The sequence below is a fragment of the Amphibalanus amphitrite genome, unplaced genomic scaffold (genome assembly GCF_019059575.1).
Source record: "Amphibalanus amphitrite isolate SeventyFive unplaced genomic scaffold, NRLGWU_Aamphi_draft 000261F_arrow, whole genome shotgun sequence".
Classification (NCBI taxonomy): domain Eukaryota; kingdom Metazoa; phylum Arthropoda; class Thecostraca; order Balanomorpha; family Balanidae; genus Amphibalanus; species Amphibalanus amphitrite.
In genome coordinates, this window is record NW_024881756.1 from 219,249 (window position 1) to 279,834 (window position 60,586).

Here is a 60,586-nt window from a genome sequence, read left to right on the forward strand (position 1 = left end):
CGATTCACTTTTACTGTATCCCCGAAAACATTTAAGATGCTTTTTCATCTACCTTTTTATGTGGTTCGGCTACAGAGAAACTGCTTTCTGTGAGTGTGCGAAATATAGGCATGCATTTCGAGCGTGAATTTATGCCGTCAGCTAAGCGGTGCTTTCAATAGACGGCAAAAAATTACACTAGCCTGCCTATGTATTATGCTGATTGCTGAGTGTCACGTTTTCTCTGTCAATTAAAGACAGCTATACCGGAGATACAGCTAGTGATTTTGTCGGCTGATTTCGCTCCAGTCACTAACTGAGAGGATATGGCCGTCCGACAACTGAGACGGAAAATTGCCGTCCCACTGACAGCGCACGGAGCCCGGGACCGTCCGCCGTACGGAACCCAACCGGCACGGGGCCGCCCGAACGCAGGAGGGTTCCGCTCCGTGTCTTAGAGGTCCGGTGCGACGCACATCGCTGCCGGTGCTACTGGCCGAGTAACAACAGTCAGTTCGACACTGATTGAAGTCCGGGGTCATCGGCACAACTCCTGGACTCAGGAGGGGGGGGGGGGAGATAATCACCGCGCACGGCGCCCTGCCACCTTAACGACCAACCAGTGCCAGCGCAGTGGTACTGGTGGCATATGTGCGGTGAAAACTAACTTTGGTGAAGCCAAAGTCTGCTGCTGAGGCCGACTTACAGGATTTGTATGGTTTCACGAGCGACGAGACCGTGCCTACTGCCTACTGCCACATATACAATATACATACGTATGGACTGGCGTCTGACATACCGACAGCGGACTAATTACTGGTCATGTTTCCGTGGTCATTATCAACGAGTTCAGATTAGAAATCGGATCGCGTAATCTCGATTTCGGAGGCCATTTCCGTGACCGATCCTGTCTAAAATGGGCTTCAGACCAGGATAAGCCGATCCAGATCGGCAGCAACAATCCCGCATCAGTAGGTGTACGCATAAACTTGCAAGTTGCACGGCTATGACGATTAACTTCATACTTCACGGCAAACGACATAACGTCCTCAATGTAATATAAGCAAAACGGTAAAATTGTATTATCAGGGGATTGTCGTACTGAGCGCTGCACAGTCTTTTGGAGGCCGTACTGATTACAATTTAGAGACCGCTCTGGCCATGTCAGAGGCGTTACCAAACCACGGCCGGCGGCTGGGGGGAGTGTTCCTGACTCATTCTCATAGGCGGCGGAACGGGGGGGGGGCACCGGGGCACCGTGTCCCCCTTGATTTTGACATTTTAACATTAGCCCTGTGGGTTTTGCATGGAAAGAATGGGACCAAAAGTCGGCAGTGTCCCCCCCCCCCTTAATTGAAGGTGCTCCGCCGCTACTGCTCATTCTGTCGTCTCGTGACTCACTGTATGGAATACCTGCCTTGTTTCTCGTTTCGTCCCACCCGAGTGCCCATACGATTGATGTGGCAGAAGCGAGGCAGCCACAAATGAACCATACGATTTCACATAATCCAACAATCCGCTTCACTAGCATCGCATAAAGGCTCCTTCTTGTCCTATTGTCTAGCTGCATGACAATCGCACTATATGCAGCAAACAATACCGATGTCACGGCTCAAATCGCGTCCAAGTCCCGTGCGCCACAATGCGGCACATCCGTCCGGCGGGCACTCACTACGGCCGGCGCTGGACCGGCCCACGACCCCAGCACGGCACGGGGCGGCGCTCGCCCTGGGCACCCAGCTGTCGGTGCCGGCTCACCTGCGGCGGCGCCCGGGGCTATCTGCTCCTGCCGCCGCCGCCGCCGCCGCCGCCGCCGTCAGTCGGTGAGCGGCGCGCTGCGGGCCGGACGGGCGGAGCGGCGCGCGGCGTGACTGATAGTGGGCGCTCCAGCCAGCGGCGGGGCGTGGTGGGCTGTGCTGAGCGCGCCGCCCCTCCCACAGCGCAGCACAATGCGCCAGAACAGCCAGCAGCCGCAGTTCGAGCCGGACCTGGCCGGAAGTGAACCCCCGGCGGCCGGAAGCGAGGGGGAGCCGCCCGGTGACAAGCGGCCCAGCTCTGCCGACAGTGCCGAGCCGGCCGGCGGCGAGCGCACCGCCACAGCCACCATGGACGAGCCCATCCAGCTGCCGCAGAGCTTCGTCGTCAAGTACCTCGGCAAGCGCGAGGCCGAGAAACTGTGGGGCATCAAGTACACGCGCGGACCCGTCGACGAGATGGTGGCGACCGCCAAGGCGATGCGTCCCGGTCAGACGCTGCCGCTGCTGCAGCTGAACGTCTCCGACCACGGCGTCAACATCACCGAGATGAAGCAGAACCTCAACAAGAACTTCGAGGCCGGTAACTACCCGATCGACGTCATCTCGTACGGCGTGCAGGACATTGTGTTCACGCGTGTGTTCGCCATGATTCTGGTGCGCGAGAACACGCCCAGCCCGTTCGAGTGCCACGCCTTCGTGTGTGACCGGCGCGAGAGTGCACGCAAGCTGACGTTCGCCCTGGCCACGGCGTTCCAAGAGTTCAGTAAGCGCGTCAAGCGCGAGGAGGAGCCGCGCAAGTTTGCCATCGACCTGCGCTCTCCAGACGAGATCGAGGCGGAGCTGCGCGGGCAGCATGCGCAGCAGGACTCGGAGGCCTAGTGGGCCGTCAAGCGCCCGAGGAGTGTGAAAAATTGACCTGTCGTCTAGTGAGCCACTTGATGACTTCTTTTTATACCGAGTGATTCTTCACAGGCGTGACGAAAAATAAGGTCATTCTGCTAAAGTGCCGTAGCTTTGTCAAGCTCAAGTGGTCGTCTGTTTTGCGTTCAAGAGGTCATCTCGCTGCGGCTTATCAGGGGGACCACTGCGCGTGTCTCAATATCAGACGCGATTTCCTTTCCGGTGGATGTTGCCTAGCCGGGTGTGCCCTAGCCGTGCCGAGGGTTCCTCTGGCTGCCTCAGTGTCATGACCAGGGACTGCCGTGGTGCAGTTATGATGCCAGTATCGTGACGGTCGGGCGCAGTGCGCCGTGGCCGGGGAGTGATGGGGGTTTCGTGACGGCGCGGCGCGCGGCCGACTCTGTGACCCGCTCTAAGGCGGAGGCTCGTGGCACGTGCACGGTCTGCACCGCCGGCCGCGCAGAAAGCCCCGGCGCCGTAGTGGTGTGGTGCTCAGCGGCCCGTGGAGGCCGGATGCGTTACCGGGGCGGACGGCCGCCCGACTGCAGTAGGACCGGTGTCATCGCCCCAGCCCGGCCGGACGGCACGGCCCGCGGCCCGCCCGGCCAGTGGGACTCCGAGCTGAGACTCACGGAGCCCGGAGCTGACCACTCAGAACTCGGTCTCCAAGTTCCTCTCCGTGTGGAGACAACACAGCCCCATCAGGCAGCTACCTACCTACCGACGGCGGCCGATTGGCGCCGGCGGCCGTCTTGTGATATGCGTGAAGTGTTGTGCGAACTCGTGTCGGCTCGGGCCGTCCCGGACGTCACGGCAGATACGGGGCCGGTGGCGATAGGGGCGCTCCCAGCTCCCGGCAGCCGCCACCGTCATGTTGACCCTGCCCGACAGTGGAGTGACGCCTGATTGCCGGTCGTGTCAGCTCGCACCGGACCCGGCTGACCGTCAGTGTCGGCTCGGGCGCGCCGCTCACCGTCGGCTGATAGTGCTATCGGTGCCATGCGGTCGCCCCGATTGTGGCTGCCGCAACTGGGGCGGTGTGCCGCACTGGCAGCTTCGGGGAGGGGAGCCGAGCGGCCGCCGACACCAGCTCAGCTGGCCCAGTTGTGACGTCAGATGCCTCTGCTTGTCAGTATTGTGTGTAATTGAATATTGAGCCGGGTTTTAGGATAGACAGCAAATAATGATGACGATTGGAATGATAACAGTGCTGAATAATTATCAATGATTATTTTGATCTTGCTTGTTTTGCGATATTATTGTGACTTATGCTGTATATAAATGTCGGCAACTCCCATAATCTTTTACCGTTGAACACACATTTCTGGAATGTTTCCCCGCCGGCCGCGGCGCGGCTCAGAAATTTGCCTGTCATGCCTCTCACAATGCTCCGCCGCCAGTGCTGTGACGGAGCGGCCGTGGTGATATCGCCGCGCCGGTGAGGCGGCAGTCGGACAGCCGGCTGGGAGATCCACTCATCTGGGGAACGAGGTCGGACGTTAGCCGGCTGTCGCCCCGCCGCTGCGCGCGACAATCGAAAGTGGTCCACCGTCGACCGCGAGCGGCGAAAAGCGCCGCTCCTGCCGTCAAACAGCGGCGAAATCAGATACAACACCCGCGGCTCTCCGCTGAGGGCATCTCGTTGCCTGCTGGCGCGGCAGCTGGGCTCCCTTATAGCGGGACCATTCTGTAGACCCTGCCGCGCGCCGTGGGTGTTTTGTCGATCTGCCGGCGCGAGTTCCGGTACGCCACACTGATTTCGTGATTACGGGAGGGTCGGTGAACGCAGAGCGCAGCGGCAGTAATTATGTTTTTGCGAAACTTTTTGGTGGCTGGCTGCCGATTCCCTTCGCTTTCTAGCGTCATTACTGCCAATGCAACCCCGCACATCGTCACCATTCATTGGTGTCTAGGCCGCCAACATGCTCGTCGGCCGTGTAAAAACGTCGCCGGCTGAATTTCTCCGGCAGCCGCCGCGCCGGTGTGGGATCGGGATCACAGCAGAGCGGGACTTTGGAGAGCGGCACAGAGGGAGGGGGCTCAGCAGTGGCTATGTAGTTTCTCAGCACTGTCACGGGTGATTATAGATCTGCTGAGAGTGTCTCGCGCCGTCACTGTCAGAGACAGCGAGTTTAGCTACCACTGCAAGTGACGGGTCAAATGAGAAGGTGCAGGTGCGAACATTTGGCACGGAACTTTGCAATCGCCAACTCAGCGCAAATGATGAATTTCCACTTTGGCTTCCCGGTCTTATCAAATCGGCAGCAGAGAGTGCTGAAGGGCAAAACAATGGTATATCTCTAATCTCTATACCCCTAATACCTACCACTCCTCAGGTGTTCATGTCTCGTGCACCTCACGAGCTCCGCGATACCACTATCGCTCAACTGGGAAAACAAGCTGATTGAGCAGCGGTATCGCTGCAATCCCACCCCGCCATCCACCCTGCCCGGCTGACGGGAGGTCACCGGTGCAGACCCCGCCGCCACACCGCTCGAGCCGCCGACCCTGACCGGCCGGCCGTCGGCCCGTCCCGCCTCTGGTCATCTGAGCGGAACACCAGGGGAGGACCGGCAGAGGAGGGGAGGGGAGGCCCATCCCCGGCCGGCTGGTCAGGTGAGTCACGCACGGCGCCCCTCCCCACACCCCTCCCCCTCCCCCGTCGGCCGCTGAGGGCGGTCACGTCTCGCGTCACCTGTCCTGTGCGGGCGGGGTGGGGTGGGGTGGTTTTTGTCCCGGGGTGCATTACTGTACAAATTGGTACTCACCGAAGCAAAGGGGTTAGGGTGCGCAGTTTGAACCTGCACTTATTATGATATCCCGCGCCGAGCCGGGGGGGGGGGGTTGTTTGAACACCCCCCTGCAGTTTTTCGCAGATATCTCAAAAACGGCGGCGCCCGCGCCGCCGTTTTTGGCACACCTGTTCGTGCATCTTTTCCGCACATGTGAAGATTTCAGACCCAGGTCGCCTTAGGTCAGGTCACCAGGTCACGCCAAGTGACATCACCTCAAAAAAAAGAATGCTCGTCATAGCTACACCGACTGATCGATTGCCTTAAAACTTTTAGCGATTGATAAGAGCAACATTATCTATAAAATGTATATCTCGGAACTTTGATATCGGTGACCTAGGGTCAGGTCAATTTTGCGGCCTTTCCATTAGGGGAGAGTGGGGTAAGATGCCCAGGGTGGGAAAGACGCCCCACCCCCTCTAGCGGCGAAACAAAGAATCGGACCTGGAAATTAATGTTCTTAGCGTAAAGCGGAAGCCTGCCTTGTTAACTGCACAAAAAATTGCGAAGCTCAGTTGGGCAACGACTGGCTGATGATTGCATGTTTTTTATTTGCTGCTTTCAAAAAATGTTTTGGTGTCAGAACATTGTAAATATCAAAGAAGGTAAATAACTTTTGCGTCCCTTGCTATAGTCGTGATACATCAGCATGCGTGTACTGTGTCCCAAACAGTTTGTTTCAGGGTGTAGTTTTATGGCTAACAAATTGTACTGATTTAATGTTACTTCCGTACCTTGGGGTAAGATGCCCCCTGTCCTGATGGGGAAAGACGCCCCCCTAAATCCGCAGGCTGTCCTTCAAACAGCCTGTCAAATCATTTATTACATACTTGTGATGTAGACAAAAGCCGATCTGGGACTATTGAGAGTCCAGTACGGTCGGGTGCTCCCCATGCCGGTCTCTCGGCCCACATAGCGACTTTTTGGGCGGCATCTGACTCTTAGAGCCCTCACGACGGCCTCTGTGGGCCCCATTATTGGCTCCAGGGCCCCTCACGACATCCTTTGAGGGTTCCCACGTTGGCCCCACGGGCCGCGCTGGCATCGGAAGTCCCCACGATGGGCTCGAGGGCCCTCAAGCATTAAGAAGACCTATAAGAGCCCCACAGTGGTCTCCGAACGCCACCACGGAGGCTTGTTTGGCCGCGCTGGACTATGATGGCCCTAATGATGACCTCTGAAGCCCCTTACGACTACTTTTGAGGGCCCTTATGATGACGTTTGGTGTCTACTGCAGGCTCGAAGGGACTACTGATTCGTTCAGGCGATTCACATGCCCATTTATGTCACTTATAGTGCAGGGGGCATCTTTCCCAACGTCAGGGGGCGTCTTTCCCACCCTGTGGGGTAAGATGCCCCCTTTCACTTCTTCAGGAAAATGCTTAATAGCAAAAAAAGTTATAATATTTCAGGCACGAAAGTGTGATGTTGTTGAAGAAAAATGATGTCGGCTTCCGTTGAAACTCCAAGTTTTTGCTTTCCCATCGTCATTTTCGAATAATATATGACATAGCAAAACCCTGGGCATCTTTCCCCACTCTACCCTACCTATAAGTCAATGGGAGAAAATTGAAAAGCGTCTGTTTGGCAGAAACGCTATTCTAGACACTCTCTAACATCGAGATGAAGGTAAAATGGACACACTGAACCGGAAACTATGGCAACTGTGACCCCTTGTCATGTCCCCGAGGTCATCTCAGGTCACGAACAGAATCTAACAGTTTTTCGCTAATAACTTCTGATAGAGGCGTGCTAGAGCGCTGAAAACGCCTTTGTTGTGTTCGGCTCGACGTTGCGGATCGACTGATATGCAACATGACCTTTTCCGGTCAGGTCATGACCTTGACCTGAGGTCAACTTTTGAAGTTGACCTTTTAAGGTCAAATTATAGTTCATTCGACGCGTCTCGACGAGAAGAACACGATGCTGGCAAAAGTAATGTCATGGCTCTTTCGAGTCAAAAGTTATTACCGAAAAACGCTTTTCGTAAAAACGGCTATTTTTGGAGTTTTTGCTCTCTGGAGGCTAAACCCTTGACCTGAGGTCAAATCTGAGAACAATATCCAGAAAGGTCTGTAAAAGGGCTATCGAATGCGCTTTTCCGCGGCGCTATAGCTCTATCGGTTCCCGAAATAGCCGTTGGCAGTTTCCAAAATGTTGAAATAGTCGACATTTTACCTTTGGTGACCTCTGGTGACCTGGCCTTTGACCTTACCCAAAAAATGACTGAAGTGTTTTCGTCCTTATTTTAGATGCTCTTTCGATTGCCGCTTACCTCGTGTCGCTACATGGCCCAGGAGCCGAGTTAGAAGGGGGGGGGGGGGTTCAGACACACACCCCGGCCCGGCGCGGAATCTCGGAGCACCGGCCCGGCGCGGGATATATTCTGGGTTTTGATCCAACATGCTGATACTATTTCAGGCTGCTGTCATTTTAAGTCAAACCACCAGTAACATCACGTGTTGGTGACCTTAGGTGACCTCAGTGACCTTGGAAGGTCACAACCACGGGTCACTACCGTTTTCGCCCATTGCAGCCATTCTATAACTCACTAGACAGAAACTATAACTGGGCCAATCGAGACGAAAACACCACAATTCGATTCACCGTACAGGGACCCGCAGTTGCTTCTGTACACACTAGTAGTTCAGCGTATTCTTGGCCTGTGACACCGTTGGAGGCGAATTGGGAAATGATTTTGTGCTTATTAAAACCACCATCTGAAGGGCTTTAAACTGATGTGCTGGTCTCCTAATTCAGTGAACTTTTTATGGCTGTATCAGCAAAACACTGTTTTCAGCGCTTTTTCCTGCCCCATTCCTTCTGAAACCTGGAACCGCTTATTCCATTTACTCCTGCCATCTGACGATGGTCGTGCTGACTACTAGTTCCGGCGCTAGTTACTGCTCCAGTTTTGCACCCGGCACAAACTCAGGTGGCACCGGGCCGTGGCTCGACCATGGGGAGGGTCGGACCGAGCCGACTGCCTGGGGCGCGGTTAGATCTCATCGGACGCCGTGCTGGGGAAGGGGACGGGAGTGAGGGGGAGTGGAGGAGGTGGTCACGTGGTCCGTCCAAGCTCGCAGACGACCTGTCCTGCGCCCAGCCATGTTCCGTGATCCAAAATGGCACGAGAGCTGTGGAATGCCTGAAGGAGACTCTTCGAAAGCGAACTTCAGCAGCACTAATTTACCATATTCTGTGGAGATAAATGAATATTATATTAATGCAGAAAAAATTGTATGCTCAAGCTGTATAAGCTGTATCTTTTAAAAGTTGTAAATAGGATTATTTTTAGGGACTTATAGGTTTCGTATACACAGTGAATTGTGTTACAATAAGCCGTTTCGCTGTTATGGTTACTAACTGAAGAGTTATCCTTTTTTCTCACAGGAAATGACAATAAATAACAATAAGAATAAAACCAGACGTTTCGCACAAAAAGTGCCTCCGTCAGTGGCAAGAAATAAGTAATTAGGCATACATGTTTTCTTTCGATAAAATCGGTGAAGTATAGTTATCTTTATTTTTAAGATATATTTTCAGAAGTTTTTTAAAGCACATCATGGAAGCTTATAAACATTTGTGTATTTTATCGGCAACCCGGCTGGCCAGACCGAGACGGTGCCGCATTTAGTTCTCATCGATGTTAAACCTATACACTTATTTTTCTCCACTGACGAAGGCACGTTGTTGTCCGAAACGTTTGGTTTTATTCGCATTGTTTTTATATTGTCATTGTCCGTGAGAAGAACATACTCATATGGACTGGTCTCAGTTCATGTAGAAATTGTTGCACATTCATCAACACAGATAAAATGAATATTAGCCCTCACCACACATATAAGTAGAGGTAAGTAGACCGCGCCCCCTGTTTTTCGCCAATAAATCGCGGCAAAGCGAAGGATTGCGACGATTCTTTGGTGCCCTGGAGTTAATCAATTTTATAACTTCCCGGAAAATTAAATAGCCCTTATCATTTTTTTGCATCTTGTCTGAGAATTTTAAATCCCTGAACCAAAATATCTTTAACCTGTGATTATTTTTCTCAAGATCATGTCAGGCCAGAATAGCAATTGAAAGTCAGCGCACATCTTCTGTGTGTTTCCATAGTCGTTTCGTGATTAGCAACGTGACAACATGTGAAATATACTATCTAATGTTTGTATCATTGATTGTTGTGGGTGCCAAGGTCACGTGAAACTCAGGTTGAGGTCATTTACTTGAAATGATCTCGGTTAACTTCCTTAAATTTACACCTTTTTACTGTGGTTTTTAGGAAGTGTTGGTTTGAAATTTATCACCCATTTTAGCATTTGAAAACTAGGCATACTTACTTAGGTATCAGTTATAGTGCCTATGCAATATGTTGAAAGGCTGTAAGTGCTGGTTAACATTCTATGGAAAGCCGGCAGAACGCCTAATGGGTGATCTGGCGTGACCCGTCCTACCCCAAATGCTTTGATACATCATCTTTGATCAAAACAAGTGCAAATTCGGAGTCAGAAGCAAGTCAAGTCCCAGCAAACTTCACTTGTAGAAATTCTAGCAGGACCCAATTTTCCGTGCTTTTGGGTTATTAACCTGATCTGGGAGGTCAACCAGTGACCTAGGATCTCAGCATTGACCAGGACATAAAAATAATTGGCTTTTTCTTGTCAACGATGACCAGGACCCTCAAATCATCGGATTTCTCTCGTCACGAGCAGCTCGCTCTTTTTTATTTTTCAGCGAAGCTCTGGCTCTTTTTATCAAGGGCCGAATGGCTGAGGGTTTCTACGCCCCTCCGCTACATGTAAGACGCTGAAAAGAAATGCCTAAATGGGTGAGGGTTAAATATCGATTGGTTTTTAAGTGCCGAAGCCCGAAGCACTTTAATTTACTTCGATAGCAGTTTTTAAGACCAACGAGCTCGAATACTATGACTTCTTGAACAATGTAAGAAGCACCACATTAAATGAATCGTGAGAGAAGCGGCTCAAGATTGAGGAGCTATGAGACACTTAATAAAAAACGGCATAGATTAGAAACTGCACCTAACTTGCACTGGTTTTTAAACCTTTTCGTTGCAGACTGGTAGATTAAATTTTAGGATTGATTTCAGCTGATGCTCAAATGGAGCTATTCATTCGTTCATTCATGCGACCATCCAATTCCATTAATAAAAGAAGCCAGTGACAAAATTGTTCATTTTAGGTAAGTGTGAAATACAAACTCAATAAAAGTTAAATGATACGGCAAATTTGACAGCTTTTATAATGAACAGACAAATAACTTTAACAAATCAAGGTTGAGAGCCCCAAATAGGGGAGAGTGAGGTAAGATGAGCCAAGGGGCAAGTTTAGCCACCCCATGTTTCTCAGCTCCTATGACGCTAATTAACTTGAGCTTCCATGTGCCATTCGCTTACGATGCTGCAGTCTTTCACGTGAGACGGCAACGTTCTCACGCTCAGCACCCGGTAACATGTGGTATCGCCCCTGATAACTAAGACATGTTTTGCCTTTAAAATGAGATGGTTGTTATCTGCTGTGCATGGTTATTTTCCTTAGCGGGTGTCATTAATCGAAAATGGCCACGGGTGGGGCTGCAAGATGAGCCACTTTCACCTCGGGGAAGATGAGCCGGATAAGCCATTGTTGTCTCCGCTGTCGAAAACCAAACTGAGCTGCGCTTGTTTCTGCTGAATAAAAATGGTAGGAAATTGTTTTTCTTTGTTGATTACACAAGTTGTAAGTGATTTGCAGATTATCTAAAGGATAAAATGATTTCTTCCGTGATAGAAAACTTGACGAGTTATTGGAAGGCACTATGTTGTCACTTTTTGTTGTTACAGTCACTTTTTGATGGAGGAAAAAAACTGCCATAAGTATGTATGCCATGGAGTGAATAAGAGCCCACTCTTCGCCGCTCCCGGGAAAAGAAGAGGTTCGCTTTTTCTATCCATGCTCAACTTTCCCCACGATGTGTCTCAACTTACCCCGCCCATGGGGTAAGATGAGCAACGTGCAAGATGATTTTCGACGTAGCCTTTCAGTACAAAAATAAGCGGTATGAAACATTTCTGGCCACCATTACATGCGCAAATGACCACTCGTCCGTCCAACCCGTAAACGCAGAAAAATGATCAGTAAGTTAGCCTGTAGCTTACGAAAAACAAAAAGCGGCTCAACTTACCTCATTCTCCCCTACGTAACACAATTGAGGGCATTTTTTAGGCCATCACAGTATTTGTCAACAATTGTTGTTTGGGGGGACTGGGGAGGGTGGTTACTGGCTCATTAACTGTCCCTCCCCCCCCCAAAAAGAAAAGAAAACGAAACCGATCATCCGCGAAAAGAACTATTGAGCTCGAACCAAGGTGACGAATCGATTTATAGGTATGCAGGATGACTAACGATGTCACTTTTTTGACTTCTTGTGTCAAATAAATTCCATCATCTGGATAGCACGTCAACATTCTATTTGATATTTTACAACAAACGTATAACTATTTGACGCGACTAGCCTCATAAATGTTCTGAAACTAAAACCGTTTCTTCGCAATTAACTTGGACCACGTCATCCCAGCTTATGCACGACAAAAATAAAATAATGCTTCAGGATCACTGGCCTGAATTCCAATGCGTAAAGTTTACTCAAAACCGGTGTGGCTGAGGCACTCTTCGCTACATCTCGTGACGGCTACCATTGTGTTGCATTTTTTTCGGTAAGCTATAAGTTAATAAGGAAAGGATTGGTGAGTGGGTTGAAAACAGCCCTCACCCTCCACCCCCCCCCCCTCCTTCTTCTGGAAACATAAGTAACCGAAAGATCTGGCGATGGTTTATCCACCTCCTCTGCCGCCGCGCTGCGAGGCCTCGATTCGTTCGGTATGTGGCTTCCTGAGCGGTCCTCCCCGGAGGCAAGGTGAAAGGTCATGGCCTGTATCAGAAATTTATACGTTGCTGAATATGTTTTATAGTTCTTCCAAGGCCTTGGACACCGTTTTATTATATCGGATAAGCATTGCACTTTCTTATCAATCAATACATTTAAAGAAAACTTGATCATAATCTTATACTGCGGCAATTGTAGTTCTGCTTACGGCTGCCTCTTTATGATACGGGCCACCACCATCTCCACTGCGCTGGAGCTCAGGCGTTCTACCCCTCCCCGCTACGGACCGGCCCTCGGGCTAGATGTGTTAGTACTGAGCGCAAACCTGTAGTAGTCACGTGACTTTCATTCACGTAGCGGGAACGGAAGCTATAGGCGATACCAAGGACGGGCTCTGGGGAGGCAACCGGCGCGGAAAAATAGCACGATTGTAGTTTTGGAAGAATATCTGTTGCGGTAAGAGGAATTATACAAAACATACGTCCTAGGAGCAAACATGTGTTATTCCTCCATACTTTGCGCTACATTTCCTTTCTCCAATGGCCAGCACTTAGCAAATAATAGCGCAATTCTAAATTGGTAATATATGTGTACAGTAGCAACTGCGGGTCCCTGTACCTATGCCATATCATCAGCCGTTTTGAATATGGTGACCTCAGATGCCCTCGGTGACCTTGATAGATCAAATAATCGTTTTCGCTTATGGCAGCCATTCTACATAGGTACCTAGAACTCAGGAACTCCTAGGGCAATCGAGACGAAAACATCATCATTCGATTCATGACGTAGGATTTAATCAGTTGTTTCGAATATGCGGCCTCCTAGGTGATCTAGGTGACCTCGGAAGGTCACAACCGTTTTCGCCTAGATATGCCCGAAGCCATTTTATATCTCAAGAATTACTGGGCCGATCGAGACAAAAAACACCACCAGTCGATTCGCCGTATGCGATTTCATTAGCTGTTCCAATTTCCAAACAAGGTGACCTCACTGACCACTGACCTTGAAGTGATCTTCAAAGGCGAAGACCATAGCCGAAAACGGTTATGTGACCTCCCAAGGTCACCGAGGTCACCTGAGGTCACCATATTCGAAACTGGTAATAAAACTGCATACGGCAAACTGACTGTTAGTGTCTTTGTCTCGATCAACTTAGTAGTTCCTGAGTTATCAGATGGTTGCAAGGGTGGCGGCTGAGTAGTGTCGTCCCTTATAAGTGGTAGGTATGTTATTTTTAAACCTTGGAAATGGCGCGATTCGTGTTGGTTCCCCTGGCAGCATGGGCCAGGGTATATTGAGTGAATGGGCAGAGGCATGGGCAGCATACCGGATTGAGAACGGTGGGTATTTCAATTTCGGTTGGTATTGTATTGATTGAAGAAGGCTAGAATTGGATTTTTATGTGGCACTCGATCCTCTTTTTTTGTGTTTATTGTGCAGAAAATCGTAGTTTTTCATTAAAGCGCCGTGATAGTACCTGCGCCGCGAATCAAACAATTGCGGCGTGATTGGCACAACACAGAACAATCTTTTTGCCTTCTAGATGGGTACTTCTGAAAAATAATAAAGGCTTGCCTAATGTTTTTCTTAAGTACAAAGGGACATGTGCTTTCATCTTATCAAAGTTCCAAGGAATAATTGTTTTGGTTGGTGATTGTCTTTGTTCCATGCGTTCCGAGGTTTAGGTTATGTATCATGGGCTATGATGCAGATGCTAGAGAATGAGTGGTTGCCTACCATTATAGAGTTCAGTGGTACCTACTTACTCACCTGTATGTGAAGTCTGAAGCTGAAGTCTGGATAAATTTTCAAGGATAGATTTAGCATAGGTAGGTACTAGGGTTACCCGCGTGCTCCGCAACGCGAAGGGGGGATTTTTTGACCCGTGGGTATTGGGTTGGTCTGTGTCGGTTTGGTTGGTATCCATTTCGTTCGATTGCTTTTTGACGGCCAAGCATTTTGTAATAAAACAAAAAGATACATCACATCGAGGTGCCCGTGTCGTATTATCATGCGTTCTACTTAAGAATGCTTCGAAAACTGGCGTGAAGTCTTTTGAGGGCCATCGCTGAATTTCGCTAAAATGACAATGTAATGGTTTGGAACATTCACATTTTTAAGAATACTGTTGCTCATCATGCAAACATGAAGAGTGAATCTTGGACAGAATTGAATGCTCTTTCCAACGGTGCCATTTTCAATTGCCAAACGTATCAGGTTATGCAGCAAAACCCGTGTAATTAATAAAGTGGCACATCATCGACAAACACCATTTTCTCTAGCGATTTGTACCACCTTGGCGTCGATCAATTAGCTATTCACAATTTTTATATGAGAGGCGGTACCTTTCTCTTGCAAATAGGCGTTGATTCAACTCGCTCCATTTAACGGTCACCTAAAAATAAAATAAATTCCAAAATCCCTCAAAAACCGCAATTTTTCAAATAAAAGTGCCCTCTCCGGTGCACGTGGCGCGTGCTATCCTCTGCATTGCACACCATTCAATAGCCCGTTCAATTCTGTACACGATGCTGTTTTCCCCGTGCCGGTCGGACCCCTGGTCACCAAGATATTGCACGGGAACCGGACCCGTGTCGGCCAAAATTTGCCGTTTTCGCCCGATTTCGCACGCCGATTTATACATGTAAAGTCTATGACGCGAATTTGCACTTTTTGAGCACGCGCCACGCGCTCCCTATCAATCCGATCGAGTTGAGACCCCTCAAAGGCACGTCGCGCATCCTTGATCTATAAGTTGTGCAAATTTCAGCGGGCTAGGTGCAACGGTCTGGCCTGTAGTCCACGCAAAGCACCACCAAGTCGGGACCTCGGTAACGGACAGACGCACCCTCCTCAAATAGTAATATAGATTCATGCATAATTTGACATCTTGAATAAAAAAATGATAAGTCTTGCAAAAAGAAAAGAAAATGCCAACCAGTCACACCTCTTCATATCAGAATATGTACAGACATAAACACATGAAAATTGAAAAACATCCCCATTGTAGTGTTGTCATTTTGTGAAAATATTTTTGCCAACTTTGTCTATCTGAAAGTGACGTTATGACACTTATGACATCATCAACAAAACAGGAAAGGGAATTGGGAACTGGGGTCTATTGGTGTGTTGATTGGTTGGGGGGGGGGGGAAGAAAACAAGATAACAACCATTGATAAGAATGGTTAGAAATTGGGGAAATGTTTCAGGTTCATGGGCTGTAGAGGGGAAAAATGAAAATGACAATAATACTTGTGGTGTAGCAGTGCATTGCAGAAGGCAATGTCTTGGGGGAGATTCAATCAAATATTTTAGGTTAAGTGGTGTATTTGGTTTCAGGATGAAGCAACCTGATGCTTAACTATAACTTAACCTGAAGTCTTAAAATATTTGATAAACTCTTACCTGCAGTCTAGGTATGTATTGCTGTGAGTACCCATCTATTTCCTTATCCCCAGTAGGCATAAATCAGTAGGTTAGGTTGGTTAGAAATTCTAACCAAACCATTTCTCTCATGTAAATGTTCTATTCCCTATCTCATATGTCACTAACATATAATCAAAAATGGCAAGAAATATTTTTCCAAAATGGCAATGCTGCACTGAAACCCCTTCAATACAGTTGCATTTTGTAAGTGTTTTCTAAGGTTTTGATGGATATATCTTGGTGGAATGTTTGGAAACCATTGCAAATTATTTCTTTTAGCATTCAAAAACATTTTGAAGCTTATTAAACACATTATAAATGCTAGGTGATGTCACATACATTGACCATGATCAGTATGTACTTATAGAATCAAGCAATAGTTGGTGTCAAATTGTCTGCAAGACTAGGCTGAATCTAGCAATAATAATGTTTTTTATGACATGTAGCACATGGAACGTAGCTAGCAACTTCTATTCAGTGTTTTTGTTTTACACTCGTGACTCGATGCTCAAGTGGCAGCGAGACGAGTAGCGAAGTAATTAGTAAAATATAACTAGATACATTCACTCCAGTTTGGCAACCATATGTAGTACAGCACGCTGTTTCATCGTGAAATGGATAAGAACTAAGAAGTGTAACTACCCAGTTACGCTTTTTGCTTGCGAGATCTCATGGTGTGGGCGAATATGCGGTGTTTCAAATACGCCATGATGCTAACGCCTAACGTCCTTTAAACCTCGCCCGCACATGCCATTTTCCCATCCTAGAACGGACATGGGGGGGTTGCCACACCCCCCCCCCCCCCGCGCCATTTCGTTCCTGCTGGAGATAGAGCTTCGCGGCAAAGACCAACAGATTCTTTGGGAAGAGATAAATCCAATGGTACCCAACTCTACCTCATTAGGCCATCATTAGTTTGACCTAACCTTCCAGGTCAGGTCAAACTAAAAATGTTGTTTGGGGCCACCATTGGAATATCACGTGCGGTGCCCATCACATACCGATGGCGCTGCCGTTTGTGGTGCCAGGCCAGCTAGAACAGCTCTTTGTCACACTATCCGACTAGGCTTTCACTGGCTGTGGTCAGTTCAGGTCAAGCTAGGTCAAGGTCCTGTAATCTGTTTGCATGTCTGTGTGTGTCTGTGTATACTGATGTGTGCACCGATTGGTTTGTGTGTCCCAATTACATGAGATCATGATCTGAGAAGCTTTTACCAAAAATGCAGTCATAAAACTTCGCGAAAAGTAAATTCAGTAAGCCTAAAATGCAATGTTTTTAGATGACCTAGGTTGACCTTGACCCTGACCCTGACATCTGCAAATCGTCGAATAGCATGTTCCATGATAGGTCAAGGTGGGAGGTAAGACTAGCAAAAACATACAGAAATCAAGGTGTCAAAAGCTAAGACCCATAGCCAACGCAAGATGTTGAGAATTGGCCATTTGGGTCATGACATGACCTGAAACTGAAATGCAAGGTCATATCTCCGAAACCAAAAACCACATAAACTTGACAATTTGAGTGGACGCTGAGAAAGAATAGAGAAGCAGCTATACGAATAATCAGGCTTTTGGCTTTAAAAATGTTGAGTGCAGATCAGAAAAAACTACCTGGGGGGGGGGGGGCTGCAACCCCCCCCCCCCCTATGTGCGGGCAAGGGTTAATGGTCTTAATTGGTTTTACCAGGAACATCGTAAGCATACTCGTAAATATGTTAAGAATCATTAACCTTTTCCTCGAAAAAATAAGATTAAAGATAAAAGCCAAAAGTTATATTTCACACAGTGAGCTTTCAGCTACAAGCCTTCGTCAAACCAACAAAATGACATGATACAAAATTCCAGAAACCCTTTTGCCCGTAGAGCCCCCCCCCCCTCCCCAGTCAACTGCGTTATGTAAAATACCCCAGTTATGCGTGGCCGCGATTTCGCTCTCCGTTTTCTTCTCTCGAATCACAAGTTTGGTAGCTGGCTGTGGGCATAATGTCGCTCTCCCTCCTCCATCGAGATGCTCCCTCCTCCCTTCCTAACCCGTCATAAGACAGCGGGCGCGCGGGTTAACCTGCTACTTAGCTCGGATTCAGTATGTCGTTGGAATCACGATAAAATATTTCCAAAATGTGCTCCCTCTTATCAGGTGCTGTCTTACTTACGATATGTTCGACGCAAACAAGTTTAATGAGTTGAATGACAGATTTGGTAGCTTGCTTCACGTCTAGATAGTCTGGCGCCTTTCTGGTGATAATACCTGTCCTAACCTAAGTATCTATTTTCGTTATTGCAGAATTGTAGCTGTGAATCCAGTTTTCATATGCGAGTAGCTGGCTGCTGAGCCACTATGTCTGGATGGGCGGCCGGCCCCAGCGGTCGGACCAACAGTCTGAGCGGTGCTGCCGGCGCCACGGGAGCGTCCAGCCCCATCCTGGTCGACGACGACTCGAGCGGCGAGGAGGGCAGCAGCGTCTGCCCCATCGTCATCCCAGACACGTGGAATGGCACCACCATCATGCTGCCGGCGATGGGCGATCAGGCGCCGCGCAGTACCAGCCCCATCATCATTCCCGAGTCGTGGATGGGTCGGCCGCTGCTGCTGCCGACTCGGCCCCGGCGCCGCCGGCCGCGCGGACCCAGGACCGCCACCACTGCCACCACCGCTGCAGCTGCCCCTGCGTCCGCCTGCGCCAGACCACCGCGTCCCACCGCTACACCTGCGGATATATCGCGACCCGACGCGCCGGTCCCACCGGTGCCGCAGCCTGCTGCAGGACAGACACAGTGCGGCCAACCCGGGCCGACCACACGGTCTGCCACCCCGACTACAATCGCTGCGGCTGCCGCGGCGGCGATGGCGACACGCGCCGCGTCTCAGCCGGGACGGGGACGGGGCGGTCGGAGAGGCCGCGGTGCCCGCTCACAGACACCCTCAGCGTCTGGACGTGGGCGTGGACGAGGCCGCGGCCGCGGCGCCAGGGGCGGTCGCGGGGCCGCAGCAGCAGCGGCGAGAGCCCCTGGCCCCGACCCAGCTCTGCTGGATAAGGTGAAATCCCTGGTGGCTGGTATCACAGCGGGAACGGAGGGGCTGCGCCGCAGCCTGCCGGGCACACCGAGCCGCGAGGAGCCGGTCCCCGGGCCGAGTGGACTGCAGGCCGGCTACGTCCAGGGTGCAGCTCAGACTGCCGCAAAGGATGGCGTCAAAACCGAAACGGATCAGAAGACCGGTGTGAAAAGCGAGTTCGAAAAGAAGGTGGCTGTCAAGAACGAGATGGTGGCCAAGGCGGGTCTGAAGGCGTCGCCTCCATCCGGGCAGAGTCGCCAGGCGAGCTGCCGTCCAGCCTCGCCGGTGGCCGGACCCAGCCGCGGCCGGGCCGACGGCGCCGACCTGCCCTCGACGGCCGGCGGCGGCGGGGACGTCACGTTCGGCGTGCTGTTCTGCGCGGCGGTGGGCCTGCAGTACTACCCGGGTCTGCTCACAGTCGGCGGCCGGCCGGTGCGACTGTTGCTTTCCGGCGCCCCGGCCACCTCCGGCTCCCGGCGGGACATCCGGCTGGTGACCGAGCGCGGCCTGACCTGCGCCCACCTGAGCCGGCCGGCCGCCGGCGCACTGGCGCCCCTGCTCGAGGCCGGCCTGGTGCGGCTGGATGCCGCCTGTGTGGACCATGACAACAGCACCGCCGCGCTGGAGGTGACGGTGCGCGGCCGCGAGGCAGACCGCCGCCACGTGTGCGACCAGCTCAGAAGCATGGGCTTCGAGCTGGAGGAGCCGTCGGCGCCGTCACCGCCGTCGCCGCCCGTGCCGGACGACCTGTTCTGTCCGGTGAAGCCGGGCCGCGCGCCGGACCCGGACCGCACCCTGGTGACACCGCGTGACCCGCAGCAGGCGGTCAGTGAGCGCTGGGCGGCCGTGCAGCGCTCGCTGAAGGAGGTGGAGCCGTGTGCTGCCGTGGCCAGCCGGCTGTACCCGCACCAGAAGCAGGCGCTCGGCTGGATGATGAAGCGCGAGTCGAGCGGCGCGGTGGCCGAGGGACCGGACGCCGTCTGTGGCGGCATCCTCGCCGACGACATGGGCCTAGGCAAGACGCTCCAGGTGATCTCGCTGATTCTGACGCACTTCAAGGCGGGGAGGCCGCTGGCGGTGCCGGTGCCGTGGAAACGCCGGGCGGCGCCGGCCGCCCTGGCGCTGCCGCCCCCGCCCAAGCCGAAGGCAGTATCGCTGGGAGGTCGGCCGTCACCGAAAATCGACTGGAGCAGCTTCAGACAAAGGTTAAGGCAGGCCTGTGAGGAATCGTCGAACGTCAAGGCGGAGCCGGGCTCCGACATGTTCTCACAGTCCGAGGAAGCTGTAACAGATCGGAAAAGCCGCATCAAGAGGAAGCCCGTTCGCTACATCGACTCGAGCGACGAGGAGGAGGAAAAGGTGGACCTGAAGCGCGTCAAGGCCGAGGCGACGGAGAAACCGAGCAAAGCGTCCACTTCGGCGGCCGGGCCCTCGACCACGTTCGTGACGGTAGACTCGGACGAAGACTTCCTCCCCGATGATGACGACCCTCGGGGCCAGTCTGGCGGCGCCAACGCTGTGCTCATGAAGGCGACTTCGGGCTCGGGTACCACCAGCACCACCAGCCTCGGCAGTGGTGACTTCATCCCAGTGCCGCCGTCCTACTGCGACAGTGAGGGCCGCAGCGGCTGGCGGGGACCGCGCACCACGCTCATCGTCTGCCCGCTGTCCGTGCTCGACAACTGGGAAACCCAGCTGGAGCAGCACGTGCACAAACACGTGCACCTGCGCGTGCGCAGCTACCACGGGCCAAAGCGCACGGCCGCCGACCTGGAGGACGCCGACATTGTGCTGACCACGTACGCCACTCTGGGCCGCGCGCTGGACCACGGAGATGACAGCCCGCTGCTCTGCAAACACTATCTGCGTGTGGTGCTGGACGAGGGGCACACGATCCGCAACCCGCGCTCGCTGATGGCGCGCGCCGCGTTCGAGCTGCGAGCCGAGCGTCGCTGGGTGCTCACCGGTACACCCGTGCAGAACCGACTCAAGGACCTGTGGTCGCTGGTGCGCTTCCTGCGTCTGGAGCCGTACGCCTCGCAGCGGCCGCTGTGGCGTATGATGCTGGAACAGCCGGTGATGCGCGGCAGCCCAGACGCCGTGGAGCGGCTGCAGACGCTAATGGCGTCGATCGCGCTGCGCCGGCTGAAGGAGCAGAAGGTGGACGGCCGGCCGATCGTCTCCCTACCGGCGCGCAACGTCTACGTCCAGCACGTGACACTGGAGGGCGAGCAGCGGCGCCGCTACGACACGATGGAGGAACAGTGCCGCCGCGGCGTGGCGCGCTTCATCCGCGACGGCACCATCGTGCGCCGCCAGGTGCAGATCCTGGTGATGCTGCTGCGGCTGCGCCAGCTGTGCTGTCATCCGCTGCTGGTACCGGCGCACGACCAGCCGCTGCCTGAGGAGGACGAGGAGGGGGGAGCCGGGCCGTCGGCAGAGGAAATCGGCCCCGAGGTAAGCTGTCATCTTCTATCTCACTTTTTGTCTGACATCGGAATCTGACACATGTCATAGTTGATGCATCCCAATTCACAGCCAGCATATTTAGAGTCTGTATTTCATCTTTGTCTAATTTAACTACCGAATTACGCTCTTTGCATACTCACACCATCTTTGTTGCACTCACCAAATGACTTATTTTTAAGATATTGAGCCACTCTAACCGGCGTACCACATCCCTGATCCTCTCCCTCACAAACCTGACTCTGACCCGATCTCTGCTCGCACCCCCCAGGAGCGGCAGCGGCTGGTGGCCGCGCTGACAGAGATGCTGCGCTCTGGGTCCGACGAGGAGTGTCCCGTCTGCTTCGAGCCGCTCCGGCAGCCCGTCATCACCGTCTGCTCGCACGTGTTCTGCCGGCCGTGCGTGGGTCGTCTGCTGGACGCGGCGGCGGGCCCGCGGCCGGCGGCGGCGCCCGACCCGCAGTGCCCGCTGTGCCGCGGCCCCCTGCGCGCCGGGCAGCTAGTGGAGGTGCCTGAGGAGGAGCAGAAGGCCGACCAGGCTGAGAAGAAGGGCGAGGAGGAGGACATGCCCGCTGATGATGTCATGAGCGCCAAGGTGAGTCAAGAGGAGAGTGTATCGGGAGAGTGTTAACCCGCGCGGGGCTGGGGTCTCCAGCCGAACGCGCGGGGCTCGGGGGGGGGGGGTAAATTTTACCCCCCCCCCCCCCCCTGTTATCTCCCGAACTAATGGTCTGATTTGGAAAATTCAAACGCCAATCGAAAGCTCTCATCAAGAACAACTTAAAACATGTACTTAATTTAAAGTTTGAGGTCAAGGTCAAGGTCAGGTCAAGGGTACAAATTGCAAGTTTCTACAGTATCGGCCTTGCACCGTAGTTGCCGAAGAATGGAGTCATGGACTGAGACTGATTGCCCAAAACGTGTTCTTAGGCTACCAAGACAATATTCGTTGCATACAATATCATTCAGAGGTCAAGGTCAAGGTCAGGTCAGGTCACCAAAAAACAAAATATAGAAAAGGGCATGTGCGACACATGTTTTATGGGTCATTTTACTCTTAGAATTCAATAGGCACACTCAATAAGTGATATGGACCACCTCTGGATGAATTTCAGGTCGAGGTCAGGTCAAGGTCAGGTCAAGTGAGGTCAAATTTTGAAGTTGGTTGTTAAGGTCTAAAAAGGTGTCTATCTGATGCAGTTGTTCACGGCGAATCGAATGGTGCTATTTTTGTTTCCGTACGAGGTCTAGAACTTCCAAAAAATCATTTTTCAAAATTTGTGTGTGTCGTGACGTCATAAAACTTTGAATAACTCTCACATTTTTGAACCGATTCTTCTAAAAATTGGTATGTAGGTGCACATAGACCACTTCTCTGACATATATTCTGGTTTTTTCGATACACCTAAAATTTTGGATTTTATACTTATTTTCCAAAAAAAGTCAGTTTTTTGAAGAAAAAAAATTGGGCCAAAATCCAACATTTTCAAAAAACCGAGATAGCCATTTGATAGACAAAGTAGAATTACGTATAACCTTTTTTGTTACGTCTTGATTCCTTTGAAAATGAAGATGTTACCGGCGTTTGAAATTTTGCCGTTTTTGAGGCGAAAATGGCGAACATGACGTCACTAAAACGTCAATTTCTCAAAAATTTCCGACGGATTTCGCTCAAATTTTTAGGGAACGTGTCAAATTGATGTAAGAAAAGGTACTGAAAGTTTGGCGGCGCTGCGCGCCGCCGTTTTTGAGATATTGCAAAAATTCGCGAGGGGGGGGGGTAAAATTTACCCCCCCCAGCCCCGCGCGGGTTAAGGTCTCGTCTGAGTTGTTTGCGTGGGCTGAATGCTTCAATTATCTTAAAATGATTTATTTGCCTTTGCATTTGGCAAATAGTACAATAGCCTGTACTTTTGCCATGTTCATTTCTGAGAGTTTTGCAGCTCTTTTTGATATTCCTAGTAATTTTTTACTGTCATAGTGCGTACTGTGTATTCTGCCGAACTTCATCAAATACCAGCTTTCAAAGGCATTGAGCCTTTGAAATCGTCCCGTCCCGCGTGCCCAACTGACATCTGCGCCGTTTCCCAGATCAACTCCCTAATGGAGGGTCTGCGCGCCATGCGTGCCGAGGACGCGTCCACCAAGGCGCTGGTGGTGTCCCAGTTTACCAAGCTGCTGGACCGGCTGGAGGCGCCGCTGCGGGCCGCCGGCCTGGTCTTCTGCCGGCTGGACGGTACCATGTCGCTGCCGGAGCGGCGGCGCGCCATCGCGCAGCTGTCGCAGACGACCGCCGGCGCGCCCTCCGTGCTGCTGCTGTCACTGCGCGCCGGCGGTGAGGGCATCAACCTGACGGCCGCCTCGCGCGTCTTCCTGCTCGACCCGGCCTGGAACCCCGCCAGCGAGGAGCAGTGCTTCGACCGGTGCCATCGTCTGGGTCAGACGCGGCCCGTCACCATCGTCAAAATGGTGGCCAAGGACAGTGTCGAGGAGCGTATGATGGATCTGCAGGAGAAGAAGCGCCAGCTGATGACCAGCACGTTCGGAGGTGTAGGTCTGACGGCTGAACAGCGCCGGGTGCAGTTCATCAACGATATGCGCACACTGTTCAACCTGTGAGCGGGTGAAGCGGTGCTCGGGGCTCCGTGCCAGACGGTGGTTGTGTCGGAGGCTCGCCCCCGAACGACTAGGGCTGTGTTGGGGAGTGCAGAGGCTCGTCTGTATCGAGGTGGAACGATCAGCTACACGGCGCTGCGCGGAGCGGGTGGAGTAATCGTCGGCTGTGACTGCTGCTCGATATGTAAGTGCCTTCGGCCAGGAAAGCTCGTTAGTAGGGACAAGCTGCCGAGTTGTAGAGCTAGTGTTTGCTTAGTTGTTGCGTAATTTGTGGACCACCACGAGTTTGTAAATTGTTTGAGGTAGATTACGCAATAAGATGGATTGGTATGGGCCGTCGGAGCTGTTTCACCCTAGGGGTGCCCCTCCTGTGCTCTGCTATGTCCCGATTTCTCGCTGATCTATGTGGTTGTGTGCCGGCCAGCAACATGCAAGCAACAATATCGCTCTATTCCATTTAAAACGTTCCAGATGACACGTTGACCGCTTGGTTAGTGTCTGTTAGCCGTGGATGAATGAAGTTTTAATTCAGTGCGTATTAACAGAGGGTTATTGGTTCAGCAATCTTTATCTTCTCGTCCTATGATGCACTACGCTTCTAGAATATCAATCCACCATAGCTGCCTGAGCTGTACAAATCACTTCTGACGAATATTGTGCCTTGCTGTTGTCTCAGGATAGAAACCTGCCCGATCAAGGATGTTTTTCATGGTTATTTAACCGAGCTTGTCGTTGTTGGTAATATACCTTACGGTATTGATCGTGTATGCTGGTAACCGACCACGCTAAAGAGCCTGGTTAGTGGTTACCGAATTGTGCAATCGATGATGGCGTGGTTTGTGCCAACTGCCAGCCACCAGTGCAGCGACGGCACCACCTAGCGGGAGGTCGGGGAACTTGTCTGGCATTTGGCGGAGCGACAGATGTCGCTACTAGGGGGTGGATGCAGACTGCACGGCGTCCGCCACTGGCCTCCCCCGCTAAAGTCTCCGCTGTCTCCAGACTCAAGACATCCCGATCGATTCACTATGGGGACCTGAGAACCTTTCTGAGGTCATGCGTGAGGTCACGATGCGTGCACAGAAGTTATCACCCATTTTTCGATGCCAATCTATTACGGAAATGTGACCTGCATTCTGATCACCGGGATCGCTGGTTCGAAAATCACGGAATACAGACCAGTTTTTATACTTATGACACCTGAGAGCTACCAGTTTGCCATCTCCACCCGCATTCTTTCCCGTTACTCTCCTGTATCCAAAAAGCCCAATTTTATTCATCATAAAGCGTTTATTCACAGAAAGCAACGTGGTAATGTGGCAGACCATCAGTAACATTTTACAAATCACTTCCCATCACAAATCAAGCCCGTGCCGCGAACAAGACCGGACTACAAAACAAACGAACCGAGACAGGGCGCTTCCCCGCGCCTCAGACACGTAGGTAGGTAGCACAGCTCCGCACCGGCCCGGCGGCAGCTACTGCAGGGGTCGCCGGTGGGCCGGGGAGGGGAAGGGGGACCGGGCGAGTTAGGCAGTCTCCATGGCGCCCTCGCCACCCTCCTTGGCCGGCGGCTCGCTCTCGGGCGCCTCCACCATCAGCTGACCCGAGGAGGTCAGCCGGGACTTCAGCAGGTCCGGGTTGACGCCGGGCGGCAGAGTGAACTTCCTCACCATGCGCATGCTGGAACAGCCCTCCTCAGACTTCTCCTCGCGGTGGGCGTCCACGGTGACCACGCCGCCGTCCACCTTGACGCTCACCTCCTCCGGTTTGAAGGCGCTGACATCCACACCCACCTGGAACTGAGGCTTCTCGACCGGCTCAGCCACCTGCATCTGTTCCGGGGCCGGCGCCGCCTCCACCGCCTTCTTCTCCTCGGGCGCCTTGATGGCCTCCTTGGAGCCGACCGGAGGAGCCTCCAGCACCAGCTGGCCCTCGCGGGTCAGCCGGGAGCTCAGAGCGCTGGCGTCGACATTGTCCGGCAGCCGGACACGGCGCACCATGCTGCTGGTCACCAGACCGCCGCTGGTCTTCTCGTGGTGGCGGGCGCGAACCGTGACCACGCCGTCCGACAGCTTCACGCTGACTTCCTCCGGCTTGTAGCCAGTAGCGTCCAGAGCTAGCTTGAAGCCCTCGTTCTTCTCCGGTTCGGCTTTCTTCACCTGCTGCTGCTGCTCCTGCTGAGGACCCCTCAGACACTGCTGTCCTGGGACGTGCGTGAATGGGCGCCAGACGGGCCCGTCCAGCTCAGCAAAAGTTGACCACGGGTCCCAGAAGCTCAGCGGTCCGTGGGAACTGATGTCCCGCCGAGGCGCCCACCGGCGGCCGTAGGGCTCGAAAAACAGGAACGTATCCATGCTTGTCGCTGAAAACTCACGTGAGCTCCGCTCGCTCTTTGAAGGCTCAAATCCGACTGGTTGCCTCTGCGGGCCGAAAGCGAGAATATAAACCACGCCGCCCGCCCTCCACAGCTGACCGGAGCTTTCTCGACGACAGAAATCACCAGAGACGAGCCTTCGCAGCGCCGGACAACGCTGGCCAATCAGCGCCCGTAGAGGGTGTGACGTCATTAAACAGCAACGAATGGAGGCTCAGCTTTCAGAAGGGCGGAGCAGCTTCGAGAAACAGATCCATGTGGAGGGTTCTGGTAATCGATCGCCGCCGGCTGGTCAGTGGCCGCGTGACGTGCAACACAACACCGGACGGAATGTCATTTCAAGGTCAGTGCGGATCAATGCCTACCGGCTGGGCCCCGGGCGCCGGCTCAGTATCGGGGTATTACGAAACAGCGCGGCGGGCGGGGACTGGGGTCTGGGGACCACCGAAAACATCGAGAACATGAGGGAGCCATCGACTGTTTCGTAAAGGGGTGGATAACAATTCACATAGCTTACATCAGACAATTACCTATGCCTTCAACTAAAAATGTGAGCATATACATTCTTGGACGATACCGCGAAAACGAAATATTTCTATCGAGAGTTTTCAAAGGATTTCATGCACGAGGCCTTGGCCGAGTGCATGAAATTCTTTGAAAACTCGAGATATAAATATTTCGTCGCGGTAGAGTCCTAGATATTATTGGGGAATATTTGTTTCTGGTCCCTAAAAAGCTGTTTCTGGCACCTAATTGCTGATCAGCCCCAAAATGCTTATTCGACCCTAATATCTGAATCTGGCACCTAATTGCTTCCACACAGCCTAAAGTTGCCAGATCGTCTAGTTGAACTCCGTATTTGCTGTTTGCTGATTCAGCACCAAAACCAAAACATCCAGCACCTATTTTATTCCACGTTTGCCTACCTAATTTGCGTAATCTTCCTGATTTTATGTATCCTAACAACATGAACGTTGCATTCGGTGATGTCAAGTGCCATTTTCGCCAGTGGAGATAATGATTAATGCCATTTCTAGCCAAAAGAGAATCACTAGCCAGCTATGGTGCAGCATAGCAAGACGCTCCTATACCAGCCTGCTACGTAGAGACTAGAGATTATTGCACCCTCAGCCATTTTAACGTGAAAAGTTTGGATCCGTCACTTCCAGCCAGGCTCTCAGGTCATAAACTGGAGTAAAGCAAAATGTCAACTCTGAACAGACATGCCACGCAACCGGCCCTCTTTTCAAATATTATTAGCTTTCTGCAATCATCGTCTGACTCCATCTCGATCAAACGCAGCATCCGGTTTCGACAGGGGCGTTTGACTGACCGGCCACACAATAACCAAAAACAAAATCAAAGCTTCATGCACACATATGACTAGTGACATAAGTAAGAAACGGATGAAAAAGGCACAACCACGGCACAACTCTGCGCGGCAAACAACGGACAATGTCCCACGCAAGATCCCGCGTTTCTTCAGCGGCCTTGAACGGAATGAAAACATTACATTTTTTGGAGCTATTTGATGACGTCAAAAAAATACAATACCCGTTTTAATGGTCAAAATCGAGACAATTACTCACAAAAATGTTTCCCTTTAAGCATTACAAATAAATACTTTTAAATATTTAAATGACATTGTTTTTTTCAAACAAATCAATATTATTTGCTTACTTAAACGTCATATACAATGCTGAGATCACTACGGGGCTGTCTTAGAGTGTAGCTGCACTGGCAACCTTTAGGCTAGACTCCAGGGGTCATACCAGAACAACATGATTCTACCAGCCAGTAGTTCATTTTTCTACTAGATTGGTGCTACGCTCAGCATTTAGGTGCCAGATTCAGAAAAAAGAGTAAGGCGTACCGATGAATAGGTGCCAGAAACAGCTAATTAAGGTCATTTTCCATGATTGGTGCTGGTATCCACCAAATAGGTGCTGAGGACCAATTTTGGGGCGAGTCAGCTTTTAGGTGCCAGAAATAGCTTTTCTGGGACGCAATTAAATGGCGTCCGATATTATTTCCTGTATGCTTCTTAATATCGTTCGTTATTTGCTTAAAAAAGGTCGAAATATGCATAAATAAAATACAGTAACATTAACTACACGTTAAATACTGAGATACTGGCAGTTCTAATTGCTCAACAGTTCAGCAAAGCTTACAAATTTTCTTTAAAACAGAAGCCCTCGATGAAATCAAGCTATCCAAGAAAACCATCCAAGAAAACGTCTCGCGCAAAGTTTCTTGGATGGCTGGATTGCATTGCAAAACTGCATCAAACATACAGGAATAAATAAGCCAAATATTCTTTCTCGTGGTTCTTACTGTACCTACCTATGATATACTGCCTTGCCTATGCCTTTGTAACAAGTTCATTCGGCATGCGGCGGCATAAACCAAAAACTGGACATGCTCACGGGCATAAATAGCTGTCTGCACTATTTACTTGCCAAAAAATGCACCTATCGTGTGATGGACTTCTTAAAACAAGTAAGTTGTCGACAACTAATTATCGATTCATAAAACGAATTTTGCCACTGATTACCATTTTTCGGCATTGTCCGACGTTGTTCCAGCGGTAACCGGACAAAAGACAGTAAAGCAGAAGATCGTATGGCAGAAGATCGTAGGCAGTTGATCGTGTGCAAAATATCGTAATGGATAAAGATCGTACGACATAATGCTCGTATGGACAAAAGATCGTATTCGCTAAGGATCGTCAAGGAAAATGATCGTATGCCAAAAAGTCGTAATGGATAAAGATCGTACGACATAATGCTTCGTATGGACAAAAGATCGTATTCGCTAAAGATCGTCAAGGAAAATGATCGTACGCCAAATGATCGTATGAGTTAAAGATCGTACAGTCAAAATGATCGTATTCACATAGTGCAGGCTGCAGCCCAACTCCAGCGCATACAAAGCTTATCAATTTCTGTGTTCGCATAGTAAGTGGCCGTCGTAAGCTCGACCACACATTGATGTTATTTCAGAACTTATGGCTCAATGACACCTAAAAGCAACGCGTTGTATATGTGCCGAATAAATGATTGTATGTGCTGCTGTTTTCATGTACGTACCTATTTGAAGTGAATACAACCAGTATAACGCCTTTTGGGGCGACTAACGGAGCGAGCGAGAGGGTGAGCCTTGCACGTGTGGAATTTTGAGGGGGTACCTCCAACTGACTTGTGCACGGCACCCTACTAACTGGTCTCCAGCGATGTGCCAAATTTGAGCACAATCGGCCCAGCCGTTCTCGAGATCTGGGAGCGGCACCCTGCACGTGCGCACGTGCAAAATGGGTCCCAGCATATAGGGCCTTGGTCCCAGCTGACTTGTGCACGGCACCCTACTAACCGGTCCCTAACTGTGTGCCAAATTTGAGCGCCATCGGTCCATCCGTTCTCGAGATCTGGAAACGACCCCGGCATGTGCGAACGTGCAGCAGCACCCCAACTCTGGCACATGGATATGCATTGCCCTAGTGGGTGCCTATACCTCTATGCCAGCATTGAGCACAATCGGCCAAGTAGTTACCGAGATATTGCAACAATTACAAAACTGACACCTCTTCGTTTTGCACGTGGCACGTGCATAAGGGGTCACCCGTTTGCATCGGGAATAGTCCAATACTTGGTAGAAGGAATGAAGCTACCCTACAAAAATTACCGCATGTAAATCGGTCAAGTGGTTGCTGAGATATAAGCCTCGCAAAAGCGTCCGCACGGCCGGCCGGCCGGCCGCTCATGCTCAGAAATTTCTCTCAGAAATTTGCAGGAAAGACTCCGCTCGCTTCGCTTGCTCCGTAACTAAACCCATGGTGCGCGTCTTTCCTTCTCCGTAACTAAACCCTCAGCGTCAGCCTCAGCCAGACGCTGAGAACGAACTATAAAAAAGAACGAACTATAACGGGCTTTATGCTACAATCATTTACTTACAACACTATTCTATACGATTATTTACTTACGAACTTAACGTTACAATCTTTTGTCGTACGATCTTTTACAACATACGATCTTTATCTTACGATCATTTACGATCCATTGCTTTACGATCTTTTGCTTACGATCTTTGGTCGTACGATCTTTTGCGACATACGATCTTCATCTTACGATCATTTCCCTACGATCTTTTTCATACGATCCTTTGCTTTACGATCCTTTGCTAACGATCTTGAGTCGTACGATCTTTTGCGACATACGATCTTCATCTTACGATCATCTTCCTACGATCTTTTTCATACGATCAATTGCTTTACGATCTTTTGCTTACGATCTTTTGTCGTACGATCTTTTACAACATACGATCTTTATCTTACGATCATTTTCGTACGATATTTTTCCATACGATATTTTGTCTTACGATCTTTTGTCACGTAATCGTTCCAGCACCTGCCCACTGGCGGTTATCGGTGTCTGCTGATTTGTAAATTCAGTTGTTGGATTATGGATAGCACTATGCTCATTTTTGCAAGCTAGCACAAGCGCAGATTGGCCCGACTGACCCGACTGCCATATGCACTGTGCCCTACAGAGGGGGGGGGGGGTACGACCCCCCTCGCCGTTTCGCCCCTGGTGGAGCTAGCGCGTCGCGGAAAAAAAAAAACGAGCGTGTCGCCGTTACGAGACGCAGAGATTGATACCCGATTTTAAGTTCCTAGGTCAACCGGTGATCTCTGAGGTCAGGTCAAGTGCCCCAAGGTACGGTCCTGTTTTTGGTGAATAACTTCGCAAAAAATGGCCGCAGAGCCGCGATTTTGGCAGCATCGTGTTCGCCTCGCTCAGGCACGTCGAACGATATACTTTTTGTTTGGGTGAGGTCAACTTAGGGTGTTGACCTCAGGTGACTGTCAGGTCAGCGCCCCCAGGTCACGAAATTGGTCGAAGTAGGTCATGTCGCATATCATTCGATTTGGCAGGTTTTCCTGAGTCCATTGATGGCTTTCCCGACTCGTTAGCTCAATTTGATCGGGAGTTATTGACGAAAAACTAATATGACCCTAATGACGTCATAAATGACGTCACGCAAGGTCAACATTGCAAAAGTGACGCATGTAACCTTGCAAGGAGTGCATCAAATCACGATTCTGTGTGCTTGAGATAGTTGGAGATCGTTTCCGTGACCCCCCCCCCCCCCCGTGAGCAGCCGGGAAGGAATACAGTTTTGAACGGGACGCCGTGTTGTCTACTTCAATCGGCAATACAAATTTGTGATCGTTTTGCTTTTATCGACCTCCAGTGACCTCACCGATGACTTGATCGAAAATGACCAGTGTGATCCTGAAAGATCGTACAACGATCCATCTATTGCTTTTCCTGCGTCTCTCTAGCTTTCTTACTTTCCGTGATAACCTGGTGTGGCCAAATACGCTATGGCAAAGCTGGCTGAGAGGTCCAGCCAGTAGCGGCGGAACACCTTCAATGAGGGGGGGGGGGGCACTGCCGACTTTTGGTCCCATTCTTTCCATGCAACGCCCATAGGGCTAATGTTAAAATGCCAAAATCAAAGGGGGGGGGGCACGGTGCCCTGGTGCCCTCCCCGTTCCGCCGCCTATGGGTCCAGCCGGGCGCAGGTTTAGGTGTTGACCTCGTGTGAAGGTCAGGTCAGAGCCGCTTAGCGCACGAAGCTGGTTGAAAGGGTCATACCACACATCATTCGATTCAAATTTTTTCCCGAGTCCATTGGTGGCACTGGCTTTCCTGATTCGCTAGCTCAACTTAATCGGAAATTATTGAAAGAAGTTATATGGCTTTAGTGATGTCATGAATGGCGTCACGCAAGGTAATGATGCAAAAGTGAAGCATCGGACCTTGCTAGGATTGCATGAACTCACGATTCAATGTATGTACTTTAGGTAGTCTTATATCATTCCCGGTGCCGAAATAACATTCATATTTAACTTTCAAGCCCCTCCCCATTGACATTTAACGGTGAGGTCACACGTCACCGACTTGATCTCAGGTGATACTTAAAGTGACCAATGACCATCCCACCTCAACATTAGTTTTGAGTTGAGATAGCCAAATTGGTGGCCATGGCCTGCAAATACCGGTTTGGGCACTCACAACATCGAAAAATGCTTTAATTCGGAGATATGGAATTTCAAACTTACAGTTTTCGGATTCTAAGGGGCTAATGCATTAGGATGCCCCCTTAGAATTTGTGACGTCAGCGGTGATCTAACGATTTTAAAACCTTATACTAACATCTTTGTGAAGCAGTGGTGGTATATGCTATTTGCGCGCAACATCTGCCGCAAACGCCGCACTTCCAAAATGAAGTCGCTAGAAACAGCGGAGATCCCCAAAAAGTAAACAAAAGTAGGTAAATGTCTAATATCTTGAAAACCGGTGAATATTTTTCGGTGAAATTTGGTAGCCTACCAAATTTCAGTGATGTTCGTTTTTGCTCTTTCTGAACCGAGCGACATCACCTTCATGCCAATTCATTAACTTTTTTGAAGGTGGGAGGGTTCCTTTAAGAAAAATTGGAGATATACATTATACAGGCTGCGAGACCTCTGAATGATTTCAGGTCCTGTAAGTTTCATCTCCCGGCATGAAAGCTCATTTGGCACTGAGGACATTGCGATCAGTTGCGACATTTTGGGGTCGGCAGAAGTTCGCTTATGACGTCACAGGTCAGTGACCTGATGACCTGAAAATGCGGTTGGTGTCACAAGATTTGGATTTGGGCTTAGATCAAATGTCAGGTATGCTGAGTGTCAGCTCTGTATCGCCGGCTGTTCCGAACTATTGCGAAAAAAATAATATGGTTGAGGGGCTGTACACGCCCCCACCCCATCCGGCGAGAGCTCAACAAGTCATTACGTTGACCTGAGGGCGGCCAAAGCTTAATGTTGCCCTTAAGCTTATAAGGACAACTTATTACTTAATTCATTCGACACTTTTCCACGAGAGGAGCACGAAATCGGTAAAAGTAATTTTGCCAAAGTTTTTAATCAAAGTTATCGCCGGCAATCAGTTCTCTGCAGGCTCAGCCGTTGACTATTGACCGATGTGCTTTTCCGCGGTGCCGTAGCTTTATTGGTCCCGAGTTTTACGCCGATCTCTCTCTCTCTCTCTCTCTCTCTCTCTCTCTCTCTCTCTCTCTCTCTCTCTCTCTCTCTCTCTCTCTCTCTCTCTCTCTCTCTCTCTCTCTCTCTCTCTCTCCCTCTCCCTCTCCCTCTCTCTCCTTCTCTCTCTCTCTTTCTCTCCCTCCCTTTCTCTCTCCCTCTCTCTCTCTCTCTCTCTCTCTCTCTCTCTCTCTCTCTCTCTCTCTCTCTCTCTCTCGGGCTGAAAAAATGTTGAAATGGGCAAAATTTGATCTGTGATGACGTCTGGTGTCTGGTGACCTTACCTAAAAGAATGACCTAATTACTTTTACCATGATTTTCGGCGTTCTTTCGAAAGCCACTTGTCGGTCGCTACGTGCATAGACATAGCCTTCTATGTATATATATCTAAGCCTTGGATCATAAAATCCCCCGCATCATAGATTTGAATATTTGAAATAGTAATGGAAAAATCGGAGTAACGGAAAAATCGGAGTTGATTCATCACGCCAGACAGTCTCTGGCTTTTTTTGTCCAGTTTCCAACCCTTTTTCTTTTTCGATCCGGGTCCTCCTTACCTAAAATTTACGGAGCCGGGAGGCGGCATTTAACACCTAGCAATGTTATCCAGCGATCAAGCAATAACGTTCAATTGAACATTCCAGACGGCACCGGAAGGCGGAATCTACAGTCGCGTCAGTTCCCCCCCCCCCCCCCCCCCCCTTTGGAATGTTCCGGTTGCACGGCCTTGAGGGCCTACCTCACTCGTAACATTCCGAAACGCCCAGACTGGTCTAGACACCCAGCTGATCGTACAGCGACGTCATCTAGCAGCGAATCAGAAGCCAGTACTGGGGTATGACGTCAGAGGTCTCCGGCCAATGAGAGTCAAAGATAGATCATCAACACGGAGCGAGCTCGCGAAATGGATCATTGGTGAGCCGTCGCCAGTTGACGCCGCCGGTGTCCGGAACAGTCCCGTGCAGTGCCGGCGGATCCCGTCCCGTCTGTCTGGTAACAAAAGTGACCGGCCCGCCGCCCGCGGAGTCAGACATTCGAGTGGTGTTTGTCGTGGTTGGTCTGTGTCTCGCTCGCTCGCGCTACTTTCTGCGATGGATCTGCTGCTGGAGCCATGGGCCGTGTTCCCGCTCTTGGCGGACATCGAGCCCCATCACACCCTGAAGGATTCGGACAAGTTCCAGGCTTCGATGCACCTGGGCCACTACAAACCTGACGAAGTGGTGGTCAAGGTAGCCGACAACGTGGTGACCGTGCGGGCCGAGCACGAGGAGAAGCACGAGGACGGTTACTCGCACAGCCGAACGGTGCGGCAGATGACGCTGCCGCAGAACACCAAGGTGGACCAGCTCACCTCCCACCTGACCCCCAACGGCGACCTGCTGCTGGAGGCGCCTTACATCAACAAGCCGGCGCTGCCTGCGACCAGGGACATTCCGATCGCCATCGAGGGTGCCGGGGACGCCCCGAAGGTCGAGGGCAAAAAGTGAGCTGTGATTTCGGGTCGGTGGACTGCTGCCCGCGGCTATGGTTATGTATCGAGCCGAATTTGTAAGTTACTGTTTTGTTCGCCATACGCGAGGTGCTGCGGGCGACGCGCTTTCAGGGATCATATGGACCCTCGATTGATTTTTGATTGTAGCCCAGAGATGTGCGCGATTTGGGTCTCTGTCTGCCACGCTGCCGCGGCGTGGTTTGTATCTGTGTTTGTTCGGGCCAATAAATGTTGACCGATGCTGATGCTTCTACTGGAGTTTGTTGTCTGTGAATGTAGACTTGTTGATAGCGAACAGACGCAGCTAATCGCAGTGGTCTGGTGGCATATTGAATGGGATGTGCGTGGATGTAGATTTTCGGCGTGATGCAGTTCAAGTTATGTCCCCGAGCGACTGAAGGGTTGGGGGGGGGGGGGGAGACGGGGAGTGAGGTGAGGGAGGGTAAATCAGTCAGGTAGTTTGGGAGCATGGGCTCGTCTGCAACAGTTTTTAGGAGGTTTGGACCGATTTGGACCACTTAGGGTGGACCAATCAAAAAATTGTGAAAAATAGCACCATTTCAGACAGCGGCGCGTCCAGCGGTGAAGGTTTCATCGAAATCAGTCCATTAGTTTCGGAGCATGGGCTCGTCTGCAACAGTTTTTGGGGGTTTTGGACCGATTTGGACCACTTAGGGTGGACCAATGAAAAAATTATCGTAAAAGGCACCGTTTCAGACAGCGGCGCGTCTAATGGTGAAGGTTTCATTGAACTCGGCCCAGTAGTTTCGGAGCATGGGCTCGTCTATGTTTCTGGACCATTTTGGTCCGATTGGTTCAGTCAGAGTAAACCAATCGCAAAAAAAAAACGAAGAACGGCTCTTAAATAAGTTATCTGCTATTGAATGGTGAAAGAATTATCAATCTCGGGCCAGTAGTTATTGAGCATGGGCTCGTCCGCTAGTCTCGTCTGATTTTTAGACACTCCCGAAAAAATTGACTAGTGCCCGGAGGCGTCGTGGGGCGTGCTCTTGGATAAGTTTTCCATTGGCATTCTCCAAACTTCTAGGACATTGTTTTCTTGTTCCCTTCTTGGCATTTAACATATAATTTCTTTATGAAAGTCATGTGAAAGCTTATTTCTGTACGAGAAAATTTGCAAAATTTCGTTTATTTGTGTGGATGTGGGAGACTGAGACGAGAGATAAATGCCTATGATGTCCCCCTCCCCCCAAGTGGGGACACATGCGATAGAGTCACTTTTAAATGTGATATGACCGTCTAATTAGATTATTTCGTAACTCTTATGATAACTGGGTGTATAATAATTTTGACTGTTGAGCGCAATTTTCACATTTAATTTCCTTCTGAAGGAATACATATTTTTGCTAGTGACACCATGACAACGGGCAATAGTAATCCGTGTGTGTTTAAAATTTGAATCCTTTTTCAATTTTCTTCTGGGCAGCGACATTAACGATATTGATTAGCGTGTTGGGGTGGGCCATAGAAAGTGAATACTTTTTGGGGTAGGGGCAATAAGAAAAAAAACATTCCCCTCTGTGCCGCCACTGTAAACAAGCATTATTGTCCTCGGCTACGCCTCGGCAATAAAGCATTTTTCGGTCTTCACCCTCGGGCTACTGTGGCGTTACATCGGGCAATATTTTTTTTACTATTGGCCGCTACCCCATACAGTATTCATTTACTGACTACAGCCATCGGTCAATGCGGTTGTTTCCTCAGTTCATTATTCATACTATTAATACCCTACCCACTCCCCAGTCCCATTTACGTGGCTCTAAGAACTAAGAACGGCCTTGCGCTCAGAGGAAAGATGATCGAAATAGGAAACAATCGAAAAGGCACGCTCCCCGAACCCCCCCCCCCATTCTAGACCTTTACTTTTCCGATAGCCAAACCCATGACGTCAGGGTTACCTTGAGCGCTAAACTGCGCATTAGATGGTTAAGGTAGCTATTTCGCAACATGGCATTATCAAATCTGTTCATTGTTTGAATAACGCTGCTCTCGAAAGTCCACTGTGTCATGATTCATGGCGTCATGCATTTGCTTGCTTATACTTGCTGCGCATTTGCTTCATGTCGCGTGTAGTGCTAGGTAGATATTTTTTTTGCGACACTGCAGTGTTGAAATGATCCGATCCAGGTTATATAACCCGCTGTGGAATGCGAGCCTAAATCATTTGCAGATCGACAATAACCACTGCTGAACCGTTCTAATACGTATTTTAGCACTGATGTAATTCTTATATAAACGCCCCGCGCCCCGCTGAGGTCTGGCAGGTTCCACGTTCTGTGGGGGGGGGGAAGCAAAGGGCCCCTTCGTATCTCCGAAACCAATAGCGGGATCGGAAAAATTCAAACGACATTCTAAAGAAATCATCTAGATGCACAATCGGATAGGATATCAATGACCTTCATATTTGGCCTGTGACGTCATAGGGAGGTCAAACAAGGTCAAATCAGTCCAATTTACAATGACGAGAAGTCGGCCATAAAAAAGGAACCTAGATTTCCAAAATGATTCTGGATATGATGTATGTGATAGATCGGGCATGTAGATAGTTATCTGAATGGATGATGACCGGTGACGTCACAACAGGGGTCAGCCTCGACCAATCAGAAAACACGTGAATCGCAAGGTAAGGCATGTTAATGTAAATATTCGAGTCTTTATACAGACATGTCATATATATGTAGCCACAGAAACATCCTTGAACATTGTGACCGCAGCGGGTGGTGGTTATGGTAATTTAGTTTCGTCCCGATAGCTGCCCCCTCCGCTCCTTAGTGTCTTTATTTCCTTAGACCTTTGACGTAACGGGAATATCAAAAATGGTCAAAATACACCTACTAATTTACGACGAAAAATATTTTTTTTACGTAAGAGTGACTTTTATCACGTGAAAGATCATATTCAGTCAGGAAGAGGTTGATAAGGGTCATGAATATTACTTCTGACTGATTTGAAGCCCAAATACCTACTGAAAACATTGTGACGTCATAAACTCACATAAGAACAGTCGCTACTTTTCAGTCATTCAAATAACTAAATCTCTGGCAGTTTTAGAGATATTTTGTTAATTTTTGGCTGTGAAGGGGTCCTATCACATGCGTTCCGTTTTTTAATTTCCCTTAATTTCAAAAACATTTCCAGAAATCTAAATTTAGTTAGAAAATCCTAGATCATGCGATTTTAGTATTTAGAAAATTTCGAGAGAGCCGTTTTGTTACCCCATTTTGTTCGCCATGCTTTTTTATACTCTATGTTTGATATTTGAGTCTCTAGGTTGAAAGTCTGATTTTCTGCTATTTTTCTTCTTGAACGACTTTTTCGATGAAAAATCGTCGAACATGACTTCAGTTTGACCTCTATAGCTTGTGACATGAGATGACCTGGTGCCTCATTTTTTTCAGGAATCGTGTAGAATTGATGCCCGGAGAGGTACTGAAAGTTGGAAGCCGAAATTCGCAGCCGTTTCTGGGATATCTGCGAAAAACCACCGGGGGAGACCCTTTTGCCCCCCCCCCCCACAACGTGGGGTTGCGGGTTAATCCGCGCAGTGCTGTGGGGGGGGGGGGGGCGTTTTCACGCCCCTCGCGAATATCTTGAAAAACGGCACCTGTCCATGCATCTTTTCCGCATATGTTGTGAAAATTTCAGGCCCTGGTCGTTCAATGTCAGGTCAACAGGTCACGTCAAGTGATCTTACCTCAGAAAAAGTTCAAGACTCGCTGTAGCTACATCGACTGAACGATCGCTTTGAAAATTGCAGAGCTTGATGATAGTAACAGTATGTATGAAATGTACCTCTCGGAATTTTGATATCTGTGACCTGAGGTCAGGTCAACTTTGCGACTTCTCCATTATAAGTCAATGGAAGAATATTGAAATGCGCCTGTTTTGGACGAATGTCGTTCTGAACACCCCCAAACAGGGCTGCGGAGTCGGAGTCGGAGTCAGAGTTGGAGTCGGTCGGAGTCGACAGTTCTGCCCGGAGTCGGAGTCGGAGTCGGAGTCGCCCAAATCTTACCGACTCCGACTCCGGAGTCAGAGTTAACGCTGCATGGCTCAACGTCATGCACTGCACCTGTTTGATTGACGATACTGCGATCGAAATTAGATTTTGTCGAAAATAGGTATTTTTTCTGTTTTGGACGAACGTTTTCAGCGAAAGAAGCAGAAGACGGTGAATGCCCCAGAACCTGCTTTTAAAATCTGCATGTTATTTTTAATGCATATTTGCAACGCAAAGCCTTTGAAACGCACATGGGATCGTTTCAGGCAAGATAAAAATATCTCCATTATGAACTTCAATATCATGATATGGGTATATTCATAGAACCGTCCAGAGTCGGGGTTGGAGTCGGAGTCGGAGTCGATTTTTGAAGCCGGAGTCGGAGTCGGAGTCGGAGTCACCCTAAAATTCATCGACTCCGCAGCCCTGCTCCCAAACATCGATTTATAGGTAAACATGACACACTGAATCGGAAAATTGCACCCGTGACCCCTCTGTGTGCCCCTGAGGTCATCTCAGGTCACGAAAGATCACCATCAGTTTTTTACTATAACTTTTGATAGAGACATGCTATGGCGGTGAAAACGCGTCAGATGTGTTCAGCTCGACGATACGGATCAACTGATATGCATAATGCAGCATGACCCTTTGCAGTCAGATCATGACCTTGACCTGAGGTCAAATTTTCCAAATGACCTTTTTGGTTTAATGTTTATTCGACGCGTCTCGACGAGAGGAGCACAATGCTGGCCAAAGTTTTGTCGTGTCTCTCTTGAGTCAAAAGTTATTAGGTACCGAAAAATATTGTTTCGTAAAAACGGCTATTTGTAAGTAGTTTTATCATCTGGAGGCTAAACTGTTGATCTGAGGTCATATCTGAGGGCAATGTTCATTGTTCAGAAAGGTTTGTTAAAGAGCTATGGAATGCCCTTTTCCGCAGCGCTGTAGCTCTATTCAGGGGGATGTCGTCCCGGTTTTCCCCATGCATTATTCGCCAATCAGCTTAACACTACCAGTGACGTCACTGGTGGATCGCCAATCGGGGCCGTCCGGCCGGCCGGCCGGGCCCGTAGGCCAAACGCAGACGTTTTCAGAAAAGCGTAAGCCGTATAGATACAGTCGTGGATGGAGTTTTGCTGTGATTCGGCTCTCCAAGAGTGCGTCAGCGGACCAGGACCCGGATAAAGGTCATATTGAACCGGCATCTGATAAAATCCGCTCACGGCTTAGCAGCCGACTTCGACCCTTCGCCCTCGTAAAGCACAAAAGCTTGCCGGTCATTAATCCACCTGCATCTTCTCATCTGCTTAATGCCTATATCGACCAGCTACTGCAGCCGTTTTGGAGCGGCTCACGGCCAATAACACGCCGGGCGTGCGCTAGCCGCCGGTGCTAAGCGCTAACCATTGAGTGCGCGTGGCCGACTGCCGCCCCGATGGCGCTGGCCCCCGGCACCGACACCGGCGCGGCGCCGCTGACCCATTGGGGGGGGGGGGGGGCTGCTAATTAGTTGAGCCGGAATTGGGATAGAAGCCGGTATGGGATTGGGATAGAAACTCAGCGAGACTAAGGGATTGTGTTGTGCCTTCGGTAGGCCCCCAAAAATCACCGGTGTAGTGCCCTCAGGGCCACCGGTTATGAAGCCTTTGGAGGCACTGGTGTGGGCCCTCAGAGGTAGGTACCGGTGTGAGGCCCTCGGAGGCATTGGTGCGGGGCCCCAGAGGTACAGCCCACCGCTAAAGTAATGTAGGGTTTTACCAATCTCAACGGTTGGCTTTGACTGGCGATTGTTTAATGCGGAGTGATCGAAAAGAATATGTCAATAGCTAAAGTTGCAGCTGCAAGGGTGACGATACATATAAGCTACATTCAAAGTTTCGTTGTAGTCTGGCTAATCGTTCCTAAGCTTCAGAAGCAGAACATACCCATGACTGAAACCCCACATTACTTCTGCTGTGGACTGTACCGCTGCGGGCCCTCTGAGGTGCTAGTGTGTGGCCCTCAGAGGCGCTGGTGAGGGTCCTCACCATGGGTGTAGTTTTCCAAAAATCATTGGGGGTGCTCAATAGCTTTCAGAAAGGCATGCCATAGTTTTTGTAGTTTTTTTTAGCTGTTCTTTTTTACTGTAGCCATCAGGCATCATGCAAGAAATGATGTTAAATCGGTTCGAGAGCTTGTTTTAATAGCGCCACTGTAAAACAATTTTCGGGCTCACCCAATGCATTAACCCGCGCGGGGCTGGGGTCTCCAGCCGAACCCGCGGGGTGGGGGGGGATAAATTTATCCCTGTTATCTCCCGAACTAATGGTCCGATTTGGAAAATTCAAACGCCAGTCGAAGGATCTCATCACGAATAACTAAAAACATGTACTTAATTTAAAGTTTGAGGTCAAGGTCAAGGTCAGGTCAAGGGTACAAATTGCAAGTTTCTACAGTATCGGCCTTGCACCGTAGTTGCCGAAGAATGGAGTCATGGACTGAGACTGATTGCCCAAAACGTGTTTGGGCCTGACCTTGGCCATAAGTTTGGCAGGCCGGATTTTGTAATGGACCATTTTGAGTCAACTTTGAGAAATACATAACGTACAACGGTGGTAAAATCGTTGCTATAGGTATAACACAGTTTACCCGCTCCGGGTGTGAGGAAGGGATGTGGGGCAATGAGTGCACTGACGTGGCGCCCTCGGAGGGCCGGTATGGGATTAAAGCTCAGCTACACTAAGGGCTTGTGTGATGCCTTCAGTTATCGGTGGCACCCTCAGAATCACCGGCGTAGGGCCCTCAGAGCCGCCGGTAAGGGAGGCACCGGTGTGGGGCCGCCATGCAGGTGCCGGTGTGGGCGATCAGAGGTGCTAGTGTGATTCTCTCAGAGGCGCCGATGAGGGTCCTATACAGGCGTTGCTCCGAGCCCTCATAGACGCTGGTGTAGAGCCGTTCAGACGGGTGTGGGGCCTTTAGAGCTGCTGACGCGAACTCTCTACAAGCCGGCAGGGGGTCTCAGTGACCGGCAAGGGGTCCTTAGCGGGCTTAGGCCGGCAGAAGAAGTCCTGCGGGGTCCTAAGAGACCGGCATGGTACTGTCAGACGCCGGTGGGGCCCTCAGGGTCACCGTTGTGGGGCCCTCAAGTCATCAGTGGGTGGCCTTTAGATGCGCAGGTGTTGGGTGGGTCCTCAGAGCCGCCGATATAGGGCATTAATAGGCACTGGTGTAGGCACTCAGAGTTGGGGGTGTTAAACCCTCAGAGACACCGGCGTGGGCCCTCATAGGCACCGATGAGGGCCCCGTTATGGGGCCCTCAGAAAAATAAGTGTGGGACCATCACAGGTGGGAAATGCCCCTAGAACTGTCCCCTCATAGGCCGGTAAGACCTCTCAGGAGCCAGTAAAGGCTGAAGCAGACTCTTTCCGCGTTCAGGAAATCGCATGCGAGAGCCTATTCAAATACATTGTAATTCCTCTCGCATCAATCGCTCGCGGGAGGTGCGTGCGATTGATGCGAGCGTGCTTCCATGTATTTGAATAGGCTCTCGCATGCGATTTCCTGACTGCGGAGTCTGTTTCAGGCTTAACGGGCCTTTGGAGACCACCGAGGTGTCCTTAAAAGCCGCAAGAGGCCCTCAGAAGTCGGCGTGGGGCCCTTATGGAGACCTTAGTGTGGTGATTTAGGGCCCATGAGGTGCTCTAACGAGCCCCACGGGGCCCTTCTGAGTAGAAATATGGCCATCGTTAACCCTCAGCGGTCAAATGGCGCCGCAGGGCCTCTCGGACCCGAGGTTCCCTTTGAACTCGATGGGGGGGGGGAGGGGGTACGTGTCCCCTTAGACCCCTAGCTATGCCACTGTTTCATATGCATCATGTCAGGTATTTTAGGCTCGCCCCCCCCCCCCACTTGAAAATCGTTCGCGGGCCCCTGATAATATCAGATGTAATGTTAACACAAATATCATGCATCTTAATTTGTGGTGATTTATTCAATGTATATTCTCTTAGTCACTGAATTGAGTAAGCATAGTATTTGCATGATTCACTGGGCTCATTACAGTACTAGGAGATGGACATTCTGATTCTGATTATTGAGGGCCTTGAGTCAGCTGGGAATGTTTTGAGGAGGCTGGGGGTGCTTTAAGAAGGCAGGGGGTGCTGAGCTCAGGATTGGGGGTGCTTGAGCACCCACAAAGAGATATAAAGTTACGCTTATGGTCCTCACAGTTGCCATTGTGGCCTGTGGGCCCTCAACTGCAGTGTGGGGTCATCACAGCCGGGTGCGGGACCCCTAGAGCTGCTGGCTCGAACCCTTTATAAGCCGACAGGGGCTCTCAGAGACCGACAAGGGGCCCTCAAGAGGTCTGCGGTGTCTTCAGGAGCCCTGTGGAGTCCTCAGAGACCAGCAAGGTACTCTCAGACGCCGGTGGGGCCCTCAGAGTCGTCGGTGTGGGGTCCTCAAAAGTCACCGGTGAGTGGCCGTCCGATGCGAAGGTCCCGTCTTAGGCCGTAAGAGGCTCCGGCGTTGAGCCCTCAGAGCCGCCGATATATGGCCTTAAGAACAGACTTGTGCCGTGACCAAAAATCAAGATCCAGGATCCTCAAGGTCCCACGGCAAATTCAATTTCTAGAAGAAGCACTGGTTTGGGCCTTTGGAACTTCATTCAGGGATGCCGGTTGAACTCAGAGGTGCCAGTGTGGGGCCCTCAGCTTGGCACCGGTTTGGGGCTTTCACAGCCACCGGTGAGGGCCCTCGCAGGCGCCGTTGTGGGGGCCTTCAACCATTGGTTTAGGGGGTCATCACAGGCGTGTGTGGAACCCTTAGAGCTGCTGGTCCCTGATAGGCCGGTAAGGGCCCTCAGAGGCCGGCAAGTAGCCCTCAGAGGTCGCCAATGGGCCCTGAGAGGCCGGCAAGGGGCCCTCAAATGCCGACAAGGAACAATAAAAAGCCGGTGTGTGGCTCTTATGGAGAGAAGTGTGGCTATTCGGAGCACATAAGGTATTCTTTCGAGCCCTGTGGGGCCCTTCTGAGTCGAAAATGCCAGCGTGGACCCTCAGCCGCCAATTGGCGTCGCATGCGACGCCAAGGGGCACTGCAGGGCCCCTCGGGCCCGAGAGGCCCCCTGATCCGATGGGGGCACGTGCCCCCTGCCCCCCCCCCCTCCGGGTACAGATAGAGAATGCAATCGGCGGTGCGGGACACAACAATTGCCCGAAATCGTTCCTTCTCCCGTCGCGAGGTCGCCCATCCGACCCATATCCCAAGATTGTCAACCCCGGGGCTCGGGTCGGCAATGTATCGGCAAGGAAATCAGCTTTAGGTGGGTAAAAAAGTTATTAAGGGTCATAAGTTGTCGTTACGTTCAGTAATAACAACGATGAAGTGCCAAATGTACCCGACGTACGGCTTGGAGCCGGGCGCCGCGCGGTCTCCACCAGTGACGTCACGCTAATGCTTAGCGACCGGTCCATTGGAAATTGCGGGATGATTCTACCTCTCTTATACGGCCTTGGCTCTATTGGTTCTTGAATAGGGTTGGGACCTATCCGCATGCTCTGTATGTTTTGGTAAAATAAAAAAGCTCAGAATTTTTAATGATTTAATTTAAAATCACTTTGTTAAAAAAATGCCTAGTTAGTTCAGAAATTAATTATTTGTGGCTGAAAACAACTTGCTTCTGATTGGTCGGGCTAATCATGACGTCACATGTAGGTATATAACTGTCTGTATATTTGGCGCAGTTGAGACATACATTGTCTATGTATTTTCCTATGGTAAATCGGAGTGATTGGTCGTGTTTTCAGTGTCTCTTTATTTTGCGCTTGTATTGCGTGGCTAAGAACTTTTATAAATAATGGCATATACTAAAATGTTCCTTTAATAATGGAGCTTCAATATCTGTGAGTTTTATTGGCAAGCGAAAACTGATTTCGCTGTTATTTTATCTGGAAATTACTCATTTTTTTTAGGTCAATATTCAAAATATTTTACTGGAACAAATTGGCACTTTTCTTGATTTTTGCACTCAAATCGCGTGCGATTCAACTGTATTGGAACTTGCAAAACAGCTTGGTGATTAATTAACTGTGTTGCTATGGCACTGTTTGCAAAGCATGGATAATGAAACTGTGCCAAAGACTTAGCTACATAGCAATGCCTCAAGTAATACGCAGGAGGGACAGAATTCAGAGTCCGATCGAGAAGAATCGGTGCAAATGCTACGAAGACCAGGCAGCTCTGATACAATAGCTAGTCGTCTCACTACTCTCACTCCATTAGACCAGCTGATTCCTGACAGCACCGACTCGGATGCAAAGATGGAGCTCATCTTCCAAGCCAGAAACCAGTTCTTTGATGGAAGATGTGATGCTGCCTCTGTCTCTGCTTTGTTGGCCAGTTTGGACGGGGCGGAGCTCCGCTCCTTGCGTGAGCGGTTATTCGCCTGTCATCCAGAAATAGTTCCTCCGTTTGCTGGCCGTTCCCTGATTAGGTGCAATACGGGGAGCTGTAGTCAGGGAAGTAACTTTCCATATGAAAGGGGTGCAGGTGCACCCCCGTCCCCATCCACTAGAAGTGCACCCCCATAGGCTAAGCGGCGCCCCACACGCCGCCCCACACGATTAGCTCTAGAGCAGATGGCGAGGGTGATTTCCCGGCTACATTCCATCTCGGCGTCGTGATGCTTGTGGGCTTGGAAAGCGTCCAGTCGTATGTAGGGTAGTGTAGGGGTAGGGTTGAGTTCAATAAGGTCCTTACATTTGAAAGGTTTGAACAACCCGCAATCAGCACAACATACCACAAGTTAGATAAAAAACTACCAAACTCCGCCCAACTAATATTAATAAACATTACAGCCAAACTAATGGCCTAAATAAAAATATATCTCAAATCCTAACAGTTATCGCGGGTGATGGCGCCATGAGTTGCTATTATCCAAAACAGATGCAAATAAACATGTTTGCATGTCCTATGTATGTTTGTTTTAAAAACGTTGCAGCGGCGCTGGGAACTGCAGTCTTAGATCTGGGTATGTTTGGCATCTGCAACTCTTCATATACACATCTATCTTACTATTTGAACAGGATCCATCTGTTTGTTTGTTTGTTTGTCCGCCACGCCGTGTAGTGGGTTCAATTTAGCCGGCCTACAGGGCAGACGGTATATCGTAGGGGGTTGAAATTTGCACACCTTCTAGGTGACAGAGCGGGTCAGCGCCTTTTCTAGGTTTCGGCTCGCTGGGGTGCACGGTTCGCGCGTGGGGCGCGCTGGAAGAACGCCAATGAAATTTTGATCGGTTCGTAGATCTTCATTGAGAGCCGGGGTCGACAAACTTTGTAAACTAAATGCATGCCGATCGGTGGCGGGTGCCTCGCATTGGCGGATGGTGAAATTGATTTTGATAAATGGTGGCGAAAGAATGTGTTGATTTTCATTCAATGGGAACAGTTTGTGATACGATTATACAAATGCACCGCGTTTGCCGCAATGCGTCACATTGGTGACAAGGCGCCATTTTTGCCGCAAATCCCACAGTTTTGTCAAATATAGTCCGATATGGGTGCAATTTGGTGCCAGGATGCATGCTCAAACAACAGGTAGAGATGCGCCGCATTTGCCGCAATGCGCCACATTTGCCACAAAGCGCCATTTCCGACAAAATCGAGTAAGGGCAATGGGATGGCACGAATTATTCTGTGACCTTACATGACCCAGCGGTGTTGGTAGGGGTAGGGGTAGGGGGTAGTGGTAGGGGTAGTGGTAGGGGTAGTGTAGTGGTAGGGGTAGGGGTAGGGGTAGTGGTAGGAGTAGTAGTAGGGGTAGGGGTAGTGGTAGGGGTAGGGGTATGGGTAGTAGTAGTGGTAGGGGTAGATGTAGTGGTAGGGGTAGGGGTAGTGGTAGGGGTAGTGGTAGGGGTAGTGGTAGGGGTAGGGGTAGGGGTAGGGGTAGTGGTAGGGTAGGGGTAGTGGTAGGGGTAGGGGTAGTGGTGGAGACAAAAGCAGAACAGTGGCCCGGGCTGATCCCAGCGGACGAGAGGTGACCTATGTGACCTGGCCTGACCCAAAGTGACCGGGGCTGACCCCTTTGACCCGTCTTGACCCCGTATCACCCAAATTTCATCCAACAACGCCCTCAGAACAGTTCTTTTTTAAATTCTCTTCACATTTCCGTCCATATCTATGCTTCTAGACGACACATCGACATGAATCAAACACCATTCGAAAGCAAATTGGCTGGTGCCGCAATTTTTCCTACCACGCAGCAAAGCAAGTGGCGCAGCCGCTTGTCTATTTTACTATTTGAACAGGATCCATCTGTCTGTCTGTCCGCACTTGGTCTCCCCAATATATTGCAGTTCGCACCGTCTGCAATATATCCAGGCGCATCATCCTGGATGGGTAGTGGGTTCAATTCCACTCGCCTACAGGGCAGACGGTATATCGTAGGGGGTTGAAATTTGCACACCTTATAGGTGATAGAGCGGGTCAGCGCCTTTTCTAGGTTCCACTCGCTGGGGTGCACGGTTCGCGCGTGGCGCGCGCTGGAAGAACGCCAATGAAATTTTGATCGGTTCGTAGATCTTCATTGAGAGCCGGGGTCGACAAACTTTGTGGACTAAATGCATGCCGATCGGCGGCGAGTGCCTCGCATTGGCGGATGGTGAACTTATTGATTTTAATAAATAGTGGCGAAATAATGTGTTGATTGTTGCTAAATGGGTACAGTTTGTGATAAGATTGTACAAATGAACCGCGTTTGCCGCAATGCGTCACATTGGTCACAGGGCGTCATTTTTGCCGCAAATCGCACAGTTTTGTCAAATATGGTCTGTTAAAGTTGCAATTTGGTGCAAAGATGCATGCTCAATCGCCGGGTGAAAATGCGCCGCGTTTGTCGCAATGCGCCACATATGCCACAAAGCGCCATTTCCGACAAATACGATTAAGCGTAATGGAATGGCACGAATAGGGGCAGGGCTGGGAACACTCTAAGTCGAATATTTTAGTTCTGATTGGATCCAATTATTCTGTGACCTGACATGACCCAGCGGTGTTGGTAGGGGTAGGGGTAGGGGTAGTGGTAGGGGTAGGGGTAGTGGTAGGGGTAGGGGTAGTGGTAGGAGTATTAGTAGGGGTAGGGGTAGTGGTAGGGGTAGTGGTAGGGGTAGTAGTAGGGGTAGCAGTAGGGGTAGTGGTAGGGGTAGGAGTATGGGTAGTAGTAGTGGTAGGGGTAGGGGTAGATGTAGTGGTAGGGGTAGGGGTAGGGGTAGTTGTAGATGTAGTGGTAGGGGTAGTGGTAGGGGTAGGGGTAGGGGTAGTGGTAGGGATAGTGGTAGGGGTAGGGGTAGTGGTGGAGACAAAAGCAGAACAGTGGCCCGGGCTGATCCCAGCGGACGAGAGGTGACCTATGTGACCTGGCCTGACCCAAAGTGACCGGGGCTGACCCCTTTGACCCGTCTTGACCCCGTATCACCCAAATTTCATCCAACAACGCCCTCAGAACAGTTCTTTTTTAAATTATCTTCACATTTCCGTCCATATCTATGCTTCTAGACGACACATCGACTTGATTCAAACACCATTCTAAAGCAAATTGGCTGGTGCCGCAATTTTTCCTACCACGCAGCAAAGCAAGTGGCGCAGCCGCTTGTCTATACTACTATTTGAACAGGATCCATCTGTTTGTTTGTTTGTCTGTCCGCCACGCCGTGTAGTGGGTTCAATTTAGCCGGCCTACAGGGCAGACGGTATATCGTAGGGGGTTGAAATTTGCACACCTTCTAGGTGACAGAGCGGGTCAGTGCCTTTTCTAGGTTTTGACTCGCTGGGGTGCACGGTTCGCGCGTGGCGGGCGCCGGAACAACGCCAATGACATTTTGATCGGTTCGTATATCTAAATTGAGAGCCGAGGTCGACAAACTCTGTGGACTAAATGCATGCCGATCGGTGGCGGGTGCCTCGCATTGGCGGATGGGCAGGTTATTAATTTGAATGAAAAGTGGCGAGATAATGCATAGATTATAAAAATGCACCGTGAAAGGTGACCAAGTATAAAAATGCACCGTGTTTGCCGCAATGCGTCACATTGGTGACAAGGCGTCATTTTTGCCGCAAATCGCACAGTTTTGTCAAATATGGTCCGATAAGGGTACAATTTGGTGCCAGGATGCATGCTCAATCGCCGGGTGAAAATGCGCCGCGTTTGTCGCAATGCGCCACATATGCCACAAAGCGCCATTTCCGACAAAATCGAGTAAGGGCAATGGAATGGCACGAATTATTCTGTGACCTGACATGACCCAGCGGTGTTGGTAGGGGTAGGGGTAGTGGTAGGGGTAGTGGCAGGGGTAGTGTAGTGGTAGGGGTAGGGGTAGGGGTAGTGGTAGGAGTAGTAGTAGGGGTAGGGGTAGTGGTAGGGGTAGTAGTAGGGGTAGTGGTAGGGGTAGTGGTAGGGGTAGTGGTAGGGGTAGTGGTAGGGGTAGGAGTATGGGTAGTAGTAGTGGTAGGGGTAGGGGTAGATGTAGTGGTAGGGGTAGGGGTAGGGGTAGTGGTAGGGGTAGTGGTAGGGGTAGGGGTAGTGGTAGGGGTAGTGGTAGGGGTAGGGGTAGTGGTAGGGGTAGTGGTGGAGGCAAAAGCAGAACAGTGGCCCGGGCTGATCCCAGCGGACGAGAGGTGACCATGTGACCTGGCTTGACCCAAAGCGACCGGGTGACCCGTCTTGACCCCGTATCACCCAAATTTCATCCAACAACGCCCTCAGAACAGTTCTTTTTTTAAAGTCTCTTCACATTTCCGTCCATATCTATGCTTCTAGACCACACATCGACATGAATCAAACACCATTCGAAAGCAAATTGGCTGGTGCCGCAATTTTTTCTACCACGCAGCAAAGCAAGTGGCGCAGCCGCTTGTCTATATTACTATTTGAGGAGGGCGTAGTTTCTGTCTATTACGAAGGTCGCGACATGGTGCTACGTAGCGCGGGTTACAGATCACACCGTTGCACCTACCGCGCTGAAATTTGCGCAAGTTTTAGAACAAGGATGGACAACGTGCCTTTGAGCGGTCTCGGCTCGATCGGATCGATAGCGAGCGCGTGGCGCGTGCCCAAAAAGTGCAAATTCGCGTCATAGACTTTACATGTATAAATCGGCTGGCAAAAACGGGCGAAAATGGCTAAATTTGCCCGACACGGGTCCGTTCCCCGTGCAATATCTCGGTAGCCGTGCGCCCGATCGGCACGGGGAAAACAGCATCGTGTAGAGAATCGAACGGGCAATCGAATAGTGTGCGGTGCAGGGGTGGCACGCGCCACGTGCAAGTGTGAGGGCAATTTCATTTCAAAAAGTGCCATTTTAAACGGATTTTGGAATTTATATTAATTTCAGGTGATCGTCAGACGGAATGAGTTGAAACAGCGCCTATTAGCAATAAAAATGTACCGTCTCTCATGGAAAAATTGTGAAAAGCTAATTGATCAAAAACAATGGGGAAAAAATCGCTGAATTAAATGGCATTTGTCCATAATGTGCCACTAAAAAGATACACGGGATTTGCTGCTTAACCTGATACGCTTGACAATTGAAAATGCTATCATTAGAAAGAGCATTCAATTCTCTCCAAGATCCAATCATCACGTTTGCATGACAAGCAACAGTATTCTTAAAAATATAAATGTTTTAAACCTCTGCAAAACGATTTTTAGCGAAAATTATCTACGCCTTTCATTTGTCTTAAAACTACGCACCTCAATTATAAAGCACATTTGACAGATTCTGAAGTGGAAAGCATGCTTATCAGACACGGGCACCTCGATGCGGTGGATATTTTTTCCACAAACCAAAACGTTTAGCCGTCAAAAAGCAATCGACCGAAATGGATAGATAACCCAACCGACACAAGAACAACCGAACACCCGCCGATCGAAAATATCCCTTTTCGCGTTGCGGAGCACGCGGGTCACCCTAGTCTATATTACTATTTGAGGTGACGTAGTTTCTGTCTATTACGAAGGTCGCGACATGGTGCTACGTAGCGCGGGTTACAGGTCACACCGTTGCACCCAGCACGCTGAAATTTGCGCAACTCATTGAGTAAGGATGGACAACGTGCCTTTGAGGGGTCTCAGCTCGATCGGATTGATAGCGAGCGTGTGGCGCGTGCCCAAAAAGTGCAAATTCGCGTCATAGACTTTACATGTATAAATCGGCTTGCAAAATCGAGCAAAAATGGCTAAATTTGCCCGACACGGGTCCGGTTTCCGTGCAATATCTCGGTAACCGTGCGCCCGATCGTCACGGGGAAAACAGCATCGTGTAGAGAATCGAACGGGCTATCGAATGGTGTGCGGTGCAGGGGTTGGCACGCGCCACGTGCACCGGGGAGGACACTTTCTTTTGAAAAATGGACGTTTTGGACGGATTTTGGAATTTATATTAATTTCAGGTGATCGTCAGACGGAATGAGTTGAAACAGCGCCTATTAGCAATAAAAATGTACCGTCTCTCATGGAAAAAATGTGAAAAGCTAATTGATCAAAAACAATGTGGAAAAAATCGCTGAATTAAATGGTATTTGTCCAAAATGTGCCACTAAATAATTACACGGATTTTGCTGCTTAACCTGATACGTTTGACAATTGAAAATGCTATCATTGGAAAGAGCATTCAATTCTCTCCAAGATCCAATCATCACGTTTGCATGACAAGCAACAGTATTCTTAAAAATATAAATGTTTCAAACCTCTGCAAAACGATTTTTAGTGAAAATTATCTACGCCTTTAATTTGTCATAAAACTACGCGCCTAAATTATAAAGCACATTTGACAGATTCTGAAGTGGAAAGCATGCTTATCAGACACGGGCACCTCGATGCGGTGGATATTTTTTCCACAAACCAAAACGTTTAGCCGTCAAAAAGCAATCGACCGAAATGGATAGATAACCCAACCGACACAAGAACAACCGAACACCCGCCGATCGAAAATATCCCTTTTCGCGTTGCGGAGCACGCGGGTCACCCTAGTTAACCCTATTTCGGACGGGGAGGCCTTTCAGGATTTTCTTGTACAATTGCCAAACGCCGCGAGACATTCAGCTCATATTTGGTGACTTTTCCTAAATGCTCATTGCGCACATCTCAGCAAAAAAAAAAAAAAAAATGCCGGGTCAGGTCAGGTCAGGTAACCAGAGCAGGTTTGTTGACCCCACCTCAGAAAAGTTTGCAAACACGTCAGAGCTTGAGTTTTTCACGAAGTTATTTCCTCTCATCAAGTCTTCAAAACAGTACCTGCAGTATGTGTCGTTTGTATATCTCAGAATTTTTTATCTGTGACCTGAGGTTAGGTCAGAGTCGTGACCTTTACATTGCAAACCTATGGAAAAGTATTGAAATGCGACCTGCACCTCGAGTAAACGAGTCAAAACCACCCAATTCTTTAAGAATTATGACAAATTATCTTATCTGTAATGATCCAGGTGCCATTTACTGACAGGGACACCGGAGAGTGTTATCTGAGCCGAGATCATGTGAGGTGATATCTACCATACATTAATGCTCACAATACTTACAATATTGACAATGCTTTTGCTTACAACACTTACAATACTTACGATGAGACCAGCAAGCATTCTGCCGTTACAGTTCTAACTTCTGTTTCGAAAAACGACGTTACACACATTCGCTGCCAGCATAACATGTATTGTTTGACAGTAACAAAATACAATTGACATCTGAACCCCAAACGGACCGCCGTCCACTCAAATTTTATAACCCTGACCGGTCAGGGGGCGAATGGAGGTCATCTCCTGGGCATTACACTCAGCCCTTACACAAAATATCTCACCTCACAGTGATCATTACAACAATAGCACCGACTTGATAGTGGATTTCAAAGTACTTGCATCAGCTCTTCCTGCTATTGCAGACGATCATCTCCTCAGGGTAATGTTGTTCGGGACATGAACGAAGATCGTTTTCGGAGTTTCATAAGTGCTACTGCAACAGCCTGGCACAAAACAGGACTTGAACGCTCTTCTCTGCACTTTGCCCTTCAGTATATCACAAAAGAATTGTTTAGAATCCATCTTACGCTTCTTTCACAGTCTCCCTTGCCACCGTAGGGCGTAGATAGATTGCTGTTGCTGGTAAGTTAAAAGCACGGTAGATAGAAATTACCTCGGCTCTCAACGCCTGAAGTTATTTTCATAAAAAAGAACAAATAAATGATCAATAAGATGACAGGAATGTAAACATTTTAATCGTAAAGTAGTCCAAATATTGGAATGAGCTTTTGCTTTTCAGCATCCTCCGATTCATCATCTTTATCATTTGAAAATTCGAGGTACATAAAATGTTTATCACGCGCTCAATGTTAAGTGGGAATATAGTACACGGCAGACACATCAATTTTTGACACCGAACATTTCATCCGTAAATGTTTTAGCATAATTTAAAGTTAAAAACAGCGCGAATGGCAAAGTGAAACAAACAACATCTTTCACCCATTGATATAACATGTAATCTGTGGTGCGCCAGATGCGCCATTAATTGTCAACCGCAGAAGGTGACATGTGACGTAACAGCATCAAGAGCATCTTTTTTCAAGAACTTTTCAAAACAAGTTTCCTATCTTTCTTCCCCCATTTCTCTCAGGATATTGATTTTATGAGGCAATGGTATGCACCATAAATTCTGTGAAAATAGTTTGATCATTTTCATGCATTCTTAAAAAATCGAGTTCCCAACCCCATTATGCGTCGGGTGTTTGAGTCGAAATTGTTGAAATAGACAAAATTCTACCTTTGATTACCTCTGGTGACCTGACCTTTGAACTGACCTAAAAATGACCGAAGTACTTCCGTCATTATTTTTGACACTCTTTCGAATGCCGCTTACTGCGTGTCGCTTCGTGGCCCAGGACCCGAGTTAGACGGGGGCGTGAAAACGCCCTCCCCCCGACACGACACGGAAAACTCAGACCACCAGCACGGCGAGGGTTAATATGATCCGTAGGAATTTAAGATTTAATATTGTCAATCATTAGAGTTGAAATTATTTTTTTTTTTTTTTAAGTTGATAAGTGCTTGCGCGATGAACGTCGTTTAATATTGCTGTTTTTGGCCTTGTTGGCAACAAATTTTTAGGTAAAGAGGAATAAAAGGTTTTTTATAGTTAATGCACAGTAAGCTTACCAACATGGGTGTAGAAACGTTTTCAAAGCTGGTGTGGAGTTTACAGCTGTTTTCGAAAACTAGGTAGGTACCCCATTTTATGCCGACCGCTAAATCTCATCGGATCTGCATCGATCTCGGGGGTGCTCGGTCCGAGGTTGGGGGAGGTAAACTGCCCCGCCTGCCCCCCCCCCCCGCCCCCGTGTTGACGCTAATGGTGTTGAAAGCCTTCACTGGTTAGAAGAGCTTAGAGGAGGTATGGGTGAGCAACCACTAGAACAGACCCTATCATGCTCAAGCTCGGGTGGAAACGCCAATCAGCTCGTTTATCGCCTTGCCAAGCAGCTCATAGACCCGGGAACAGAGGGGGGGGGGGGGGGCAGCGAGGGCGCTTGCCCCCCAACTTGAGAGCCGAGCGGGTGACACCTCCCAACATTCATGCAGCGAGGAAGGATCTTTCCCCTTTTTGATGATGACTTCACCGAACAGTAAGCAGAAAAATGAAGTGGTCGAATTTCGACTCGAAGAGAGGGTCCGTTATTGGAACAAAGCGTAAATACCGCTCAGTTTTCGGCCCTACGAAGACCCTATCATCTTGCCCTATCTCTGAACTTATTCATAGTTGCGTCGCAACCGGCAAAACGCTTAACCTTCCAGGCGGTGGGGGGGGGGGGGGGCATTGTTTGCCCCTCTAGTTTTTTTGATATATCTCTATAAACGCTGCGCCGATCGTCACCAAACTTTCAGTACCCTCCCGGGCATAATTTTTGCACATTGTGACCAAATGTTTTTCCAAAGGCTATGATAGGTTAGCCTAGCCGGTAATGACATCGGAGTGACGTCATGTCTGCCATTTTCGACAAAAAACAAAATGTTTCGCGGGAAGAGCTGTCAGGCCTACAGCTTTAGAGATACAGAAAAATGTTATTTATTAAATGTTATCTCGCATTTTTGAAATTTCCGGATTTTGGCCGCAAAAAATCAAAACGTAATTTTTTGAACATAATAGCCAAAAATCCCTGTTATCTCGAGAACCAATGTCACATATAAAATATAACCATCGGATTCGGCGTGAAACATAACCCTTAAAACATGTGTCGCATGCCCACGTAGCAGAAAGTGACCTACCGTGACATTTCGTGACCTGACCTGACTTTAACCAATGCTAAGTATGTCCCCTAAACGCACATGATACCTTCAGTAAGTCTTGGAGGTCATTTTTGGTGAGTTTTGATCAGGAGCTATCGATTCCGCTGTCCGTAAGCCTCATCATGCAGAAACCCCAAAATTTGACCTTTGACCCGACCATAACCCGAAAGTTGACCTCAATCTTAAACTCTTTAGAGTGCTTTCGGAAGGTCTCGTAGAGACCTGCGAACGCCGCCTCGCGGAGCTCGATACGACCATTGGTTCTCGAGATAACAGGGTTTACCCCCCCCCCTCCCCACCAGGCTGTTGTGGGTACGGATATAGCCCAGGCGGTACCGGGTTAAGTCGGAGTCGGAGTCGAAGTCGCCCGAAAATCCATCGACTCGGCAGTAGGGTGTGTCACTAGAAACAGATCAAGCGCTTCCGCTGATTTTCCTTGTCCCTGTGTCTATGGAAGCCCATTGGTGCAGTTCTTTTCTCCATGCATCGAAAATTCGATCGGCGCCGGCTGAAAGAAGTTCGGTATTTATCGTGGCGCCCGGCGTTGCAGTCTCCATGTTTGGCGTAATGCGTTTGATGACACTAACACCAGCCGCGCGCGTCTTCGCCTGTTAGCGTCGACAGACGCTGTCAATACGGATGTACGTATAAGCAATGCAAACGAGACAGTATCCTCTATTTAGACAACGGTTACACAGAAAAGATGCATCTTTGCCATTCAATAGCAAACTGAATTCAACTGAATTAGCATTTGCCTACCTTGCATGGTTCAGGGGACCGATTTTCTTGCAGGCCTCCTTTGCGGAGATGTTGCCCGTCCGCACGGTTCTGGTGAGCTGATACGGCAGGAGTTGGTCGCTGCTGAGGTCGGCGATGATGTTGTCCGGCAGTTCCAGCCCTGGGCCGCTCACCGGTCGGAACTTCACGGGAGAAAGACGGTGCACGGAGCAGCCGGCTGCCTTGCCCAACGGCCCCGTGAATGATCCGGGTCCACTGGTTTTGCCGTCCAAGTTCTGGAACACTTCCCTGAGTACAAGCTCATTCGAGTGCAGCTGACAAACAAACCATTGGACCGTTTTCTCTTGAATAAGCTCCAAAAGTCGGCATATTCCACCAGATCTGCCCGTATTGACAGCCGTGCCATCGCAGCCTATTAGCCAGAGTGGCAACGTTTATTAGCTCATTGGCTTGATCAATGGCTTTACCCGAAATTGGCGTAAAGTTGGAGAGATATTCGCTTCCTGGTTCTGCTACATTAGCCACATGTTCCTCAGTTGCCCTGTAGCCGCCTCGGCCCGTGCTAGTTTGATAATGCCTTCCATCAAAGTACATGGCCTTGAGCTCAGCGTCGCTGTGTTGTTGGTCCCGCGCGGCCACTGTACTTTGTCTCACCCGGCATCTTTCTCTCCATACTTTTCGGGTCGACCAGCAATTCTGTTTTGCCGCTCGCTACGCGACCGATATCCATCTGAAAACCGTTGATGACGGCCGCTACAGCACGGTTGGATAAGCCATACCTGTCAGTCCAGTGTTTGTCATATCATCATCGTTTGAGTCTTTGATGCATTCCTTCATCTCAAATTCACTTGTGACGTCTTCATTGCTGTCGTTGGTGTCGGTCGTTGCCGATGAGTCTACCTGGCATGTCTCGTCGATTTTGACGCCGTTGGAATAGGTACGGAGGTGGGAAGGACGAGCTTGACCCACGTCGCCCCTCCCCTCGTTCCGCTCCCGTTTCATTCTAAGGCTCGCAGTCTTAAGTCGTTTCCTCGTCTCCTCGTAGTCCACACCACCCAGTCTCATCTTCCGAACTCATCTCTGGTCTCGAAGGAATGCTACTTCCGCTGGCGGTACCCGGTTTGAAAGTGGACAGGTATAGCTTCGCCGATCTTTACAGCGGCAGCGGGCGATGTCAAAAAGCTTACGACAGACTCGCTTCAGAAAGACTTTGTTTCGTTTGTCCCTCCCGCATTCTTTTGGGCACCTTGTTCGATCGGCGAAAATTCGAAATCTTTCGTAGACTTACTTGCTTTACCTTCCGAACCACATTGATTTTGCATTTGTATCGTTGGTATGCCCTCACTCGACCACATTGCAACCACCGCTTCCGTGCTTCACGTAAGCATGCAGTGACTGTCCGGCGTCCGCTCACTTTCTCTATCCCCTGCCAAGAGTCTCACATAGTTCACTACATCTCTGTTTGTAGGCAGCTGATTTACCGGCAGCACACTGGGAGACCCGATAACAAAATATTTCGCCTTGCTTCGCAACGGCATCACTGCGGCACGGATAGTCCGATTCGATTGCGCCACACGCACTTCTGCTCACGCCGCAGCTGAAACCAGACTCACCCACGTTCTTCGCAGGGGGCGTCGAAGTCTAGTTCCTACCAACCTGGCACTCCCATGCCTACGTCACCACGAGGACGCCCGAGGGCATTTACATGTTGAAGATAGGGAAATTGCCATAGTTTAGAGCCGCCTGAAGGGCAACATTGAGATAAATGATAATGTAAATGTGTGCTAATATGATCATCAACATGTTATTTATCCAAATCCAGGGCCAATTAATGGATAACTTGTCACGTTTTCCAGTGGTGATGCGCTAACTTTCGTGGTTCTTGCAGCCAATAAGGGTGTTTCGTAGTGCGATTCAGCCGCATTATCGACTTTAATGCCATAAACCGCCACGGAACATACGATTTGCAGCTTCCTGGCGTGATAGCTGCCAGTAGGGCTCCGGAGTCGGAGTCATGAAGTCGGTCGGAATTGACAGTTCTGACCTGAGTCGTCGAGTCAGAGTCAGAGTCGATTTTAAAAGCTGGAACCTGAGTCAGTCACCGAAATTCGATCCCCTCCGCAGACCTTTCAGGGTTCCGTAGTCGGAGTTGTAGTCGGTCGGAGTCGGCAGTTCTGACCTGAGTCGTTGAGTCAGTCAGAGTCAATTTTAAAAGCTGGAGTCTGAGTCAGTCACCGAAATTCGATCCCCTCCGCAGACCTTTCAGGGTTCCCGAGTCGGAGTTGTAGTCGATCGGAGTCGACAGTTCTGACCAGAGCCAGAGTCAGAGTCGATTTTGAAAGCCAGAGTCGGAGTCGGAGTCACCAAAAATCCATTGCCTCCGCAGACCTGCTAGGGCTATGGAGTCGGAGTCAGTCAGAGCCGACATTTGAAATCAGTCAGTTGATTTTTGAAAGTCTGCGTCAGAGTCGGAGTCATCAAGAAACCCATTGACGATCCGCAGTACCATGCAGTAAGGGCGCTGCCGATCGATGCCCTGAATTGCCTATGAATTGAATGAATAGATGACAATTAATTAGGTAGGTAGTAGGTACCTTCTATTATTCATCCCCTGCCACTTGGGGGACTTACGTTTAGTAGAAAAAGACGCATTATTGTTTGTTTGTTTATTTATTGACAATTTTTTTAGCAGTTTATAGGGATACAGACACAAAACACAATGATAGCACCTCGCAGCGAGGTCCTCGCTGGTGCAAATCATTGCTAGATAGATGTTTAAATGTGTTGCCATTGAAGAATCTACTGATTTTCCTGGCGACTCTCATTTTCAAGTAGGACTACTGGTCTTGTAAGATCTCTTGATTGCTCTCCGTCTGGCGTCTTCCAAGGTTTTCTGAAAGCTAATCAAACGTTACCATGGCTGCTCTTGATCACCTCTTGATAGCATGGCGCTTGCTGGTTCTGGGTTCTTAATTGGTGGTTCTTGCGTCTGATCTTGTTGCTTCATGTTCCATCACATTACATTAAATTTCTAATCTAATGGAACAGACACTTTTACCTTTTATTTCACGTATCAGTCGACTTGCATTTACCCCTGTGGCCTGCTCGCCCTTTTATTTACACGCTAGAATCTACCAATTATTGAAAAAGCCTCGGATAAAAAAGCAAGGAAAGTATGTCAAGTTAAATAATTGAGACGGTCCTAGAACACCAGAAAAAAAAATTCAAAAAGCCTGTCCATCTCACTTCCCTCACTTCATAACAAAAACCAGGCAGCAAAACATGCGAAAGAGTCCTTAGCAACGCCCTAGCAACGCATTTGTCTGAAGTGCGCAATATGTGTCACATCTGGAAAATTTAGTAGCTACTTGATTATTCAACTAGAGTTGGACTATATAAGCTAGGCTTTTATATAAAAAATAAGTATTCGCTTATTGAATTTATAGAAACTGGTCGCTTAGCTTCGAAATAATGATTTATTACAGAAAAAGCTTGTTTGCGACATAGTTGTAAAGAAACAGCGGAAATAGCTTTGACTCGTGCGCTATTCTAGTACATTTTTGGTAGAAAACTTCGTCCAACCTTATGTTTTAGGGCCTTGGTTCTTCGCAAGCTTGTGTGCCTCGGAGAGACAGCACATGACTCGGAAGCCGACACATTGTGTTGCCGACGGAGGGGTGATACCCGAGACCCCGCTCACGTTGCCCTATGTCCATCCGAGCTCTCATTCTCCCTCCCCCACTCGTAATAGTCTTGACAAGGCTGCAGCGTGATCCTATTATATGAATCATCTGTGGTCCCTGAATGGCCTCAACAATCCTGAATGTCCCTGTATCCTGAATGGCCAATAACAATATGTTTCGTCCGACGTCCATTTAAAGGGACTATCCCACCTTCTAAAATGTTGTTAAAACCAGTTAAATTGTGCCCGACTTTATAGATTGGATGACCAGGAACACGGTTCTGGCATTTATTTTTCATTAAACATCTTAGGCTTCCCATATTCCAAACACAAACTTTCAAATATGTGACGTCACAGCCCAAAATTACCTCCTTCCCCAGGCCACATTACTGTCATAAAGCTGATTCTTTTTACTCTGTAGGCACCACAACAAAGTTCAGACCAAGTTTTAAGCCATTTTTCAACGAACAAACCCATTTAAATCAGAATGACTAAACGAGGTGACGTCACACTAACGGTCGCTCCATGTTGAAGATAGGGCCTTGTACAAGGCCCATTTTCAAATGAAGGGAACGAATTTCTTCAACACCAAGAGGCCGCGGGGGTTGCAACCTAGATAGATAGTGGTTTCTGAACCTCGCCGCAAACTTGGCTATCTCAACTCAAACCCCATGTTAAAGGTGGGATAGTCCCTTTAAACAAGAAATAGCAATCGAATTTTAACCGTCATACGGTGTTGGCCGCTACAGGCCGACGGGGAGTCATATGGCTGGTGTTAGCGCTACGGTACGCATTGTGTTCAGTATGGAGACTTAAACGCCGGGCGCCACGGGAAATGTCGAAATTGATTGGGCCCGCGCCGCCTGAATTTTCGGTGCAGCGAAAAAAGAACAGTGCCAATGGGCTTCAATGAACCCAGGGACAAGGAATATCCGCGGAAGCGCTTGATCTGAGACAAAAATATTAGATATGACACACCCTACTCGGCAGCCCTGTTGCTATGAAACAGGAGGCGACA

At 49.6% G+C, this 60,586-nt stretch overlaps 4 protein-coding genes across 4 annotated transcripts; 3 read left to right on the plus strand and 1 right to left on the minus strand.

The window, feature by feature from the left end:
• Positions 1-1,799: 1,799 nt before the first annotated feature.
• Positions 1,800-3,931, plus strand: LOC122386763 (low density lipoprotein receptor adapter protein 1-like). Its single transcript, XM_043376309.1, has one exon. It carries the CDS (start codon positions 1,929-1,931, stop codon positions 2,613-2,615), a length of 687 nt encoding a protein of 228 aa, XP_043232244.1. The 5' UTR covers positions 1,800-1,928; the 3' UTR covers positions 2,616-3,931.
• A 9,619-nt stretch (positions 3,932-13,550) lies between these two features.
• LOC122386752 (helicase-like transcription factor) lies at positions 13,551-24,628 on the plus strand. The gene is made up of 4 exons (XM_043376296.1): positions 13,551-13,647; positions 18,018-21,245; positions 21,526-21,849; positions 23,346-24,628. Exons 2-4 carry the CDS (start codon positions 18,072-18,074, stop codon positions 23,871-23,873), a joined length of 4,026 nt encoding a protein of 1,341 aa, XP_043232231.1. The 5' UTR covers positions 13,551-13,647; positions 18,018-18,071; the 3' UTR covers positions 23,874-24,628.
• A 512-nt stretch (positions 24,629-25,140) lies between these two features.
• Positions 25,141-28,654, minus strand: LOC122386754. Its single transcript, XM_043376300.1, has 2 exons — positions 28,591-28,654; positions 25,141-26,535 (listed from the first exon to the last, which is right to left on the minus strand). Exon 2 carries the CDS (start codon positions 26,438-26,440, stop codon positions 25,400-25,402), a length of 1,041 nt encoding a protein of 346 aa, XP_043232235.1. The 5' UTR covers positions 26,441-26,535; positions 28,591-28,654; the 3' UTR covers positions 25,141-25,399.
• Positions 28,655-34,245: 5,591 nt separating this feature from the next.
• Positions 34,246-35,077, plus strand: LOC122386756 (heat shock protein beta-1-like). The gene has a single exon (XM_043376303.1). It carries the CDS (start codon positions 34,426-34,428, stop codon positions 34,819-34,821), a length of 396 nt encoding a protein of 131 aa, XP_043232238.1. The 5' UTR covers positions 34,246-34,425; the 3' UTR covers positions 34,822-35,077.
• Positions 35,078-60,586: the final 25,509 nt, after the last annotated feature.

Bases quoted from the DNA above. Each gene is read 5' to 3' on its own strand.
- LOC122386763 (XM_043376309.1), top strand. From the start codon at position 1,929: ATGCGCCAGAACAGCCAGCAGCCGCAGTTCGAGCCGGACCTGGCCGGA.
- LOC122386754 (XM_043376300.1), bottom strand. From the start codon at position 26,440: ATGACGTCACACCCTCTACGGGCGCTGATTGGCCAGCGTTGTCCGGCG.
- LOC122386752 (XM_043376296.1), top strand. From the start codon at position 18,072: ATGTCTGGATGGGCGGCCGGCCCCAGCGGTCGGACCAACAGTCTGAGC. The intron at 21,246-21,525 runs GTAAGCTGTCAT...CGCACCCCCCAG, and splicing joins CAGAGGAAATCGGCCCCGAG to GAGCGGCAGCGGCTGGTGGC. The intron at 21,850-23,345 runs GTGAGTCAAGAG...GCCGTTTCCCAG, and splicing joins ATGATGTCATGAGCGCCAAG to ATCAACTCCCTAATGGAGGG.
- LOC122386756 (XM_043376303.1), top strand. From the start codon at position 34,426: ATGGATCTGCTGCTGGAGCCATGGGCCGTGTTCCCGCTCTTGGCGGAC.